Raw genomic sequence first — 72,089 nt, 5'->3', positions numbered from 1 at the left:
CAGTTAATGTGTTGCTAGGGCGAGTTTTGATTGAACAGACACAATTAGAAAACCGAGCTCCTCTGTTCCAGCTAATGTAGAGGTTGAAACGGAGATGAAAGGCAGTGTCAAGCATGCAGCACATTAGTTCAAAGCGCACATCAAAACATCGTGGTGCAAAGTGTTACTACAAATTACACAAAGCACCTGAAGTGCATGGACAAATTCAAACGGCAGATTGTACTTCAGAATGAGGTATGATAAGTTGTACAATGCCTGAGGCATTACCAAAAAATGAGTCAATCAGAAACGTATTTATCACCAATCAGCTGTTGGCTTGTTCGCCAATTCATTTATTAGCAGGTAGTTCCTAAATTGGGCCTTACACGTTTTAAGGAAACTGTTCAAGAGTTTGTGTCCCTTATTGCAAAGTGCAACCCAGGATTTCATTGGCAGATGGGGATATGATTCGTAGGAAAAAGATGATGTCGCATAGCTGAGTTTTTCTGTGTACAACAGAAGATAATGGTCGGTAATTGGCGTTCAAGCCTTCAGCTGTCTTGTACACCATTGGGACAGGGATTTCAAGTTATCAATTTAACATTACGACATACATCCCCTGCTTTAATCATTTCAGTGTAGTTCCATGCAACCTCAAGGGGATGAGATGGGTGCATACATTTTTAATGAGACATTGGAAATATGTCCGCACACTTGCTCTATTCTAAGTTCTTTTCCACAGATAGCAGTTTGATTATTTACAGCTCTTGTTTATTTTCTTCACAAACCACATACAAACTTATTGAAGAAGGGTTCAAGTTTAAATGCCGTTTGTTCCGCCAAACATTTCCCAATACTGATCCTCTAAACCACAGTTCCGTCTTAATTAAACATGTCATCCATTTAGCTCAGCTTGTCTGCGTTCTTGCAGATAAGTAAGCAGCTTTGACATCAATCAGTTTTCCTGCTTTGCACTTGTTTTGTGCATACCGAGGTGCAATCTAATGCAGGGAAAAAAACAAGATACTTATGTTAAAGCTTAGCTGTATAATTAAGACCGGGATAGTGAGAGAATAAAAAGCAGTTGAGGCTGTGGAGATGGTCGAGCTCAGCCTGCTGGTTTTGGCACCAGGGTTTCAGCACAGAGTGTACCCAGGGCCTCCTTCAGCAATCAGGGGCTTAATGGATGACTGGCCTGGGAAACTGCAGGCGCTATACTGAAGTAATTGAGGTCTGGCTCAGGATGTTCCTGTCCTACACACACTGACACACACACTCACACACTTGAGCAGACATACACACAGATGGGTAGTTGGACCTCAAACAGCTTTGTTCCCCAGAGGACAACTTGATCTTTCAGAGACAATTTGGCATTAGCTTAGCAGAGCACATGGCGGATGGCAGCATTTTGCACCGCTAAAGTGGCATTTTGGTGGGATGCATGCGCGTTCTGTTGACAGTCGGACAGTCTACGATTTGTGCTTACAACGCCTAGTTGCTCATCAAGACTCCTTACACCAGTAAGCCTGGGCCATTTTTATTAGCTTAACGCATGCCAACCAGATTTTTCTTGATGTTTTCTTGATGTTGATGATACTGTCTGTTTGTCAATTCAAATGGATATCAATATAGCTCCAAGCAAGACAAAAAAAACATTGTTAAGTGGCTGTATGAATAATGATCCATTGTAGAACTGATTTAATGAACCCTGTTACATACAACATATATTATTACAATGTTATTGCATGAAGTGAGGGTACCTAGTTGTTACATGCCAATTCTGTAGCAAAGCTGTCACTGCGGTCCACCACGGCACCTGCTTGGCTCTAATATAAACTATTTCTTATGAGCGGAGGAACTCAGTAAACAAATGGCTGCAGTTTTTATTATTACATGATTTTCCAAACCTTGGCCCTCTGGTCAACCAAGCTGACTTATTATAGTAAAAATGTAAATTGCTGAAAGCGTCAATTATTACAATAATGTGGCCTTAATGATGACACATTCCCCTGGTTTTGCTTGTTATATGCAGACAAGGTGCGCTGAACGTGTTACAGTGAATCAATATTGGATTAAGTAAATAACTTAATCAAGCCATGAAGTGAAAAGGTGTTTATATAGGAAATTGCACTATTCTAATTTTAGCTGTCAGGTCTGGAACGAGGAGTCAAAAACATTGTATTATTTGATATAAACGAGCCATCCGTGGGTTTCTGTTGCAGCCATCATCATGTGAAAGTTTGTGATTGTTAGGCTAAGTGGCTGCCGTCCTACACACTCGTCTGTTAAGCTACCTGCCTACTTGTTGATCATGAATTTGTCTTCAGCTGCATAGTGGTTGTGTATGATGCTCTAAGCCACTTGTTTGGTTAATTTTGTATTCTTGCTAATGTTTTAATCCATTGTTTTTTGTTTAAAGGCTATTAACTGTTTATAATTAATCCACTATTCTGCATGTGTGCAATGCCTCTCCTCCTGCCTGTTTTGCATTTACTCGAATCATTTTTGAGTCTTTGAAGAGCCAAATGCACTTTCTGTGACAACTTACAAAAGCTTAAGAGATTCACAATGCCCTAAGGCCTCCTTGCTTTTGTCAGCCATGTTTTGTTCACAACGTCGCAGTGACTGAGTTCAGTGTTTGTCCCTTTTCCAAAACACAAAAAGATGTTGCAAACCTAACAAGCACTCTGATATAATGTGCCTCTATATGCTGTGTGCCCAGGGGGAAGACTAATAACCATTTGAGAGAAACCACAGATCAGGGTGTGTGTGTGTGTGTGTGTGTGCATAAGGGTCGAGGTTAATGGATATTGCAGTAGATAATGCAGATATAGAGATACAGGGGGCACTAAAGATTGTGAACAAAGCTCATTTACCATCCTTAATCCTTTTTTGAACAGACTCCCTCCCCGAGGCTCCATCCGTACAGGGTAATACGTCACCATACAACCGACATGCACGGATACACTCTGGACGTGTCGACCTGATCGATACCACAGTGGCTTCCACGATCTACCGCAGTGAGCACCCGTATCACTGCACCCTGCACTAGGTGGTTGAATGCTGAGGGATGCAGACAGAAAGTTAAGACAGCTTAGAAATAAGACACCAGCTCGCTATGGACATTAGCACACCTGGTAACCATGGAGACAAGTTTCGGCTCATTGTCTGAGGATGAATAATTTTTGCCTTATATTTTGTGGACACACCAGGAGATGAAAGAGTATGGGGTAGGAAGTGAGAGGAGTGAAATATAGTTTGTCAAACTCACCGCAATACGTCAGACAGGACAAGTTTGTCTGGAAATGTCTGAGAGAACGGATACAATGTGACAACATACAGGAGATACACCTGTACTACAGCACACTCTGAGGTCACGCACACTGATTCAATATTTTGATGAGTGGGTATCAAATATTACCCAGATGTTAACAAGTGTCACGTCTATTTCCACTGCACTTATTTTGCCAAGGAAACATCAGTGGTTTTTGTACCATCAGTTTTTATCATGGACGAGTTGACTGCTTTGTGTAAAGGTCAAGGAATGTAAGATGTAAGTTAATCTCACAGCTGCATGCATTGACATTTTAAAGTCTGACATGGAACCATAATTTACATAAAGTTTATGGATTAACTCGGATTCTAAAGTTGTTTGTACGTAGGGCTCGATGTGTACCAATAATAAGTGAATGAACTGTTATTCAGAGAATATAGTACAAATATACAGATTTTTACATTATGAAGAGTTGTTGTAGAAACAGCCTCTTACCTGCTGAACTGATATAGCTTTGTGCAGAGGAAGCATATATGTTTACTACTTTAAATGTAATTATTGGGGTAGACACAATGCACACTGCTGATCTTATCCATGACAATATTGCCATATGTATGGACTGCTGGTTAAAGGTGTTTACAATTTAGATGAAGATGGTATATTTTTAAATGGAGGAAATCAAATATCACAATATTTTTGGACCCAATTCCTCTATCGATATTACAACGATATTGTAGGGTCAAAATATTTACACAATGAGGTGTTTGATAAATAGTCATCACTAATGTGGATATAATGTTTTAATGGGTACAGTCAACTAAGAGAACAGCTAAAACAGATTTGTCACTACTTACTGTAAAGCAGCTTTTAAACCCAGGAAAAGTTACTTATGAGATATTACAATTTCCGAAATCTAAGACGATGTCTCTCATCACATTATTGATCTGAAGATTAATTGACATTCTAATTTTCATAATAACTTGTATGTGAAACTAAAAGACTACTTTACACAGTGAAGAATCACCCGTGTTCTACTGACGCTACTTTCACAACAAGAGTGTAGGTTGAAGGCACTGCAGAGGTTCTGTGCTGTAAAAGTATCAAGCCACATCTAGTCCCCCACTGAAATGTGTTACGTGTCCGGTGAGCCGGTAGTTTGTCAGGGTGATCAAGTAATGTGTTTTGACTATCTAAAGGTGTTGATGCTACATAGACTGGGCAGTTGTTTCAAGCTCCAGGGTTTCCCCATCTGGTGCCCTCGTCTAAAACAGAAGGGCACTCCAGAGTGCAGTAAACCAACACACGGTGAAGCACGCCCACCAGATTGACTCTATAATATCAAAGCTTTAACTGTTTGGAAACTTAAAATGACATTCGCACAAACACACACGACCTTGTGCACAGCCAGCCCATTGCCTTTCCCCGACTCTCAAAATAAAATGTTAATATGTACAAAAGCAATACTCCCGTTATTATCGCTGTAGTACTCTCATACTCTGTTCTTCTACAAATCACGACATTCATTATCTTCCCTATCTGCCCTTGGGCTGATACCTCAACTGACAAGTCTGCAATGCTTGGCGACGCCGACATTTGTCCCAAGTGTTCATTCAGATTTTGGTGGGTGTGTTTGAATGTAATTTGCATCTCTCAGCACACTCTTGTCTATGAGAGGTGAGATCTAGAACATCTTCATGTATCGTGACCAGAGACCTGATTCAGTCTGCTGACTATTGCCCATTGACATTTATAGTGATAACAGGATGCCATGACCATTCAGTCATGAGCATCAACGATGACAAAGCATTGTGAAATGTATGCAAATTAAAGCCACGTTAAGATGCGAGCAGCATATCTGAGTGATGTAAATCATCGCTGATCAAGTGCTAGCACACAACGGAGGGGACCATTACAGGGTGCTAAGTTTCATAGACAAACGTGATTAATACAGCTCAAATCTGCTCACTTCCGAATAATAAATCAGCTTGCCTCAGACGAAAGAAATTCTAACCTTTTCTCCTCTTAGATTAATGTTATTTCGCTGATGTTGTTTGCATAATTCTCAACATTGGATCGTCTCTTAACTCACCTTTAGACTGAGCAATAATTTGTTTGGCCATATTGTTATGCAGTCAGCCACATTATATGATTGATTTCTGGCTGCCTGGCATCAGCTCTAAAATGTCACCGGCTGAATATTTATCAGCAGGACTTTCAAAAACTCTATTCCGTCCCAGGTAAAGCAACAAATAACATCAGTCTCCCATTGAGCTCAGTTGACGTTTAATAAAAAGACTATGAAAGGTCACTTTATCAATGTGATTCCACAGCGGGAGCTGATGCCAGCTTAAGATGCAGTCATTTTAACAAAATTTCGCACTTACATTATATGCATCGGTTCTAGTCAAATATTAACATATTACAAATGTATGGTTTCTGATTGAAATGATCCTTGATGCTCCATTTTACTACTTGGTCTTTTCTAAGTTGATATGTCCAAGAGTGATCTCACATTATAGTTGCCCTTTTACTGTCTTCCTTTTCCTTTTTCCCGAACTACTTGTGACTCAATTGTGGATGAAACAGGAACCTTTAACATATAAAAATATTTATTTATCAAGATAGCATAACATAAATACCGTACACACCCTCCAACAATGTCTTTGAACCTTCAATGTTCAATCTTTTGATACACTCATTTCTAGAGGAGTAATAAACACAAAAGTGGAAATCGATCTGTTGATCTTTTCTGGGAATTAAAAATGTTGAGCTTGAAGGCAATGGCAGTCTGTCAGTTTGTGGGTCAGTCTACCACCTCGGTCGAAAATGAAATATTTTAAAGGCCATGATACGTGGGACACAGTGGTGTGGTGGCTAGCACTGACACCTCACAGCAAGAGGGGCCTGGGTTTGATTCCCGGACTGGACGGTCCTGTTCTGCATGTTCTCCGGCTTCTATCCCAAAGACATGCAGCGTAGGTTAATCTATTACTCTGAATGTTTGTCTGTCTTTATCTGTCCGCGACAGATAGAGACCGATAGCGACCCGCTCAGGGTGTACCCTGCCTTCGCCCAATGTCAGCTTGGATCGCGACCCCCCGGACAGTCTAAGCGGTTAATGAATGAATGAATTGTCACTTCTGACATCACCTTCAGGTCAAAAATGTATTTTGTCCAGTAGTCTGTTAGTGAACAAATCCCTGCAAAAGGAATAACGTTTCCACTAGCCCAAGCTGTACATGCTAATTAGCATGCTAACAGAATAAACTAAGAAGACGAGCATGCTAACATTATACCTACTAAACATCAGCGTGCAAACATTGTCATTGTGTGCCTATCGCTGTAGACTCTCTGTCTTGTTGTGTGATGTGAGACGAGATACTGCCATCAGAGACACACAGAATTGCTTGTTTAATGAAAGTTGATATAGATCGATGCCCACTAAGAAAATAGAAAATCTAAATGGAATCAAAACAGCACACTCCCATGTAATTAATTATGAAACTCGTTGTTACAGAGTTGAGGGAGTTTATCCCTAAACTCTTAAGTTTATACTCGCAGGCTGCGAATGTTCACTTTCACTTCTACAGGAAGTAAACCAATTAAATCTAGTTGCAGCGCGACACTTTTCCTGACATCATACTGCATGTACTGTCAGATTAGCTCAACTGAGTCTGTCCACTCAAAGGGTATTTTCTCCCCAGTGTATGCCTAAAATGATGGGTATTTTCGAAAGCAATTGTAGCCATAGGGCATGATGTTTAAGTGTTGTGGCTCAATGGGGTGTTATAATGCGACTGGTACATATCTTATGAATACAAAGCTCATCTTCTGATTCAACAGTTCTGTTGAATGCAGTGTCAAAGGGTTCTGCTGCACTGTCTGTTCTTGAGAAATGAAGACGTAGCAGCACAATGTGATTAGCGCAAGAGCAAGGATATTGTTGTGGGTATCTCACCACTAATGCACTGTTACACAAAGACACAAAAAGTAAATGATCTATGTAAAATGTAATGATAACAATGATCTCCTGCTGTTTCGAACACCAGGCCTTGGTGGTGTTGAGTTAAAAGATAGTACGGCCGGATGGAGAGCAAATCTAATTCAATGATTACTTCCTCAGAAGGTTTTTATTCTTCAGACAAAGCGAGGATGTTTACCAAATGGTTGGGCTCAAGTTACTTCCAGCCAGTGATCTGTATTCCCATAATGATGTTAGAAAACACAGAGGGAAGAGTGTGTATAGCAACCTTATACCCTCATTTGGCCTTTTAAAAAAAAACAGATCAATGAACATTAAAACTTTAAAATCTCCCTAAACTGCAGTTGTATCTTTTCATATCCTCGTATATCTCTATAGTCTTTTCTTTTATAGTTCAAAAAAGTATGTCTTTATTTCACAGGCGTATGATTCTCTTCACTGCAATTACCTTGTTTCCCCATATCTGCAAAGCCCAATGCATCCTGGCATTACCGTGTCGCCTATAAAGAACAGCACTCCAGTATATCTCTACCATTATATGCCATGTTATCTAAAGCTAGTTAGTGGTACGTATGGCTATACAAATCTCACCCATTAGTTCATATTTTGGCTTTACTGTGTTTTATTAATGTACCCATGCACTTTAATGATATTTGTGTAATTTACTCTAACTTGTTTTACCTTCTTGAATAAACAATATCTCATTTCAACTATCCTTTTGAGCTACAAATATGTTACGTATTCATAGTTCTATCAAAATGCATGGCAGATTGTAACTGTGTGAAAAGAAGACATCGTTATTTTGAAACAAAAGTAGTGTGGCCAAGAAAAGTGCTGTCAAGTCCAGGAGGCTTTAATTCAGTAACCCACTGACACAAAAGTGTAATGACCCACCAAGTGTTGCTTATGCAAGTTCTGGGAAACACCTGATACACTTTTAATTACAAATGGGCTTTCTTCTCAGTAGTTCACAGTTCTTCTTTTTTTACTTCATATCTTACTTTTTGTTATTATAATACAAAATAGAAGACAGCTTAACCTGGAAGGAAACAGTGACGGCTTTATTATCCGGGCAGTCGCTCAAGTGCCCGAGGATGATAAATGAGGAGGTTCCAGTATTGATCAACTGTTAGTAGAAGTAAAATAAAAAGAAAGAAATGCAGACAATATGATGGATGGCACTTCAGTTGGAATCTTTGGATACATATGTGTCAATTGGTTGCGGTTTGTGCTGTTTAAGAGAGGAGAGTTTAGAAAGACAGCAAAGCCACTAGATCCCCTTAAGAAGGCTCCACCATATCCTCCATCAGCTGACCTATTGATTATCTATTCTGAGAGAAGACTGTTTTCTCTGATCTATTTTTCTCTTTCTATAAAATGTAACTTATTGGGAAAATATTAACATCCCATGGAGTAAGATTTAGTTTTAGATCATTTTTTGCCATCATACATGAACATGAACGTTCTCACACATGTAGTCCTCAGTCAAGATTTGACGTCGACAAGCACCCAAAGTTTGTTATGTTGTACTACACTGTCTGAAACATGGACTTTACAATTGGATAGAAATCCTGGACAAGAGACAGTTAATGTTGCTATGCTATTAGCCACACAGAGAGACTTTAGTGACATATCATAACAAGGCATTAATATCCACACCTATCCACACCAGCTTGAAGTGTCGACAAATAATTACAAACAATGAATGAGCCAAAATTGTCTTTTTAATATAGCTGATGCCAAGTGAAAGTACTGGAGATTTGCCCATTGTTAATATTCAGTGTTTGAATATGCCGAGTCAAACAAGCTAAGGATTAAGGCTTGAAGTTGTCATAAAAAAAACAAATGCTGCAGAGTGTACCATATGCCACTAGATTATTCAGCATATGAAATATCTCTTGATTATTCAACACTGTGAAAAGCGTAATCCATAACAGCTTCTATGAATGCTTCTGAATTATGGTATTCTATTTTCACAACTCACCAGAAAACGGGTATTTACACGCAATGTTTGAATAATGCGTACTGGTAACATTTTGGGTTAGACTAAAGCGGCATTCAGCACAAGTATACAAGGCGTGTACATAGATGCTGCAGTAGCAGCAACAAGAAAAAGCATCCCAATGAGGATATCATTTTATGATGGAAACTGTGCAGTTGTTTTGGAGAGCCGAGCAACATTTAGTTTACGTGGCTGTCAAACGCTGTGCTGTGACCCGGAGGCACAATTCTGATTCACGGATACAATAAATCAGGATAATTTAAATTTTCTCTGATTTCTAAATCGACCACTTCTTTTGAATTCAAAACAATAAAGTGTTTTAGGTGAATAAATAGTATATCAGTATTTTTATAATTTGTACATGTTGAACGAGCCCTGCTGCTGCCTTTCTGTGGCCTAGGTCTAGGTTGCTTTTTGTCTTTGGCACAGATGTATTGTGGTGTTTTATTCAATGCCTTGATTGAAATGCTTTCAGCCTTAATGGTTCTAACAAAAGTATGAGCTCTCTCTCTCTCTCTCTCTCTCTCTCTCCATCTCTTTGTATCTATCTATATACTGTATAACATGGATCTGACATAGCAAGTAAATGCACATGCATCTCTTCAAATTCCAATTTGTGAGTGGCTTTCTATGATTTACAGAGATATTTAATTTTCTACATATGGCAACAGCAAATCACCTGTTTCTTTAATGAGGTCATTTTAATTCAACCAGAAGATAAGATGACAAACTTCTTAATTTCTCTTTCTAGTTCTCAACTGCTTGCCTCTCTCTGTATCTCCATCATACAGCTGATTAAAATATATTCCTTCCTACAAATAAGATGCGTACTCTATCACAGTCTAATACGCTTAACCCCATGTGAACAAAGGCCAATTATCATGTTATTTAAAGATATTATACCAGCTGAAATCCATTATTTTACTCCCTTAGTCTGTTGTATTGCATTTAACTTGACCAGTTCCCATGTGGTTCAGTGAGCACAGCAAGCACTCTAACACCTTCAGTCCACTGAGGTAACAAGAACAGCCCCACAGGCTAATGTGAGAGATGAAGTGATAGAACACATATGAATGAAAATGGAAATAGAAATTTATATACAACCATCTGAACAGATTCTATAATAAACGATATTACATTGAGCAACAGATCTTTTATCACATTCACTACACTCTCCTCTTTCCATTTTGTTTTCGTTTTACTGTTTTTGTGACTGGAATTTGCACTGTATCTCACCCTTTAGAGACCAGACTGTTCACAGACGGTATAAAAAAAGATGGATGTGTAGCTCAATGCTGCTGTGACATTCACCGGCTAAACCTCCAGGGGCTAAAGAGTTCTCTTTCCCACTTGAAGCTGAAGCACTAAAATACTTGCAGACATTTAGTGTGACCTCACTCAGCTGCTGTCTATTCACAAATGTTTATGTGTCCTCTCTTCACCCATTACCCTCCTTCCCTGCAGGCAAGTCCATTAACCTGATGATGTTAAAAGCAGTTTGGAATGACGCTGCTGAAAGTTCCAGTTCAGTTTATGTGAACAATAATCAAATCACTGTCCCCTCTTAATTACACTTTTTTTTTTCATTTTCATTAAATTGCTGGTCATCATGACAAACTGTTGACAGGACAGGTGAAAGATTACCGTCTGTTATGAGAAACAAACCCAAGCATAATTATTTCCTGATGGTCATGGTAGTTTCCTGAAAATGTATCTGAATTGTTAAAATGTTCAATATGAACTGGTTGATAATCCAGGGTTGTCCCCGGAATCACCTTCAGGCAGTTTGTTCATGCAGGTATAGAAGGATAACCAGTGTAAGATTGACCTTTTAGCATTGCCTGAAGATCTCCTTTGTCCGTTATAAGAATCAAGCCTCAGAGGCACTATTGGTCTTTTTGTTTGCTTTGGTTATATAGACACACATACACAATGTGACAACGGGCAATACCTTTAGGTTTTTTAAACTTTTGGAACACATGTCCATTTTGCTCATTTCTATTAATGACTCACAATAATCACAAAATCTAGATCCAAAACCTTTAAACAGTTACCTCTGCAGGTAGAATACTCTACAGAAACACTGTCACTGTCTCATGATAACCACTGACACCTTTAAAGACATGTTATACTTTAAAATATTACACCATATTGTCAGAATCATTTTTACCTAAAACATGCAACATCAAGGCAACACCAGTTCATCTTGACACTGCGACAGCAGGAACCACTCAAAGGGACGAGATGAAAATGTCAAAAGCCCTCAAATGAATACAAAGCTCCATAGCAGGAGTGAACTGGCTTTCATTTAGAGTACGATAGTTATTAAAAAAGCGAATGTGATTATTTATTTTAAATGATATCACTCCATGTTTATCATCTGCTGTTGACATGTGTCAATGACGCCGTCATCTGCAGTCATAGCATCAGTTTTCATTATGCAGACGATGCCCTTCTGTATATGTCTGTCAGACCACTTTATTTTCGATCTGCTGAGTATTTCACAAATATCATTACATACATCATTAACGAGATTGTTAATTTCCCTGAAGAAAATACTGAAGAAGAAAGAAAGATCCCTAATTGCCACAGCAATAACATAAACCACAATGATACAGTCGTTACAGTCAAACAATATAATCGTTAATAAGAACGTCATGAATGTATAATTAATGTTGGACTAACAACCGAATCAAACAGTGTGACATTATGTCCGTCTTGTTTTCATGTTGCTTTTATTCTGGTGAAGGACTTTGAGATTTATCCTTTGGAAATACGAATCTACAACTCATACTGTATTCATTCATTGATATTCATGGTATTTTCTTTGACACGTTACTCATACATGCAGAGCCCTTCTAAAGAGAAAACACAGTGACAGGTAAATTATGGAGTGCATGCTTCTTCACCTATAATTACGGCACACAGATGATTTCTTTTCTTTTTTTTCTTTTCAGAGACCGGTCATTTCCATGGTGATGGTGTCCTTCGAGAGGCTTTAGAAAGCTCTCTCCTCCCAAGGTGCTAAATTACCCTTTTTGAACAATTTGCTTTCATTCTGAATCCACCCACTGTGATTATAACCAGCTACCTATCAGGCAAGATGAAAAGTATGCCGTTTTAATGGAAGAGGCATGAGGGGAAGAAGCAAAACCAGCAGGGCATACTTACACTCTCAGCCTGCACTCTGTACTGCTCAAGCTTGACGCAGGAGGGAAAGTCTTCATAACTGTGATCAATAAAAAAGATAATTTTGCAATGATGCACTTCTTATCTGAAATATTCACTATGAAGCCATTTTTTATGCTGTCTCCTTGCTCCACCAGGTCATCTGAAAATGACCAAAAATGATCAATCATTAGTACGATGCTGTGGTTCTCGGTTCTCTGCCTTATTATTTTGCAGTATTGTCCTTCTCATCTGCTCCTATGTAACCAGCAAGTGTGCATAGTTGAATCTTGCTCTCCCCTGCTTCACCAATTACACCTGAAGGGCCGTCAAGCAAAAGCACTTAACCCCCAACACTCATGAAAGTCTGAGACGTAGACTCCATGTTGTGGACATGAGTAATTTAAAGATCACATTTTTACACCACAGAAAAAGGTTTTTGCTTCAGTATTTTCAATTTATCTCCATTAAAAATGAATAAGTTATGAATTACACTAAGATTCTATGTCACTGTCAACAGATTTAATTAGACCAGTAAATTACCAGAAGCTGTTGTCAGAAGATAGGCGTGAGAAACAGAAACGCTACTCAATCAAAGCAAAGCCTACACAGCTTTATAGTACATTCCGTATTACAATGATGGACTGCTGACAAATGGGGACAAACTTATTCACAGACACACAAAGACATGTACGATGATTGATTTTTAATTCACTGTCAGACTCGCACTTTTATCATTCCCGCTATGTGGACATCCATACATCCTGCTCCTCAGTGCATCTCCCAGTTCGTCATGAAGACGATGAACTGATTCATATCCAGCACACGTGTAGCAGGATTTTCTCATTCCTGTCGTTGTGTGTTTGATGTGGGCGGTCAACACAGGGCTTGTTATCCTTGCCGACGACCCACCACCGATTGTACACATGTCACAAAAACCTCATTTCGGACTCATTTGTGCTTTTTGTTGCTCATGTGCAATTCACAGTAAGCGTTTGATTTATTGTGCACACATGGTGTATGTGAGTTGTCCCATGTGGCAGGTATAATTGCATAACTGGTTAAACTGTTGAATGATAATCAAAGGTGCAGGTTCAGTGAGGCATTAGAGAATACCGAATGTCTGTTTCATTAGATGAAACAGACATTCACAAAGCCCTTGCTTTGTCTTTTTATACAAAAGTATTCCCTCCATCCTCAGACCAAGCTATTATTTTTGAGGCAAGACAGTGCCTGTCTTTTCCCTGTGAGGTTGCTTAATACCCTATTAGGAGACAACACAATCACTGTAGTTTGAGCTAATAATTTGATTTTCTCTTGGGTTTTCTTTAAGGTTATCACCTAAGGCAAGAGGGAGAGGGCAACATGAAACATGACCTCCATCCATCTGCTCAACTTACCTTTATTTGCATCGTGATTGGATCCCTTGTCTGATAAGCCATGACTCTGATACCTCTGGAGAGGTCGATAAGGGTAATTACCATGAGCCACCCAAGGCATTAGTCCAATCATGAGTGGAGATGTCTTAAAGCGGGCGTGTGAGTGCGAGTGTATGAACAACAGACCACCATCACATCTGCAATCAAATGAGTCCAAAGCACCAGAAAAGCTTCATGTTGTAAAAAGCTGAGAGAACCAAACACCGACATGTGTTAAACAATATAGCGTTTTTTTTTTACAATTTGATAGGGCAATATAATAATAATAATGATAAGAAGAAGGAGGATATAAAATAAAGTAACAGTTTTTAACACAGACTGTTACTGAGGCTTCTTCTTCTTTCTCTTTTGTTGCCCTTTTCCCGATTAACTTTGATATGTTTACACAAATTTGTGGTATCACCACGTTAGCTGACAGCCTTCCCACACAACATCAAAGCTAGTGACGTTTTCATTCTTCGGCAGAAGGTGACAATGATGCTTCAGTGAGGTCGGGATTTAAACTTGAAATTTGAATATAACAAGACAAAGAAAACAAATTATACTTTTGTGCAACAAAACAGATGGGGGACACTGCAATGTTTATTGATCCTACTTCTACTGAATGGAAATCAATACTTCACCAATGCACAAAGAAGAATGTGTGAACACATGAACAGAAACAAGAAGTCTCTCCTATAGGGTTGTCTCAAATGATTAGATCTCTTATACATGATCGCAGCTGACTTTGAGTGGCTTTATTTATTAACCCTATGGCAGCAGTGCCAGTGATGGGGATAAGTGATGGATAGGTTAAAGGCTAACTTCTGTATTGTTCAACCTGGACATTATTCCATGTTTTTGTGTGTAAAGGATTAATAGGAACAACATTTTTTGAAATTGGTCCAGTATTGAGCGAGAATGCTGCAGATGGCAGCCGTTAAACGGGCTGTAATGTAATCGCTCAGGGCAACTCCTCACCGTCAATTTCCGTCTATTAAAAGTATTTGTGTTTGCCACTGACAGGATCGGATTGTTTTTTCTGAGTGTCTGACAAAGAGAAGCCATGACACTGAAAATCTTTTTGATAACACTAAACTACACTTTCTGTACTCCGACACTAAAGAAACCTGTTGTATTTCTCTGTAGGGTCCTTTCCATAATGTCAGACATTCATAATGTCAATTTGAGACTGGCAGTGGCAAAAACAAGCACTCTTAGTTGACATACATTGAAGGTGGAGAATTGCCCTGAGCGGCTGCTGGCCAGAGCGTTCTCACTCAATACTGGACCAATTTCAAAAATTGTTCTTCCCATTTGTCACTTAAACACACAAACATGGGACAATAAGGCTCAGGCTTAAACATTACCAAAGAAAAAGTGCCAAAATGTACACAAAAACTAAAATAGCCTCCACTTCTCCACTGTCCATTGGTATTGTCAATATGTTAAAAATGCTTATAATTCTGCTCAAATATGGCCAATTATGCAGCTTTTTTGTTGAGGTTCAGGAGGGATAGCATGACAAGGAAGCAGAATAACGAGTCATATTTCATCTATGGCAGATATGACATGGACGTGTTTATGCTTAAACAAGCAGTGGCACAGTGAATATGAACCAATGGTGCATGAAAAGTAGAGAAAAAAACATTTACAAATATTGCTCTGTTTTATATACAGTATCTGAAACCTTAATGATGTGTGTTAGTATTATTTCCGTGCTATCTGTAAAAATAATTCTATATTTCTGAAAAAATCTGAACTAATGAAATCAAGTAACAAGTTATCTTTCAACTTTGAAAATGTCACACATGAATATTTCACTTCTGTCCAATTATTTCCCTACCTGCCTGAAAAGTTTGGAAAAGTTGAGAGCCTAAAATCACAAGGACCAGAAACCAAAGCAATGCCTCTGTAAGCCCGCATCTAGGGCACTGTTTTTACTTTTTGAACAGAGCTTCCATGAGGTCCTTCTTATTAACCTTGTGCAGCGGGAGCGCTCTGCAATATTGAACATGTTGGCAGCGACTGCATGAACACTGATGCAAAAACAAAAGAAAAAGCAAAGAGTCACTGCAACCTAAGATTTGTTCAGCCTGTTCATAATCCCCCCACACAAGCAAAGAATAGTTAAACGCTTTTGTTGAAATAGTGTAAAACTATATCAACAGCAAACTAACGCCGGAGTGAATGTTTATGTTGTCTGCCAGTCAGACAGATGGAGATCTGTGAAAACACATCAGGCAAGGGCAGCAACAGTCTGTGTAATTTGAACAAGCTATATCCTCATGTCAAGCATAGCGTATGCCGTCCAGCTAAGCAGAACACGGAAAGCAGCTGCAAAAGCAAAGCTGGGGAAGACCTGATGTGAGCAAAACCACTTAATATGAGCTTGTTTAGAGTCATCCTCCAAATCACATCGCACCTGATAATCTCTCCTTAACCAAGTATTTTAGTTGCCAGACCTTAATTAACCGTTTTGTAATTGCCACGTGCAGATATTGTGAGAATAATCAGTGGAAACTGCTCAAACGTTATTCGGTAAATGGGTTTTTTCAGAATGGCCCGTTATTAACCGTGTGTTTCAGATCAATACAAGAAACCTTGCGATCGACAGCCTGGCAGACAGCCCAGCAAGCCAATTCAAAAGAGTTCTTCTGCTTTGTGGGGTAAATTGATGCTATGTTTAGGCTTCAGGGCGGTGGGATTGGAGTGAATCAGTGGCCACTGACTGGAACATGAAGGATGTTAAAAAAAGTAGAACGATATCTTGTTTGAAAATCTGAGTCGACAAGCGGAAAGGAAGGTGGGAAGAGGGCAATCACAAAAATCAATTATTGTTGTGTTAGTTGGAGGACGGGGACAAGTTGCAAAAAGCATCACATCACCGAGGGAATAGACATATATATATAAAATCCTCCTCTTTCTTTCCTATACTTCAGACATGTCAACACTCTCACTTTTGTCCGTGTTGCTGGAGGACATTGTTCAGTACTGCTCCCAAAAAAGGCCTTTAGACTCCCCCATCTGGTCATCCCCTTGATAGAGGGGGTCAGACAGTGGGCAACACCTGGCTCTCCACCAGCTCCCTTGGGGCACAGAGGCTCACACATTAATTGACTGATGTGAGAGGATCTGTCACCAAATCTAATGCACACACACTGATGCTCAAAGCATACATGCGGGCACACCCTCACAGCGAAACACACTGCGCTGCATCTCGAGCGACAACAGCCTTAGCAACAGGAACTGTGCCAGTTGTTTCTTCCCTCATTTTTATATTCTCTCTGAACACATGCTTGAAAAATCATAATCATGAAATACTTTCTAAGACGATATACATCCTATACATAGTTCACATTTGTGCTCTGCAAATAATTTCTACGTTGTATTACGGAGCCCCTAAATTCCCATAAGATATGTTTTTAATGTCAGCACTGCTGTGAGAACAAGTTATTATCTTGTGCGCACAAGATAATTAACGATAACAATTTGTTCCCTCAAGATTATTAACTTTTTATCGATTAACAAAAAAAAAAAATCACCTTTCAAGACTTTATCGCTCCGTATCATTATGCTCGTGCTGCTTCAGTTTTGAATTTGAACTTGCTGATATTGATTTGATATTATCTCATAATTGCCAGCTTGCAAATACCGAGGGAGTTCAATAGTTCTTCTGTTTCGGTGATGTTTTTCAGAGTGATGGCCATTTGTAGGTTCCCTGCTTTTAAAAAAAAGTCTATTTTACATTGTGTCCTTTGTTGTTGCTCTGTATGAAAAGACTTTGGACAGCATGCTCGTCAATTAAAGGGATGATACATGATTACATATGGGTGTTTCACAGCCTCCAGTCCCACTGACTTGCATGTTTTTGAGGTTTGGGAGGAAAACAAAATAGACCTGCAGTGGTGCTGTTTAACCGAAATGAAATCGTGCATTGTTTCCTACAAATGTTAACTAGCACCAAGATAGAGAGAAAATACTGTTAAGGAGGGAAATCACATCACTGATTGACATTCTTTGAACTTTAATTGCAGAATGTCTATTAAATGGTTAAATGGTCAGTTAAAGAAATGTCATGCTTCTGAAATATTCCATTAGCAACCTTATAAAAAACAACTGTTGAGAGAGCATTGAGCAGGCTTGTGTGTTTAGTGCTGCAAGACATATTGATTCCCTATACATGTAGCTTCATTAACCGCTCCTGAGTGATTTCTTTTGTGGTACATTGTGTAGTGGTTCCTCGTGGTTCCTCAGTGGTTGTTCCCTTGTGTGGGCAGTGCATGATCGACCCAGTATTAGAAATTGATGACGGAAAGAAGGAGTAAGGACGCTCAGTAAATTAGGTCTAATGGGGGCTTGATGCCAGCAGAGGCTAATGTGTGTCTACTCAAAGTATCTGGAGGAAAGACCCTGCACGGACAGTTCACTTAGTATTAATGATTATCGACTCAAGTTTCAGACAAAGGACAACACTTCAAATTAAAAGTGAGGCAGGAAATAGCTCCTAAATGTGTCTCAACAAGCAAAACAGCAGGTGTTTCTCAATATTCCGAACAATAAATACTGGCTAATAACTTGTTAATACAGCTTTTTTATTGAAATGCAAACTACCGTACAGCAATCTTCTGGTGTTGTTACAGCTGTAGTGTCACTATCGAAGCTTAAAACTGTCTAATATTTAGAATTGCAACAAAAAGTGGAAAAGTTTTACTGATGATTATCATATAGTTGGGATTATTACATTGCCTGAGTGCTCATGCAGCCTGCCATGCTGAATCGTTTGAATGCTGATGCTGCAGAGCTGATATGAAAGCAACCCAAACAAAAGCTCAAGACATGAACAGGGATTTGTGCCGCCAGAGAAATACAACTGGTGACTATTCCTGTTTTTCAGAATTACCCAAACATTGGCATCGCCTGAAAGCTTTTCCAGCTCTGGAATGTGCCAGTGAAAAGCTGACAGTTTGCAAATAGAAACACACCGAACATATCATTAACACTGACATAATTCTTGGAGTAGGAATGTGGAGAAGTGAATGTGTCATGGGATATACTGACTACTAAAAGCCAGGATGTGTCAGTCCCTGCGGCATCAATTTTGACCATTTAAAAAATCTGTCGCTCAGAAGCCTCCTTGTGTGAAGAACGATAGTCACACACTGGAAGCCATGATGTAAAAAAAATAATAATTTACCAACGTTTTGACATGTCAACACGTCTTCTTCAGGGTAATACTTTGAAAATGTTTTCAAGTGATGGAGTCAGCTGTTAGGCAAACCAGTTTTCTCTTTGTAGTGTTGTGATAATTCACAGCAATATACTCATATATTGTTTGGATCCCTGTACTTCAATTGGTGCCAGGCAGTGTTAACAAGTTATACAAGTTAAATGAGAAAATACTAATTTGTCCATGCGTCCAACCTACTCTGTTATAACATCAGCTGACTTCCTCATAATTGCTACAGGAGCTAGAGGGCTGTGTCACAGAAACATACGTCATTTTAGGGGGCACTCACTGAAACGACTGATGTTGTTTTTCTTGGGAGGACATTATCTCACAATATCATCAGAGGAGTTTGTGTTTTCTGGACATTTTTAATGACTACAGGGTGTAGAACTGGCTTTCTTAGTTATTAAGAGTGGAGACAGTGGCATGTAGACCATAATTGAACCATACCAACTATAAACCAATTAAGGCCAAATGAAAAAGCAGAAATTGCCAAAAAATGGGATGTAAGATGATACAGTTGAACCTAATTAAAGCCTGAAAGCTACTTTCTCTTATTGTACAAGTAGGAGTGTGCCGTAACCATAGCATGCGTATAAAGATGGACGACATGACAGCTCCTCAAAAGTGAAGGCAAAAAATATTGATCGCCCCCTGATAGCTGGCTGCAGTATAGTATCATAAATCCCGCCCCTCCATGTAAGCAGATGGGATACAAGCCAAAGAAAGAAATCTAATAAAACGTCAAATACGTTTTTCCCAAAGATGGTTTCTATCACTTTAGGTAGCTGATGTATGTTTAAGTTCTAATTTTTTGTTTGGATCCAATGAGTTACTTGATGTTATGAAAGAGGATGAGATGTCATGACAGCTGTGCTTTACATCTGCTCTGAGGGAAGTAGACGCAGAGCAGGAAGCTCTGGAATTGTGCGAGAGAGGAGACGTGACTTTTGCTTTCCGTAACCGTCACGAGTCTGTATCTGTCAATTTGATCATGAATGCAGTTATAAAGATATTACAGTAGTTGTTTAGCCAAACAGCTATCGTGGTGCTAATGTAGCAGCTAGGTTGCTCAGAGTAACAAGTTGAGGCTGTGCTTGGTTCGGGATTGGATTGGGCAGGTGGGTGGGTGGGTGGGACCTTGTTATGACGGCTCCAGCCTCCCAAATCACTGCGTAGACTCCAAATTAAGTCAAAATCTCAAGTTGGCAGCTCCTGTATCTGAGATATTTTGGCTTCACTTTTTGTAAAGTGGGAGGACGTGGAGATGCGTCGTTCATCTATATATATATATACAGTCTATGGCTTCAAGTGGAGCGCTATAGCCCATAGAAAACGACTAAGAATGAAGGCTATCAGATGACATTGTAGCACTCTATCATATTTGAATGAAGCATTCAAATCAGTCCTGACTTGGCCGCACTGTCTTGAAGACGTAAAGTGATGCACTCTGGACTTCAGTGTGTGATGGTGCGCTAGAACATTTCTGCAGAGTAAAGGCGGCTCCCTTATTATTCACCATTGTGAAGTTATTTCACTGTCAACTGGCAAAGGCTTTGAAATCGGCTAACTGAATCATTTCAAAATACAGCCCCCTTTCTTTTGCAAAGTAGCTTTAAAAGTAGTGGACATTTAATTTAGCACACCATTTTGCTCTCTCAAAGGGATAGCTGAGGGTGTAATAGGAAAAATGGGCTCATGCATTATGTTGTTTTGAAAACTGTTGAGATTTCAGAGTCCTCATGATAAAAGCATTGTTACTGCAAACCCAAAGCCATTGCCTTTAAAGGATTCAGACAACATTCCTTTGAACAGGCGACATTAATGACCCTGGTCTATCATAGTTTAATCACCTAAATAAAACTTGCTAGTGGTGGTCTTTAAAAAGCTCTGTAATAAAAACATCAAAAGGAAATCACACAGTGCTCTGGAAACATAAAGAAAGGGGGGAAAAAAATGTAGTAATGCACTTGATATTATGTAAGCCAAAGATAACTGCTATGTCCTTGACAGATCACTGCAGCAGAGTCAAAGCTGTTCTTTCAATAAGGGTCAGCATTGGTGAACATCCTGCGCAGTAGCCCAGAGCTTCAGGATGTACTTACAGAGAACATGTGCGCACTCTGCTCAAATCTGTTTATTCTCTCTGGGGTCTGGAGAGTGATAGCCGAGAAGAGTTCGTCATTTCTGCTGCTGCAACCTGCGGTTTCTTAGGAAGAGCTGTTTGCTCGACCTTGACAACATTCACATAACTCCTGTGAGTGGAGAGTAAAAAGCGTCTCAACATTACACAGGAAACGGCTTGCAAAATTCACTGGAATTTATACTCACTGTACTGCATGCATGTCCAAGAATAAATGGCTATTACTCTTTCACGGGATATTACTTATCCAAGGTGTGTTTTCATATTAAACTAAAGAAGTCTGAACCTAAACAATTTATCATAATTTCAACCAGAAAATGCACATTAATGCACTTAACCTCCCCAAAAACATACCCACAAAGCGTAGAAGTAGCCTATTAATTGGATTTTGCTGTTTCTGAGTAGTGTAATTGTGGCATCTGTTTTTCTAAGATATATATCATACATGTGTTAAAGATAATACATCCTTAATTACATTTCAATACAACTATTTCCTAAAGACTTTGTTCCTGGTACCCATCTTTGGCGTGTGTCGTGGTGCATCAGGCCTTTTTCAGCTGTGTGCCTCAGTGATGGTCTTTCTCTTCTTCTTTTTGTCTTCTGTCGCCCAGTTCATTGCCAATGTTGCAGTTGTTGTTTTGATCCTGCCTTAGTATTTGTCCGACCATCTTCCTTCCACACCACTTGTCATCCTCACTCAGCGGCATCATGTTGACTCTTTCCAATAACTCTTTATTACTGACATGGGTCTTGCCATTGATTTCGGAGGATTCTTGGGAGACACTGCTTTCTTGTCAGTGGCACTTACTGGATTATAAAATAACACAATCCAAGAAGCATTTACATTCCCAACAAAATATATTCAGCAAAGCTAATTAGTTTGTATAAAGGACATTTCAGGGGAACGCTAAACAATGAAAAGCACTTTGTTTTGTTACTCCTGTCTTTTGCAAAAAAAAAGACGTGTTAGGAAATGAAATACAGTGCAGGTATCAACAATGAGAAAAAAGTAAATCCTTGCACTTCATTGTGCATTGCTGTGGAAATGTTCTTCCTCTTTTTGCTAATTTCTGCTCACTTAAAATATGAACTGTGTTTTGGGAAGCCAGGGTGGCAGTCACAGCCTCAGTGCATCTCCAGGGAGGACAGAGACAGATCAATTTTAATTACTAAAGTAGCGTCTCAGAAAGCATGAGAGTAATGGGGATTTAAACAGCTCAGATAGCTACACTCACCTCAGGGAACCCAGAGAGCCACAGACACAAAATATAGCACGACTCCCACAGATGCACCCAGCAGAAAAAAAAAGAGGGATTATGAAAACCTGTGACTTATATAATCGTGATGTTGACAGGGGCTCTGTCTTTTCAAAAACTGATTCTATACATGGCGCGGTGTAACTTCATGAAAGGGTGACTGATTATTCTCAGAAGCGTAGGACAGGATGAGGACGGCACTGTGTTTCCATGGAGATAAAAGAGAAAACTCTGGGTTAGAGCACAAGTTTAGATTTCAGGGAGCAGACGCACACACATACCTCTGTAACAGAGAGCTGACCAACTCTTTGTTAAGCTTTCAACTAGTTTAACCTGCGGCGGTTTGAGAGAGTGTGAGGCAGCGATATAGGAGCAAGAAAAAAGGGGGAAGACAGACGGTTAGAGGGGATGCTGCAAATGGAGATCACTGCCAACTGGATGTTCATATCAGAATAGCGGGCTGGTTACATTTCACAGACAGAGAGGTTGCCTGTTTGCTTTGTAGCTGCAGAGACAGCCTGCTGCACATTCTCTTAGGTCTCCACTTACCTTGATAAGAACACCATCTGTTAAAACTCATGCAACTCTTAACTAAAAGGCAGCTCGCCAGTTGTTCATAAATGGGCATCTGCAAAAACATGTTTTGGTGTAAAAAGGTACTGCGCTGCAATTCATACTGAGAGTACTGAAGCAACAAGCCCAAAAGCTCGAAAATGTGCTGCAGCAGCCGAATAGATTGCGACGTAAAGTCTTAACAAGCAATAACAGGGTGTTTATAAACCCTCTGCAATATGCTGAAATGAGTGAAAACTACACTGCATGTCTGATAAGTGGAATTCACCCTCATCCTGCAACTGTTAAGTACAAATAGGAGAGGAGCCCCTTGTAGCTAAATCCCCCTGCTGCAGAAGTCGTAGTGTTCTTCCCCTTCAGAATGTTGCCAACCAGTGCAAGAAACGCTACCTTCATTATAACAAAGGGTCTGTGCTGTAATGAGCCAGCTTTAGGAAAGTGAATAAATTATTGTTAGTGAGGGAAGTGAATCTACTGTTTTTGCCTTCTCTCTCCACATCATATCAGATGTTGTTTACATGTCCGTTCCAATTAATCCCCTTTTATGGGAGAAGAATTAGCTGCAGGACTATTTTTAGAATCAATAATATTTTTCTTATTTCTGGCCTGTCCGCCACACAGACGGAGATTATTTAAATGTGCTCCCCATACTCCTGAACCTACTCTAGCTTTTGTTTGAAAACTTGCTGCACATGCAGCAAAAAGAACCAGCAGAGTGTTATTGACATCTTACCTTAATTGACCATTGATTGCATGTCTTTGATTCACTGGTACAGCATGGTTAGAGGCATACTATGTCACATTCTTTTCAATCTAGTTCAATTTCCTACACCTGCCTGTCATGATCAATGCTTTGCGTGTCTGTGAGTGTGTTCCTGAATCAGTTGGATGAAGTAATGTAGTTACTGACCCTCAAAGGGAGGTGTTCTTCGTTTTAATGACACATGGTCATAATTGTGAATGAAGCAGATAAAAAAAGACACAGAGAGCCGCTGTGCCCAAGAGAAGTCTCCATGTGGGATTCAGGCCCAGTTTAAGGGAACCTCGTTATCCCACGGGTATACAGCCATTTAATGAGTCTATAGAGAGCATCAAAGAAATAAGCTGCGCAGGGACACCAAGCCTTATGTTTTTGTACATTTAGAAATGCCCCAAGAGGCAAGTGCAAAGAACGAAGGAGAGGGGTTTTTTTTCTTCTTTTTCTTATAATAACTAAATTTGGTGTATAAGTATAGTACAAACCCACAGACTCCTCTTCAGCAGAAATCTGTGACATTTCCCTGTGACAGGAACCTGCAGTGAAAGTGCAAGTCTTGCCAACATAAACTCACACACAAACATACAGACAGCCATGAGGAATGAATCTGGCCTGGAGGCTCTGTAAACATGTCAGGGGCCATTCAACAGCGTTATCCACTATTAGGAAGACTTTACAGCACCAACAGGTCTATAAGTTAAAGAGAGAGAGAGGGGGGGGGGGGGGGTATGAGTGATCAGATAAGCTGTTTGAAGAGATTATAGTGGGCAAACCCTGATAACCTGACTCTAACATCATGATCAGCACTGATAAATAAGTCATAACTGGATGGAACTTGATTTAAGCCTGATTAAGTAATAAGCACTTACAATTTCTGAGATTTAACACTGTTGTTTTAGGTTGTAAAACTGACTTATTTTTTAATCTTTAAAAAATAAGCACTAAGCCTTATAGCTATCAGTAAATGTAGCTTTACTGTATTAGCTGCCTTATTTGTTCACTGGTTGACCATCACTTAAAAGTTAAATACTATGCCTTACATATAGTTGAATGCAGAATTGTGTTTAAAAATAGCCCTATTTAATAAAAAAATAACCATAGTAGATTAAATAATATCAAAGGCAATGCTCTTACAACAATCCGATATGTCTGGATGTCATTTCTTCAACAAGAAAAGCTAAATGGGAAACTGGAATTGTGTATGTGAGGTGCGATTTTCATTTGTTTGTAGGAGAGGCTGAATGTCTGGCTGTGTTGCTTGTTTCGATGATTTCCCCCCGTCTTGCAGTGCCACAGTGCTCAATGCGTCTCCAAGTGCGCACGACCAGTCTGCAGCAGCGCGCCGCATACCGCTCGCCAGGCATCTGGCTGCTCCGCGTTTATTCCCGGAGGCGCTGCTTTTCGCTCAATCATCCTCCAACAGGTGGATAAGTCGAGTGGGAAAGAACAGCTGTGGGAATACGCCCTGGGGGAAACTGGACGCGTTGCTGAAGCAAGTGTAATCCACCGAGAAAACTTGTCTCTTTTTCGTCTCTTGCGCGGTGAGCTGAATGCGGAGTGCGCCGGTTTGCGTCCCCCCCCCCCCCCCCCCCAAAATAAGACCGAATGGAAGTCGTGATGAAAACTGACTGAATCTGGATGGACAGTGGGACAGTTCAAGTCTCCAAAAATGAGATGGGAGAATGCAGACTAGACTGAAAACCAAGAGAAAGACGGACTGACATCACAAGGCACCAACACATGAACGGTCTTCATGCAGATCCACACTGCAGTTTTCACATTTGGGGTAAGCTATCAGGAAGTTGAGGCGAATTATATTTTTAAGCTTGAAACATCTGTTTTATTAGTCCTCACGTGGTCTCGGGATATTTTCAAAAGGAAGAACGTTGATCTCGGTGAGCGAACTTTAATGCCCAACATCAATAGTAATTTGCGCCAATGAAGGCTACTTGAAAATTCACATGTTTTGTCTATAAGAGGCTTTTCACGCCAGACAGGAGTAGACTATACAGGTATCAGATGTAACTTGTTGCCTTTAGGGTCCCTCGGATTGTAACTGACGAAGGACCCCAGCAGGCAAGAAGAAGAGTCCTCTCTCATTTTCGCAACCATTTTTATTTCCATGTAAGCTTTCTCATGCACAAACAGAGAAATAAAAATGTCAAAATCCCACCTGTGAGTGTAAGCATGGCGCCATTCACTGGAAATGGCACATTGAGTCTGCCAATTGACCTGTTAATGAATGCATGCTGGACCATTTTATAGTTGTTTTACTGCTATTGTAAACAGGGCAGGCTTCTGTAAATAGGCTTCTTAGATTGCTGGAACGCTCAACTATGCATTGTGTGCTGTCCAATCAATGGTACTTTCATAATAAGAAAACATGTTGCCCATCATATTCCCTGCCTCTACGCTTGAGTGGTGCTGCACTCCATAACAAAACCGCTCAGATTCTCTATTTCCTAATCATGTATCGATTCCAGGAAAGTGTGATTAGACTCGAAAAAGGGCCCTCTGCACAGAAGGCTGAGCATGTGTGTCTTCAATAATAATAGCACACAGTGATATCAGCAGACCATCAACAAATCCACTGGTACTGCTGTTTTGCTCAGTGGGCAGCCTTACTTTATATATAGCTGCTGTATTTTGTGGCAAATTGTATCCCGTGTTCACAATCAACTCAGTGTTTTTTTTTATTGGCAAAAGCCAAATTACAATGACACAACAGTGTTATAAGCGCTGCAAAACTATATGATATATTACCTGATATAGGCTACAAGACATCTGTCAAACAAACACTAAAACATAATTCTGTCTTTCTTTTATATTCCCTATAGTGGAACAATGAATCCAGAAATCATAAGACACACAAAATAGGCTATTGAGACCTTTTTTTTTTACTTTTAAGAGAGAAGCAAATATATATTTTTGAATAGAGTTGAATATTCAAATATATTAAATAATATTTTGGTTTATTTTATGGTTTAACGCTGTTGCTGAGGAGAGGGCTTATGTTGTTAAAAACATGTTTAGAATCAACAGGTTTTTCTTACTGTGCATGCATGTTTTCATAGTGCATGATTTTTACTTTGGTGGTGACTGTACTGCAGTCAAAGTGGAAATGTTTCACAAAGGGCTATAGCAATATCAAACTAATACCCAGGATCTCAGAAATCCATATTTTCATGATGAAGGTCTTTTCTTTAAAGGAGGGAAATTAGAGGCACCTTAGGGCATCCCTAAAGTGCCACCTTGAGTGTAAGAGGAGATGACAGGTGACAATGGGGGAAAAGATGTTGCTTAGGAACACTTGCCGACAGTTAACTGCACGATGTTCCTCTTATATCCATTACTTTGGTGCTATATACTAGCTTACATTTGATCCATCTTAAATTCCTGCTCCTTCTGCACATCAGGATTTGGCCACATTAGAGTTGCTAGAGTTGCTTTTTCTCTGTTTCCAGTCTTTGTGCTAAGCTAAGCTAACACCTGCTGGCTCTATCTTAATATTTACTGTACAGACACAAGACTGGCATCAATCATCTCGTCTAACTCAGCACAAAAGCAAGATTAGAGTTTAAAAACATTGTTTTTCCCTTAAAATGTGTTATTTTAGAAAATCTAACTTTTACACATTTGTATAAATTGCATAGCTGTTCTTCTTCTCGTTCTCATAAACTAATTGGGCTGCTGTAAATCTGTTAATCCACTCATTATTTAAAATACAGAGGCACACAGAGGACAGCAGCAATGAGTTATCCTAGACAGTGAAGAGACAGGCGGCATTACGCACCAGCTACTTGAACTCCTTTGTTATATTTAGTAATATGTATCCTTTGAGACTTTATCTTGTTTAATGTTTTATTCTTCACCCTCTCCATCTCCTGCACCCCCTGTTTTCTTGTCCTCTCAGTTCCCTGTGGTTTTAAATCCTCTAAAGAGCAATAGAAAATGGCCAATCCCTTGTGTTTGTATTCATGTTTTTGCGCACCTGCTCAGTGGTTATCGTCAACTCACCACTGATACTCATTTTAGAACGAGCTCCATATTATGGTTGCATAGTCTGAGGACATCCAAAGGGTTACTTTATTTTTAGGATTAACTTCACAGATTTACAAATGCTATGTATTTATGTAATTATGAACACTATTTCCCCGTCTTCTCTTCATGGTCAGTATTTAGTTATGACAGTGTGTTTGTAGATCTCACCACTGCCAGAATACAGAGATCTTGACCGTTGCCTTAGGAGACAATCACTGCCACTGTGACGCCTTTTTTTCTGTGAAGCTGCAGAGTGCGGAAAGCATAATCTTTGCCGTCACCAGGCAACCACTAAGTCAGCTGATGTCAATCAATTAGCAAGCATCACTAATGACATTTAGTCATTAACTCAAGAATTAAAGATCTTATCATGCATTTGAGCTGCAACACTACACGCCTTCATCTCTCTCTCTGTCTATATAATGCCTTCACCTCTGCTCCTGTCGTCTTCTCATCTTTTCTTTTTTTTGTGAAAGTCAATACCAACAACATGTGTCTTCTTCCTATAACACCTTTGTTTCCGGTCCCCTCTAGTGTGACCTCCACCAGCGTGGCAGCAGCTGTAGCAGTGTTTGCAGAGTGCTGGTAAGCTGAAGCCCAGGGAGATGTCACAGCTGTACTACCGGCGGACTGACAGCTCCTCGTACCGGGACCGCATCCCGCTGAGAGTTGTGCGGGCAGAGTCGGAGCTGTCACATTTGGAGAAAGCCTACCTTGGAGCTGTGGAGAAGGGAGACTATGCTAGTGTCAAACAGGCTCTACAGGTATGGGTATCTGTGTGTGTATAAGTCCATGGAAGAATGGACAATGTGATAAATGCAGCCACTGAACCTCTAAATTATGGATGGATGGGAATTAAAGCCTTAATCTAATTGGATTGATTTAGAAAATATTAGAAGATTTATGGGTAAGATGCGGAGCCATGATTATCCTCTACTCATCAGGGGCATTTATTTACCTTGACAGGTGTCAGACATGTAGTAGACACCAGCTGTTTGGTAGTCCAACAGTACCCGTGGGTACGTGTTTGCTCTCTCAGAGGAAAACTCTGTAGACTTGGGAGTTTCTCTGTCAGATCTGAAAGGTGGGAGGTGTTAACATTTTCGTTCAAAAATCAATGTGTAATCTCTGTCAATGACTATTTTCCCTTCTAATCACTGATATTCTATTTAACAAAGTCCCAGAGTAGCACTTGAAACAAACCCTGACTTTTAATCACAACCTCATTTTGCCAGGAGGCTGAGATCTATTTCAAGATCAACATCAACTGCATCGACCCTCTCGGCCGCACGGCTCTGCTGATTGCCATTGAGAACGAGAACCTGGAAATTATAGAACTGTTGCTGAGCTTTAACGTCTACGTCGGCGATGCCCTGCTGCACGCGATCCGCAAGGAAGTGGTGGGAGCTGTGGAACTGCTGCTAAATCACAAGAAGCCTAGTGGTGGCATGCAGGTGAGGAGGGGAATGAGGGGGATGGAAGGAGTTTTAAATTAAGAGTGCTTTATTCGTGAGGAAGGAGTGTGTCGGTGCACAGGCAGTGAGCTGCTGACAAGGCTGGGGGACACAAGCAGAGAAATTAGGATTGTTGGCGTTTACTTTCTCCCCAGAAGAAATGCATTCTCCTTTTTCCAGTTTGTCAAATCACGTTTTGCTAATTTTAGCACTAATTGATTTCTCTTTTTTTTTTGTAGTTGATACACTTATATCACCTGCAGTGATCCTATTTGTGTTTGAAGGGACCTGCGCCAGTTTTATGTGTCAAAGGCATAATAAGCTTTTATCCAACAGAATATGACATTGGACAGATGCACAGCTCGCGCCACATGTATTGTTTATCATAACATTCATGAACAGTGATTTATAAAAGTAAATTAATAACAAAAAAGCTCCCGTGTCTCAAACCCTAGAGAACAATGAGCTGGAAGTGCACGGTGGCCTCAGTACCAAATCACTGAATGGTATAAAGTGCAGTAAAAAAAAACTGCTCCCCATTGTGTAGCTTACAAGCTGAATGCAGTTGCCTGGAGCTTTTTATACCATCTAAACTAACTGACCCAGTAGAGTTGGAAACAACAAAAGCTGACACTTCAAAAGGCTGTCTAAATAAGACTTCTTCTGCCTTTTGGAAAATGAACATTTAAGACATTTAATGAGTATGTTTACTGAGAGAAAGTAAGATGTGGACATTTTATCCAAAGTTACAGTATATATATATTTTTTTTTTAAATCTTGTAAGGATTCAGAATACTGCTGCTCATTAACAAAGCCTTCCTCTAGTCTTTGAGAAGTGCCTGTTTAGAGCTTTTATTGCTATAATTAAAAACAAAATACAGTGTAATTAATTTCAGATTGGTACTCCTTTGCACTGATTGCTCTCGACTCAAGGAGCATTTTTCTTGTTCTCGTCCCGTCGTCACACATGCACTGTGTACATACTGTACAAACTGGAACACACACATACAGGCTGCACTTGCTCTTTTCCTCACTTTTCACCAGTAATGCACCATGAACCACAAAGGAACAGATGTTTTTAGCTTCATCGATCAACTGAAAGGGGGATATTATTGCTGTTCCTGTTAGAAGCTGCTGTGCGTTTGTCTTTGATAGTATGAAGTGAAATAGGGGGGGGGGGGGGAATGAAAGGAAAAGGAAGCATATATTAGGCAACAAAAGAGCACAAGAGATGGCTCAGGCTTGTTTGTTAAATGGAGAGAGACGGAGGGAGAATGAGATACAGAGGCCAAAAATATCCATCCGAACCCCTCAGCTGTGACATCTATCAGCCGCCGCATTTCGCTTAATGTCTTTGTGAGATAGAGCTTCTTCTCATGAGTGCCTGGTTATGCTTTAAAATAGGGGAGCAAACTTGAAAAAAATACATAATTGTCAGGGTTCATGGGGTTCGTCACCCAGGAAAGCTTCGTTAGATTAAGGGCGCTATGATATTCTAGGTGAGTGGGCTGTTGTGTGGGGGGGAGGAAGATAACAGAAGAAAATGATTGGACGGGTGCCACAGATACTGGAATGTTTTTCTTTTTTTTCAAAGCATTTGATTTCATGATTGCTGTTGGGATGTAAAGACAATGTGCAATAAGGTTAATTAATTGCATTTGAAAAAGCTGGATAAACTGTGCTTATATGTGTTTATCCACTAGATCCCAAGTGATCCCCAAAAAATATTACCAACAGCACTAATGCAAAATAGCCATGTTACACTTAAAAGAGCCGACTCTGTGATTCAGCTCTTTTGTGAACGTCTCATATCCACAGACGAATCCTTTCCGTTCAGTGGGCCAACGATTGATGGCCTTGCTGGCAAACATTGACTCACAAATCAGTTCGGCATGTCGGTGAAAGTACAGCACAAAATGTGGCGCAGCGAAACTATAGCTTTGCTCCTCCTAATTGAATAGTGGGGATGCATTTGCTCCACATGCTCGATTGCTCAGGCGCCCATATGCTTTTTCCCATCACATGAGTAGGTCGTGAAAATAGATCACACCAAATTTGCTCAAGAGAAGGTCATTGATTATATTAAAAGGCTGTCTGGGAAAACATTGCGTTATATCTGTTGCCATTGTCTTTTCTGAGATTTATTAGTAAGAAGATTAATTTATGCCTCGCTGGAATTGTGTGTATATATCTTTCCATTTTGCAGGCTGTCTGAATGATGTGTTTGTAATAATCTCACAAGTGTTGTGGGTGATTTGTTTTCCGCTGAGCAGCGCCCTGGATATCAGCGTTTTAAACAGCTTCATGTATTATCCTCTGAGCACAGATAAGCATCTGTCGGAGGCACAAACACTGGAGCTCACAGTGTTTCTCAATTAGAAGGGCCTTAGGGTGCTTCTGTGTTGTTGTTTCTTTTTCTCTCCGTCTTTTCATTTTTATGGGTTACTCTGCAGCCTACATGTGCACATAAAGACAGTTACGTAAGGAAATCCCTCTCCGTCTTACATAGAACACAATAAGCATGATCACGCTTGCTTGAATCCACAAAGACTTGAGCTTGTTTTCTGCAGTGTCACTCAAAAACAGGACTGCTCAGTGTCCCACTTTATTCCGTCTTCATCTAAACAGCGTTTGTGATGTTGTAGGATGACAGGTGAAAACCAGTGGGGAGGCTGGAAAATTAGCACAGTGAAAAGAAAAGCAACACTGTGCTTTTTGCAGATGCTTATCTTCATCAACGTGGTGACGGTGGACGCCTCATTCTAATATAAGACAAGTGGGCTATAATTTCATTTCTATCCTCTTATTATCATAACTCCACATCTAGCCTGCACTCCTCTTGCTCCGTGCTTGGGCACAGGCCAAGGCTGTTTGATGTGAATTATTTGATGTCCCTCCTCCTCCCACTCGGAGAACAGAGTACGTACTGTAGCTTATTAGATCCCCCTCCTCTGCGAAATATGACGACTCTCAGACGTGGCTCTGTGCCACTCTTTGTAGTTGCTGCTGCACTGTGGCTGCTCTGAGAGTAAACTACACAAGTAGTTAGTTTCCACATGTAAAATGACTTTTGGATGCAATATGGATGATCTTTATGAGAAAATGAACCAATCTCTTGGGTAACAATCCTTTATAGGTTTAGCTTTACAGGATACTATTCCTGTTTCTATTCATGATAGATTACTTTAAAGTGACTTTTCTCAAACAGCCTATACGGTACAATAAACCTCAGATCTTGTCTTAAATGAGACTTTTGCATTCACATCTATTGTCTTTCAGTCATTTATTTTAGAATCAAACAAAATCTATATTCCAGAAATGGCTCTATTGGGGCTTGGTCAGTTAGTCCACCGCTTTGGTTCAGACTTATCTCAAGAACTGTTTGATGGATTTCTACTATCAGATGAGAACACCTGGTTGCCTCTGAGGGACCAATATCAGCATATTGGCAGTTTGGCCAGTTCATCAAACCCTCTGTCTGTCCCTTAAAATACACTAATACAGTCAGTTTTGCTATCAAGGGTTTAGGTCAACACAAACCCTTAGTATTAATAAGAGCTAATGTAATGTATGAGTAAACTGTTTAAAGTTTAAAGGTAAAGTTTTGACATTACAACATATCAAACTGTTACACAGTAACACAGCTGATACACTTCCGTGGTTGTGTAGTTAAAAGTAGTAGTTTAAAGAGGACATTAGTCTGAGTAAAGCTCTCTCGCTACACTATCCCCTTATATCTGTCCTCTGTCTACATCAAGTTGCTAAATACGTCCTAACCTATCACACAGTTATCCTCCAACAAATTATCTGACTATCCTGTCTGTCTCCCCCCCCTTTCTCCCTCACCGCAGAATCAGATAATAGTATACTTCAATTAAAAGAAGTGAAAAGGGCCAGCTTACTCTTCTGCAGCCCGCAGCCCCTGAATGACATGGGAATAGCAAAAGGGGCTTAGCTGGAGTGGGTGATAAGAGGAATAGGTGGAATGAGTTTCTTTCTGAGCATAATAATTCCCTGTGAAATGTATGAAATACTGATGCTTTTTATGACGTTTTGTCCTACACCCTTTACAGCTGTCTTGATATGGAAGACATTTTGTTTGTGACTTTGAATAAGGACACCGTTTCTTGCAGGCAGTTGAGCTGTTTTCACTGCAGCTGCCAAAGGCTCAAATGATTTTCTTTCTGTTGCTGTTTATTCCATTTATCTTCGCTGTAAAGACCTTTGAACTGTTCTCTGAGGGGAACAGAAGATCTTTTAGGTACCACACCAATTTCTGTACTTCCACTGTGCGCTGAGCATGTCAGTCAAACCTTGACAGAAGGAGAAATAAATCTGAGGTCTTTAAATTGGTAGTGGAGCACATAATGCCCAAAGCCATTCATTCAATATACGTGTGGTCTAAAGATTGTTTTTCTGTGCTCTCACTGAAAGGTTCCTCCGATCTTATTGGACAAGCAGTTCTCTGACTTCACCCCTGACATCACTCCCGTCATTCTCGCTGCACACACCAACAACTATGAAATCATCAAGCTTCTGGTGCAGAAAGGTGTGTCTATGCCGCAGCCTCATGAGGTGGGTGTACCGTTTGTATTGTTTTATTGTCCACGTGAAACCCTGTATCGCCAAAATATCAACAAACGTTCTGGGAGCAAACAAAAGTCTTGTGTGCAGAACGATTAAAGTGCAGTTATAGACACTACATCCAGTGGGGTTATGAAAGTGTTTTATGAGTCAATAAATAGAAATGACTCAGATGATACAGAGGGATACACTACTGGATGTTTACTCAACAGCAGCAATACTACAGTATACTGTCATTAATTATTTGTATTAGGCTCTTATTTATAAGATATTATCAAATAATTGACACCAACTTGATGTCTTCTGATTCTGTTAAAGCCCAGGGGTTTTGAGATTATGATTAGTTTACTTGAGAAACATTACAATATAATGTGTAAATATGCACATAATTTATAAGGTCAAAAACTCGTTAATTGGGCCTTTAATGTCTAACAACATATCCGGCATAGTTGACATAATGGATACAGCGCTTGCATTGCAGGACCGAAGCCTGATCTCATTACTAAATGCTGGGAAGCCTCATTAACATGTCCACATGTGTCCATGCTTTGTTTGATGCTGCAGGTGCGCTGTAACTGTGTGGAGTGTGTGTCTAGTTCAGACGTGGACAGCCTGCGGCACTCTCGTTCCCGCCTCAATATCTACAAAGCGCTGTCAAGTCCCTCGCTAATTGCGCTCTCCAGCGAGGACCCCTTCCTCACTGCGTTCAGGCTCAGCTGGGAGCTGCAGGAGCTCAGCAAGGTGAGCAGCGTCCTTTCGTAGGATTTGATTATGTTGCATTAATTAACCTCTCTGTGCCCTCTCATGATACCATTATGTGGCATTCAATGGCCTGTCCATTTATTAGCCCAGCATTAATATCAATTGCTCTCGGTGAATGTCGTCTGATTAAAAAATAATGAAAAGGGTCAGCGATGAAAATTCACAGAAATAATTGCAAACACTGGAACATTGCCTGCTGTAGTTTGTGATATTTCCAGAGGAAATATAAAACCCAAAGTTCATTATCATTCTTTTTTTTAATAAAGCTAAATATGCCAGGTGCTTTCAGGACACAGATTCAAGATTCAATTAAGAAACACCACTTTTTATACCTGTACTTTTTAATATAATATATTGACTTACATTTCAGCTGCAAGGTTCTTGCAGGACTCTTGGTGTTTAGCGATATCTGTATTCTGTGTACACTTTTTTTAAGGTGGAGAATGAGTTCAAATCAGAGTATGAGGAGCTGTCTCAGCAGTGTAAACAGTTTGCCAAGGACCTCTTGGACCAGACAAGAAGCTCCAGAGAGCTGGAGATGATCCTCAACTACAGAGATGACGTCAACTTATTGGATGAAGAGGGCAACACCGACCTGGCAAGACTCAAACTAGCTATCAAGTACCACCAAAAAGAGGTAAGCAAGATACATACTATTTGCTGTATAGGTGCAGTACAAGGTATTCAGTTCATGTTTTAAAGAGTAATTCATAGCTTTCTAACTGGATCAGATGGCAAAGGCTGTGAGAATCAAGGCTAAGTAAGTGAGTGCCATAGTGTGACATCTGTAGAGAACTCAATAGTTTTTGAAGGATAAAACATGAAAGTTGCTTCTTTGTTTCATAGAAAGTAATGGGAAAGAAGCTATCAACAAAATGATCTCGAACACTAGAGTGCGTCTCAGTCAAGTGAGAGTCAAGAGAAAGAAATATATAAGAAATCATCTTGTGTTTTTTCAGGCTTCTCCTCTAGTATTCGTTTTTTTTCCTTCTGGCCAGTATTGTTTGCTACGTTATCTACTGATTTCAATGCCACATGCCTGCCAAGCCTGCTGTATTTGCTGCACCAAGCCAATGACTTCTCACTGGTGTAACTGCCAGCCAATAAAAGCTGGTGTAATGATGGTAGATTAGCATCAGGTTCTTTTTTAGTTAGGATTGTATCTTTGCTTTTTAGCTTTGCCAGCTGAAGAGATGCAAAGCTTGAATTTCATTACCAAAGCTTTAAAACTGCAAGGTAACTCTTGATTTACTGTTAAATCAATCTTGATTCAGGATGTCTACTTCGTTAAAATAACATGAAGATGGTGTTTATTCATTCAAATCGTTGTGTCACTGAAAAGGCATTAGCCCGTTGCTGAATTTCTACATTCAGTTAAACATACGTGCTTTATAACAGTCTGTGATATTTAATGCAAAATATGTACAGTACATTTGGGTTTAATGCGCAGGCAAGCAGGCATTAATTAAGTGATAATTACTTTCACAGTCGAGTTTCAGTTTCCTGAAGCTTCCAAATAAATTGGACTGTTTTATTCAGCAACCCTGTAGGAACTCCGTTGCATTTTAAACACACATGAATAATTTTGAGGGAAATGGTTCAAACCTGATAACTCCATTGCAATATTTCCTTTACAGTCCACTGATTTCATGCTTTTGTTTCTGTTGTGTGATAAATGTTTGTCAGGTAGAGCCAGGAACAATGGGTGTGGAAAAAAAGCGAATAAAAAGGTGCATTTTAATTCCTAATAAGTAGATACATGTGATATGTATTTAAACATTCAGTATGGATAATATCCCCTAACGCCCCAAAAATGTTGTAATTGTTACTGATGAGTAATACAAGATCATACATCTGCATACGGACTCTTTTTTAATTAGTTAGTCATGGTTGTAATCACTTTACAATTATTACATTTTACTGCACCTGTTAAAAGCTTAGTGCTGTGGGTGAATATAAAAGGGTTACCAGAAAATCATCTAACTGATGCATTAGCCGTAATGAGGTTGCACGAAGCCCAGTTATAGTGTTGCTAAATTATGGGATGGCTGATGGCTTCCTCAGGCAACAAGAAAAAGGTCAAATAAGTGTTCCGCTGAATATAAAGGTGAGCGAGCCAACACATTACTCCTAAGAGCGTTTTTATAATTAATTCGTCTGTTTTTGCTCAGAGCAGATGCACTTTCGGAGGCGTCTCGATTTATGACTCTGCTCTTTCCCCCCTCATCCATCCACTTGTTGTGCACCAAACACAGGTTGGTGAGGTAGCATGTTGAGTCTCGAAAGGACAATTGGAAGTAGTGCAACAGGTGTACATGACGATGGACAGTCCCCTGTCATCTTATCCAGCCTCTCTGTTGTTGGCAGTAAATCCCTCATTTCACTAAAGTGTAAGCAATCATCCCCTCCTGCTGCTGCTGCCGCAACTGTTGCCACACATCCCTTTCCCCCAGGGGTTCTTTAATTATTCAAACGATGTCCCAATATGCCCTTCTCCTGCATGCTATCTGTAACGCCCTTCGATCGCACCGGGACTTTGATGGAGGACAGTGTCTCATGATATGAGTAACAATCCACCCAGCTGTCCCTTTTTAAATGATAAATGTCTGCCTAGATTGGTTAGCAATCATTGCAAGGTAAAGTTATTCTGTTAGAAATGCTGTTTATAGAGTGCTGTAGTGTATGAAATGTAGAAGTCTCCGAACCTTTTTTTCAACCTGTTAGGTTCAACTAGTTCCATGTTCTTCTTTCTAATAAAGCATCCTGTCTTATTATTCCTTTTTTCAAAACTCTAACCCTCATTTAAAAAATGACACCTTTTAAAATGTTGATTTCTGTTGGAAACTGCACTTATTTTGATGACTTGATTTACAGATTTCTTGCAGAACATGTAGTAATGGAGCTACTGGTTTTACCTTTGTAGTATGTGGAGTGAAGATACTCTAATGGAGGCATGTGTGGAACTGGATTTAATATAGATCCAACCACACAAGCAAATATTTCATTAACAGTAATAACAGTTGTCTTGGCAGCGCTGTGCCAAAAGATGTAGTATTTTGTGGGATATTTCTTCAGTAAATAGTTCATTGAGTCAGAGAGAAGAAAAGTTTGAAGTGTGTAAAATGGTGTGAAGTATTATGTAGTTTATCAGATTTTGACCATAGAATTGCAACCCAAAAGAGACAATGTTTTCTGCTGCAGTCACCTGAGAAGGTCAAATGTGTACAGAGTAAATATACGAACAAACACTCACAGAGATATTTAAAGTGATTGCTTTGTGCCTGTGACAGATGATCTTTAAGCCAGACTGGGTTCTGCCCCCTGCGAGGCATCGAGGGTTGCGTGGACGCTTAGTTGTGTTTTTGTCATTGTGTTCGGGGCATTTTGTCTGCGGCGTGAACAAAACTCATCTCTTTCAGCAATTTTCCAGACAAACACTCAAGCCCTTATAATTGGCATGACACTCAGCCTGAATGTTTTTTTATTATTGCACTGGCTGTGGCTGAGTGTTGCACTGAGTCACACGGAGCATGTTTTTGACCCTCAACTGAAATAAAACGGACATTTCAACTCTTAACCCTCTTATGTGTGTCGTTAGCGTGCACGCTGGCTTAGGTTTTTAGTATTTATTCTATCTTTGTGTGTTTTTCGGTTTTGCTTCTGCTGTGCTCGCAGGGTGTAGAAACGCAATTTATAATGGTCTGAAGAGAAATCTCCACAGGCCTCCGCTCTAAAGAGCAGCGCAAACAGAGCAGTCTGCGCTTTGATGCAGCGGGAGGCCAAATCAGATAAATATGATCAGTAACACAATAAAGTGCAGATTATCCCCTCTACCTCCCTGAGGGTTTCAGCAGTGGATTACTCTCATTTGTACTGATGTACTTGCAAAAATGTAGGTGAGTACATTGAAGAGTCCCAGTGTGAGCGAAACCAGACTGCCTCTTTAATCTTTGAATTTGTCAGAGGCACATGCTGTAGTTTCACGTTGCCCCCTTGTGATGTGTCGTAAAAACTGCAATACGGTATTTCAAGATGTTTTTAAAGCCTCCATTAAATGGAGATAAAATTGCAGTAAAAGAATAAGTGTTATGTAGTAAAAGACCATTAATACTCAGCACTTATTCACTGCAACAGAAAGATCTGTCTTCCCAGTTCAGTCTTCAGTGTTGAGCAGCATACTATTTGTATTTATAATAATCTCCTTCATACTATAGCCAGACTTTCTCTCGGAGGATGTTGTGCTTTATGTAAAGTGATTGTTACTGCAGAGCTACTGTGTATATACAGTATATAGGTAGTTACATTTTGTAGCTGGAAACTTTCAGCACCAGCATTTGTGCTATGACACCCTGTTTTTTGTTGTAAGCTTGAGACGAGTTCAGCTGCATTAAAGGTGGCAGACAGTGTGACCATCAGTGTGTGGGTTGATTCAGAAATCCTTTTTGTTTACGTACATCGTGGTGAGGTAACTTCTAACAAATGATGAATGGATGGATGATGACTATATCCTACAGGGAAACGTGTAAGATTACACCATGCAAGCAAAGGTGATCAGATTGTGCAGATGATCTTGGCATATTTGACATTTGCATTTCAGCTATTATCAAAGCCAATCGCAACTAAAAAATAGCCAGCTGTAAGTTTTATGCCAGTGTGTGTCTGTGAAAGCAGACCTTTGATGTTGGTAATGCTGCAGGGGAGCTTGTCTTCACAGAGCTAGAAAACACCCTCAAACATGGATAGTTTAATCGCTGTCCTGACACTTTTGGGCTGTCGACAGTGGAGAGAGGCAGGAAAGGGTGCAGGGATGCACTTTCTCAACGGGACGTAAGACCAGGAGGGACTCTGATTGAGTTGTGTGAGCATGCCCCCTGAGGCAAAACATGACACTTTATCACAGCTGAGTTATGGAAGTGATTGTGACACCAGAAAAGAGGAATAGAAAGAGAGGTTTGTATTGGAAAGAAGCTGTTCTTATTAATGAATGGAGGTAATTCAAATGTTACAGCAGCGTAAATCAAGGAAAGAATAGTAACCTGTATCTATACGGGGACAGTGCATTTCACCACTTTTGCTTTCTATAAAATCAAATACTGCGAACAAAAAAGATAAATCTTATACAGACCACAGATTTATCTTGTAAAGGTACATAATCTCCTTTTGGAGATTACATTATTATTACAGCTCATATGCCAAGACAGCGTGGATACATGTTCCTAATTATGGTGCTAATTAGCTTAATTTCTGACCTCATTAGCATCGCTGTCAGTGTTAAATGTATCACGCTGATTAAGGCAAGACATCAGGCAACTCAAGTACCTTTTGTTTACTATCATTAATTAGCAATAATGTTCTGACAAACAGTGAAAGATGAAAGCTACAAAGGAACAGTTTTATTTATCAATGGGCCACTTGCTTGTGCGATAAAACTATAAATCTTCAGACGGAAACAATTCTATCTATAGTGGCCGCAGAATTGAAAACAATGGCTCTTTTTATTGTATTAGTTACTGCGATCATGTACTTAATTACAAGACTCAGCCTGCACCCGTGGGTCTGTTTCAGACTTTGGTTGCAACTTAACGAGGCCATCTTGTCTGTAATAAGGTTCACGCTCAAAGGAATTATATGAAAAGAGAAAATCAACACGGGAGCTTTTTCATTTTTTCCTTTTATTTTTCCATCGTCAGAATATGTTGATATGTTGGTGATACAGAGAGTTGAAGTTGTATCATTGATCATAGTCTCTCTCTCTCTCTCTCTCTCTCTCTCTCTCTCTCTCTCTCTCTCTCTCTCTCTCTCTATCTCTTGTAAAAAGTAGTCCTCTTCTTCTCAACTCATACATGAAATTCATCTCCGATATTCCCTCTCTTCTGCATTTCCTCTCAAGTTTTGTGGCAACGCTGTAGTTGAAGTATGGAAACACGAGCAATTCTTCTCCAGACCCCAACGCAGTTAGGGATCTCTGGTTCCCATGGTAACAAGGCTGCAGAGTTGGTGAATTGGCACCCGACGGTGCCGGTCGACACTGTGACTCCGGTATAAAGGCTCAACGTGATATTTCACAACGCTGCTTGTGCCTGTGTATGTGTGTTTGCATGTGCCCATGCTGTTAAAGTCATTTATTCGATCGACAATGAGTTTATCTTTAACGGGAATGTATTCCAGATACGTCTAGATTATCACCACATGCTGCTGATGCTACAGACCGTTTGGTGGAAGCAGTTCTGTAGCACAGCTGCAGTTTTGATCCATTGATGTTTTGGTCTCGCTGATCATTTCAAATCTTTACGCAGTTACCAAGAGAAGCGTGGCAATGACCTCGACAACATTTTCCTTTATTCTTTCCCTCTTAGCACTCACATAAGGTATTGATCCCACAACATCTCAAGTATTCAAACAACAGAAAAGAACACAAAATATTTTCCACATGTTGAATCATGTTGCAAACATTTTTAATCACCTTGTTGTGTGTCAGGGAGATAAAATGTTGTCCGTTTAAAAGAAGTTTCAATCTTATCCAGACATCTCGGGAAGAAGTACTGTGTTTTTATCTCAAAGAAATCATTGAGAAATGCAATGCAGTCATCTAAACAAGACTCTCTAGTTTCTTGCAGATTCTTTTGTACTGACATCACAGCCTATATAAGGTTGCTTTTCTGTCAAGACTGCCTTTACTTGATTTCCTTCTGAAATATCCATGTGTGTCGATGATTACTCTTTACATTTTGACACCAGCAACACATCCCACTCCTACGTTTGTGTGCTGTGAACTGGAACTTGCTGCAGTTGCTAATTCTGGCACGTGGTCACTAGGGCATTATGTTCTGTGTAAAACCACTCAATAGCCTCAGGCTGAGGATGCTGTCTCCCTGCTGGAATCGTACCTTAGATTAGAGTGCTAGGAGTTATTTTGTATCTCCCTAGATCAAACAGAAAAGTATAACTGTCCTCTTATTTCTTTAAGTTTGTAGCTCAGCCAAACTGCCAGCAGCTTTTGGCGTCCCGGTGGTATGATGAGTTCCCCGGCTGGAGACGACGCCACTGGGCCGGGAAGTTCTTCACCTGTGTCTTCATCGGCCTCCTCTATCCTGTGTTTGCTCTCTGGTACCTCATCGCTCCTAAGAGTCGCCAAGGCCTCTTCATCCGCAAGCCCTTCATCAAGTTCATCTGCCACACAGCATCCTACCTGACCTTTCTGTTCCTGCTGCTCCTCGCCTCGCAGCACATTGTCACCACAGAGCAGGACAGGCAGGACAGACAGGGCCCCGCACCGACCACTGTGGAGTGGATGATCCTGCCCTGGGTGCTGGGTGAGTAAAATGAGTGAAGTCTGATCCATCCTATTGACTTTAGTGATCCCCAGACTTTTCTTCTAGCGCCACCGTGAGCTTGACATTTGTGGTTTTTAGTGAAACGTCTCTACAACTATTGATTGGATTGCCATGAAATTACCTCGCAGAATGAATTTTCATGACTTTTTTTTATCCCTGGACTGTTCATCTAGCTTAAGCATCAAGTCAAAATTTTTATTTGGTTAATGACCCAATAGCTGCACACGGAATTACATCCATCCCATCAGCCTCAGCTGTACTTTGCGATGAGTGCTGATCTAATGTTAGCATGCAAACATGCCAAACTGAGATGGTGAAGCTGGTAAACATTATAACTGCTAAACATCAGCATGTTAACAGTGTCATTGTGTCTTGTCAATACAATTCTAATGCATTTGTATAATCCATGCCCATCCAAACTAAAAAGGCTCTCACTCCCACTCACCTGAAAATGTCTATGCAGGAAATAAACGTGATATTTATTTCCACAGCCTTGGATGCAGCTATGACTTTTAGAAATACTACCTGCTCGCCACTCAGAAACAAGTATTTTTCATGTCCATGGTATGAGGATATTTATTGAACAGATGATCTGACAATCTCTGTATCGCCAGGATTCATCTGGGCAGAGATCAAACAAATGTGGGATGGTGGTTTCCAAGACTACGTCCACGACTGGTGGAACCTGATGGACTTTGTCATGAACTCTCTGTACCTGGCCACCATCTCCCTAAAGATTGTAGCCTACACTAAGGTAACCAATTATCTAAGATTAGAAGTCAAATAGACAGGTGCAGTGTAACTTTATAGTGCTCTCACTTTATCTGTTTCCGTCCTCTGTCCTGTTCAGTACAGTGGTAGTAGACCGAGGAACCAGTGGGAGATGTGGCACCCGACCCTAGTAGCCGAGGCAGTGTTTGCCATTGCAAACATTTTCAGTTCCCTGCGCCTCATCTCGCTGTTCACAGCCAACTCTCACCTGGGGCCACTGCAGATCTCTCTGGGGAGAATGCTGCTGGACATCCTGAAGTTCCTCTTCATCTACTGTCTGGTAAACACACAAACGTTTGCACACAGACGGGAATGTAGCCACGCATACAGAAACACATGGATTGGCTGAGATAATTGCATCCACTTGACACACACGCTTCTCTCTTTCTCCAGGTCCTACTTGCATTTGCTAATGGGCTGAACCAGCTGTACTTTTACTATGAGACCAAGGCTTCAGATGAGAGGGGGAAATGCAAAGGCATCCGCTGTGTGGAGCAGAATAACGCTTTCTCCACGTGAGTTCACATGAATCCAAACTTGCTTGCGTGCGTAGTCTAGATGTGTGATGTTGTGAAATTAAGTGGCAAAGTAAGAGAGAGTTGTGTGTCTCTGTCTATTGCTGTTACTGGTTGAAAAATGTGTGAAAACAACGACAAAAAAAGTTTCAGTTGCTAAGAGAAACTGATGTTTTTGCAGACTTTGAGTAACACGTATATTTCCCTGTTTCCCTTGCAGGTTATTTGAGACACTGCAGTCTCTCTTCTGGTCCATCTTTGGTCTGATCAGCCTGTATGTGACCAACGTGGATGCTGACCATCAGTTCACTGAGTTTGTCGGCGCCACCATGTTCGGCACCTACAATATCATCTCACTGGTGGTGCTCCTGAACATGCTCATAGCCATGATGAACAACTCCTACCAGCACATTGCTGTGAGCGCAGATGAAACACACTGCAAACAAAAAGGCGCGTGAGTGTGTGGGGTAGATGATGTTTGCGTCGTGCTTTTCATGTGCCCTAATCTCGGTTTCAGGATCACGCAGACATCGAGTGGAAGTTTGCCAGGACAAAGCTGTGGATGAGTTACTTTGAAGAAGGGGCCACTCTGCCAGCCCCGTTCAACATCATCCCCAGCCCCAAATCATTCCTGTACCTCATATGCTGGATCAAGAGACAAGTGTGCAAGAGGACCAGAGCCAAGCGCCCTGAAACCTTTGGAACTATTGGAGTAAGTCAGGTGTCAAATACTAAAACACACATCGAAGAAGAAGAGTTTGCTTGTCCGGTTTTTTTCATCGATACTTGTCAATGCTATCAATTCAAAGTAGAATCCATAAATCTCATTTTAGAGCACAAGTCTTTCTTGTCTTATGCTACAACACTCAGGGGCCATATGCAGCGAGGCCCACAGACAGCAAAGTGTAATACAAATGTGTGATACCGTGAAGAAAAAGTAAATATGCCCTTTCTCTCATCTCCCACTCTTTTACTAACTCGTGCACTCTGGCGTCTGATTTTTGTGCAGAGGCGAGCAGCAGATAACCTGAGGATAAATCATCAGTATCAGGTAAATATAGTCTTTTTCAAAGCAAGCTGAAAACAATTACTGTCCTCTGCTAGTGTGTGTGTGTGTGTGTGAGAGAGAGAGAGAGACAGAGATCACACTGCTCTTCGACGCCTTTCTACACTTTCAATTTCCATCTGTCAATTGAATGATTTCGCGATGTCTCACACACTAGGCCTAACAATTACACCCAGTGGGATGTTCATCACCGTTCTCTGCAGAGGATTTCGTATTTACCCATATCTGCAGGTGGTTATTGTAGCATTTGTGTATGAGATGCAGCTTGAAATGTGTTTCCTTCTGTGCGTATATATTTGTTGTCTTTTTCCTGACTGACTGACTGTGAGTTTTGTATTGAAGCAGCACTTTCATTCAATATTGGAGGATGTTATTGTGTTGCCTTTTGTTTCACGGCTGTAGGAGGTGCTGAGGAACTTGGTGAAACGTTATGTGGCCGCCATGATCAGAGATGCTAAGACAGAGGAAGGCCTGACTGAAGAGAACTTCAAGGTAGGCACAGCTCCTAGCAGAGAATAAGCGTCTATAATCAATATTTATTAACAATAGATCACATGACTAAGGGGTTGCTCATAGTGATGACCCACAGAGAATTATCACCCGACTCTGCAGTTAGAGTTCAGGTCGCTGTTTCGGTTTTCCGTCCCCCAACTTTGCTGTCAGATAGACAGACACAGTTAGCAACTATCTGGTAAACATGGAACATTTAGCTTCTAAAAAGACAGATATTTCCCTCTGGAGTTGGTAGAGACCAAAACCTGAACTACTGTAAAAGAAGAGTGAATATTAGACACATTCATCAGGCCGACACAGTCAACACAAAAGTAGTTCTAAAGTTGCTCTGTAACTGCTGGGTGGGTAAATAGGCCAACCCTTAAATAGCCTAACAGATAAGTTACTGCAGATTTAAAGATGTTTGAATTGCAATATTTGATTTCTAGTCAGCAATACAATACAATGGCATTTTGCAAACACAAAGAAAGATTTAAATCAACCACCATTCATCAGTATAGACTTTTGGCTTTTTAAGGCATATTGTCAGTTGGTTGTCAACTGGGATTTGGAACCTACAAGACGTGCAAATGCCATTAAAATGTTCTCATATTGCTGTAGCAATATTTTATGAATTACACTTTCTACACTTAGTATTGACTGAGTTACAATATAATTAATACTCTACAGAGTGCCCTGAAAATACCAACTAATCAAGCTAATAAATGAAAAAAGCATTCATTAATTTACCAGGGGAGCTCACTTTTTGCTTTCCTCTTCCAGGAACTGAAACAAGATATCTCCAGTTTTCGTTACGAGGTGATGGGCATGGTGAAGACAGGGAAGCCTGCTCTACAGGGGGCAAAGGCCAGTGGGAGCTCAGTGGAGTCCAGTCTTGCTTACCCCAACTCCTCGCTCAAGGTTTCTCCCTCACCCCAGAGCGTCCAGGTGAAAAGCAAACTCAACCGTTTCAAGATGATCGCATCCATCCTCAAGCAGGGCAGTTCCACAGCTTCACCCAGGCCGCCTGAAGCCTTCAACGGTCTGCCTAACGGACTTGTGGTCTCTGATGAGAGCTCCAGCAAAAGCAAGAGGAAAAATTCCCCCAAAGATATCACTGACTTTGGCTTGTTCCAGAAACGCCACTGGAGTGGAAATGAAGCCACATTAGGTGCAGGAGAGATTTCCAGAGACATGTACTCTCTGTCGGAGGAGGCAGGGGAGGCAGGGGGCTCAGACGCAGAGCAGCAGGACAAAGAGCATCGGGCAAGAGGTAAGGATGAGAAAGAACTCCTGCAGACAGAAAAGAAGGAGGAAGCTGCAGTAAATGAGGCCCCAAATGGAAACAACGATGTATTGGAGACCAACAATAGCTCAGATGAAGGTGGAAAAAAAGAAACGGAGAAAAAGGACAAAGAGAGTTTATCCTGCGGTGACTCAGTAGCTGGTGGATGTTTGTCAGTCTCGTCCAGAGAAGAAGCGTAAGCTGTGACGGTACGTGGATATAACTAAAGGCCAAGTAATGCTGGACTGAAGAAAGAGAGAGAGAGAGACAATCAATGTGAGGTTGTTTTGCAAAGAGTCTTGACTTTTCCAGTTATTACCAAACTAATGATCAGATTTGATCTTTGGAGACTCAGAGAGGCTTTTGGTTTAAGTGTTTTAAATGCAGTTATGTTAGAAGTGGCGATGCAGCAAAGGTAAACTGAGCTCTGTGTGAGCATAGCAAGGATTTAGATTTTAGGATAAAGTCATCTTAGCGCATCCCTACTGATCATTTCTAACGTCTCTCTCTCTCTCTCTCTCTCTCTCTCTCCCTGTCACTTACCTGACATGTGCCCTTCTTTTCAAGTTCCTTCATCAATCTCTCTCTACCTCTTTTCCTTTCCCGTTTATCTCTACACCGCTTAGCTCTGTCCATCCTTATCTCACTAGAGCAATAGATGTGTTCTGTTTTAGACCCAACTCTCTGCCTTACTCTGTCTGTTTCTGCACTTTACACTGGTATACAGTATCTGAAAGATGTGTCAAGCTCATGCAACAATTCTGTCAATGTTTTTCTATGCAAAACCTGGGATTGTGATTTTCATCATTCTGAAGAGGACGGAGGTACAAATAACAGTGACAGGTCATGACAAGTATTCTCGTGAAGTTGAACGTGGCCGATGAAGAATAATGGGAGATACACAATATGAACACAGCCTATTTAAAGCAACATATTATTGATGTTTTATCACTCCCACACTTGTTATTTTTAGAAATGTGCTTGTTTTTAACTGGTACCTTTTAGATGTCATGTTAGTTTGAATGAATGAATGTTGTTATAGAAATTAAAACATAGATCAACTCTTTATTTGGCTTTTTTCTTTTGTTCGATGCAGAGCACAGACAGATGGTGACATCCTCGCTCATCTTATTAGGATTTTACTTTTGCAAACACTATTTTATTTGATGTTGCTGCTTAGTAAGTGTTTACAGTGTAACAATAATGTAAAGTTGTGTAGGTTATTTGTAGTCATCTATTCTTTAAGGCTGTTCGATTCAGTGAGGTATTCAAAAGAAATAACTCCAAAAAACACACTTGGTTTGATTCAAAAGTGTACAGCCCTATTGTCCGTGCCGTTTTCGTGGATTTAATCTGATGTCAAGGACATGTTTGTGTTCTTTGAAAAATAGTTTTAAAGCCATCAAACCATAACAACATAGTACCAAACGTGATGAACCGGCCACTGAAGATGATGCACGTATACTAATACTTAATGGGTTAACAGTTGACTTGCAGTTTACACATTTACACCGGACACCGTCATTAACTTGGCTTAGGCTTTCATTTAAAAAAACTGATGTTCACAAGATTCACTCCACTCCCAGGGCTCCAAATTAACAACGCTACATTTATAATGAAGGACGGTGCAGAGCCTGTAGATAAGTCTGAATTTGGAAAAAAAAGGAATGAGGAACAGGCCCCAGGTAATCAGCACTATATTTATGGATTCTCAATTCTCTATGGGCACAGCATCAGTTAATGAACCACCTGTCAGACCAGAAATATTTATATAGTCATTAATTGTTGAGTCATTTTTCAATTAAAATAATCTAGTTTGAAGTCTGCTTGTGTTGCAAAATCTTCCATTCGGTTACATTTAACATACTGTTTTTAGCACATAACACATTCAACGTTATACGTCAAACTGTTTATTTGAGTTGTGTTGAATGGAGGTATTGTTAAACAGTGTGAATCCCAGAAGCGAGTGCCATGTAACGAGTGCATTAAAGGAGTTAGACCAAGTTCTGTACAGAATAACTGATTGCTTTCAGCAGGCTTTTTCTTTCTTGATCCAACACAGTCTGCCCTTTAACGACCCATTAATATCTCTCCATTAACGGTCAGTGCAGCAGAACCACACGAGAGCATTTTGTAAATGTGTCCTTTATCTGCCAAATGTTTCCCTCACTTGAACTGCCACTGAAAACTCTTCAGTTCTATGAAGAGCATGAGTTTGTTACTCATATGTGTAGTTGAACCATCAACCCGTATCATTCATTCTACCACATAAGATTTAGTAGCCATTGTGTGCCTTTGTGGCCCTGTGTGTGTTTGTGTGTGTATGTAGGTGTGTGAGTATGTTTTTGCATTCATCTTTCAGATCTCATTTATTCAAACATAAACGGTCTTCATTGTCTGAACCCTTTCAATTTTAGAAACAGCCAGGACTATGTGAGTATCTCATGCATGGTTGTTTCTTTTTTTTACTTTCTGGAAATAAAGTGTGTAATTGATGTTACATTTTGTGCTAGTAGTAGCAGATTTCAGTCATTTGCAAGGATCTTCTTTCTTACTCGCATGCGCGAAACAGACTTATTTACTCTCTGTCTGTTTCTTCTTCTACAAATGAATGTATGTGCATGTGAATCCAGCCGTTCAATCCAGGAAGCCAAACCATGCTTAATGACTTTCGGTAAGTGGAGAAAAATCAAGAGAAGGACAAGGAAGAAAGTTTCTACAAAGAATAGGAATAAGAAATCTCAGGTTCCAACAACTTCACAACACACGTGTACTGTTTAAACCAGAAACCAGTCACAGTGTTCAAGAAAACTGCCCTGTGTGTTCTCCCACAAACTAGACATTTTTACTTTCTCTGAACTGATCTTTTGGCTGTTTTCTTTCACTTTCCTATTTGTACTTTAATGGGTTCAATCAGCAAAAGAAGTGAGCAGGCCAATTAAAAAAATGTGAAATATTCAACAGTTGATGAAACTGTGCTCCATGTGTGATCAAAAGGCTGCGTAGAAATGCCCCGGGGGGTTTGTGATGGACCTGCCAACTTTGAACCAGACTGTCACAGATGCAGAAACACAATGGAAAACACTTACACTAGCATATAAACATGCTAACACCCTCAATGCTTAAATCTTATTCAGAGATATAAATAGTGTCTAATTCTACATATTTGATACAAAATAATGATCTGTGACTTTCAATTATGACTAAACTGATTAGTTATAAACCTCCAGATAACCCCAAAACAAACACAAATATGTAAAAGCAGACATGTTATACAAATCCCTGTGAGGCAGGAATAGACCAATCGTTGAAAACGTTGAGTAATCCAAGTTGCGGATGACTCACACATAGCTGCACTGACAAGTCCTCTCCACTTGGGGGGGATGTCATTATAGGGTCGGGGTTCCTGATCACTGCTTCCTCTCTGCCAATATCTCTCTGCAGGATCTAAGATAATAACCACCTGCAAACTGGAGAGGACTGCGGTGCAGTTTTGTGGGAAGAAACCGCTCAACAGGATTTAAATTCCTCTTAAAGGTTTTGTCTAAGAGAATGGAAAGCTGACAGAACAGAGACAAAGGAAAGAGAGGCATTTACTTTTAACTTTAATCTAAGTTATCGTTTACCATGTGTGTGTCTGTTTATGTGTGTGTGGGTAGGGATCTAAGAGGGAAAAAAGGAAAGGAAATCAACAAGGTTTAAATTACTGTAAATTCCAGACTGGGCTGAATATGTGTGTTCCCAGTCTGTAAAGTTTTGTCTTAAATGCTAAGAGAGCATCATGGACAAGAAGTTGTCTCCAAAGGGAGGGTGCCCTGATGGAGAGACAGCTCAGCTTCCTGCATGCTGCTGTCCTCCCTGGGATCAGAGGGGTCATGCCAGTTCAGAAAGAGTGAGTAACATCTTTGATGTCCTGTAGTGATTTCAATTAATCATTCAAAGAAGACAATCTTCATTTCTTCCATCTGTTCATTACTTTTGGCCAAGGACACCTCAGGGAAAACCTTCTTATCTTTGCTTTACTGCATTATGTGTATTTAATATAAGACACTAAACATTTACCTATACCATGGTGCCCTCTGTGTGTGTGTGTGGTCACGTTTGTGGTGTAAACCATAGCATTTAGCTCTCAATTCAATGAATCAACATCATCAAAATTGTCCCTTCTTACATGTTCCTCAGTTTAGATGCATACTTGTTCACGCTCACAAGTCAAGACTGTACATGACGAGTAGCCTTTTCCATCATGAATTTTCCCTTTGAAGCAGTATCAGATCTGGCTTCAACACAAGAGACGGAGACAGCTGTAAAATTTGGGACCGGGGAAGAAGCTGATAAACGATGAACATGACAGCAGGGCGGATGAAGGGGATAAAAGAGGAGCCGGAGCGCAAATGGGAGTTCAGGGGAGGAAAGGCTGAATCCACATAGTGAAGGTAATGAGGAGAGGGGTATCCCAGGGGAGGGATGGTAAAAATATATTAAGGCTTCTGTCAAGCAAAGTGTAAACTATCATCTACTCAGATATATCACTACGGGTCTTTGAGTTTGCTTTACAGCCTCACTTCATAGCCTATTAAAAAACATTTCCATCAATTTAATTCACATATTTGGCTGCCAAATTTCAAAGGTGTGCTTCCTGTCTGTGTGTTTGAGAAATAGGAGGACTTTTAATAAGCCGCTGTCTTACTTGTTTGTTTTTTAACCGTGATTATAGAGTGTAGAACGCTGTGAAGTTTGAGGTACGGGGTGTCCTCGGTGCTCTGGGATGTGATGGTGGTAATGAAATTCATGAGAAATCCATGTGCAGCAACGTGAGGGAGGGGGAGACACTAAGCTTTGAGTCAAAGCAGGAGGGAGGATTTTGGAAGAGTGTGTGTGTGTGTGGGTGAGAGCAGGATGTAATGGTATGGAAAAGACAGTGAGGGAGTAAAAAGAGAGTGGGTGGGTATGGGTGTGTGTTAGAGAGTTGGTATAAAGGCTCCCTCTCTGGTTCAGATTCACATCTCTCCTGCGTCGGTTTTTTGGGGTGTTCGGGTGTTTACAGGACAACCGGAGCGTGTGTGTGTGTGTGTTTGTGCCCTTGAGGACTGATTTCTCCCCAGGATGCATCAGCTGCTCGCGGTGACCTCAGTGCTGGTGGCACTCTGCTCTCTAGGCAGTGTGGATACTTCCGCCTATGATAAGATAGTCACCCATAGTCGCATACGGGCCAGGAAAGAAGGGTAAGGAGATGGGACATGGAGGAGGGAGGGAAAGAGGGATTGAAAGACTGTTTGAGGGGAGAGAGAGGTGACAAATGCCAAACTTAAAGAACAATGCAGCAGCTTTTTATGTTTCTAATTTCGCAGATAACTGACAATTTTTACAACCCTGGTCAACTTGTTTGCATTTGTATGCAGAACAAATATTTGCACAGTAATTGTAGTATCAGCGGTGAGCCGACAGATATGTATCCATATGAGGAGCTATGTAAGTCAGATTTTATATCTGCGTAATGTTTTAAGGTGTTTGTTTTTATCACAAAGAGCACTCGATCATGAGTTGAGAAACAGTTAGGCCATATTGATGATTATTGATTTCAAGCCATAATGGAAAATTCAATATCGTCTGGCACATTCATTCACTCATTCATTTTTCATTTAAGTTAAAGGAATTATCTTTCCTCGCTTTCTGAAATTGACTTATATTAAGAAGATTAGACAAAACAAGATTTTAACGTATAAGCTGCAAAATACTTACCTGTCTCTCTCCTCTCCCCAATTCCTCCCTCGACTTCCCCTTTCAACCCCCGGTTCCCGCTTTCCTTGTCACTCCCTCATCCCCTCCTCCCCTCCCTTCTCTTACAGACCCAATGTGTGCGCCCTGCAGCAGGTCCAAGGGTCTAAAAAGAAGTACTTCAGCACATGTAGGAACTGGTACAAAGGCTCCATCTGTGGCAAGAAGACGTAAGTCTCTACCAAAACAGGGAATGGATCTAATTGCTACGTGATTTTATTCGATTTTTTTTATTTTTAATTATTATTATTTGCACAGAACTCAATTGACCTTACCCAAAGTTCAAACCACTCCCAGCTTTCACACATCCTTCACATATACAGGAATATTTCAAAATGTTCAAACAAGTCAGATAATACATGTGGATTCCACCGCTGCGTTTACCTCTTTAACCTGGCCCTTTCTTTATGAACCGTAGAGGTCAGCTCTGTGTGAGTCCTGTTGTCTGAGCCCTCGAGCTCTTTCCGTGTCTTTCAAGTCACCCTAACACGTAGCTGTCTCACTTTCTTCTCTGAGGGTCCATGATGATGATGATGATTGAGCTTTTAAATTGCAAACATGTCTTTTTAAGGACTTTAGGGGTTTCTTAAACATGAAAAGAGAAAAGACCCAAGCTGCAGCATATATCTCCCTCTATCTCTCTATTTATACAGTATTTCTTTTTGTCCTGATCAAGCCCTCCCCAGCTCTCAAGTCTGGACATGCTGTGTAGCCTGCGGGCCGGGGGTTCGCTCTATTGTGGGCCTCTTGATGCTGTAAACTCTGCTTGACAGTGATTGGTGCCCCACTTCCCCTCTGACACGTTTCAGGTGCTCAGGAAAAATGTTGCCCGTATGCTTTTAGTGTGTGTGTGTGCAGTTTTGGCAAAACGGGAGGATATATTGTAGCTCTTGTTTCACCAGATGTGTGAGATGTGACTTGATTTGTGCTGTATGTGTGCATGCAAGAATAATGTGTGTATGTGTCTCATACTGAGTTTTGAAACTCTTTATTCTGAGGCAAAGTAGCCATCTTTGAGGGAGAGTTCTTAATAGTGCTAGTTTAAGTGAACAGTTGTCTGTCCCACTGCTAGAGGTGATGTACTGTATATGCTTCAGAATTCACAATAAACTGGGAAAAACATGATTTTTCCTGGATTACATATGTCAAATATAGAGAGAGTAATTTGCCAACATTTTGGATTAAGAGCAAAAAAGTAGAGTGCATGAATGGCTTTAGATATTTGAGCTTCTGCGGGACATATCAAATGTTGTTGATGGATTTATGTCGGTGTAATATTTTCTCATGCCATGACGTGCTGAATGAGTAGATATTACAGCAAAAACAATGTGATAATAGGAAATATAGCTGCCTGTGTGTTGATGGAGTGTAAGGCTCGGCTGGAGTTGTACACACACATAAACCTAAGAGAAGCCAGCAGCATTTTGCTTCTCTTTCTCCCTCTGTCTGTGGTCACAATGAGGACATTGTTCAGGAGCAGTGGAGGAAATCTACCCAGCTGTGATTATGTCTGAGCGGGATTTGGTGTTGATGAGAGATTAGGAAAGGTGGTGTGCTAATGAGGTCCTGTTTAAACAAGTCGTGAGGGTGCAGCAGTTGAGGCAATACTTGATACCTGATTCTCTTAGAAACCACTATCGCAAAGAACAAATTACGCTGGTGTGAATTTAACATGCATTTAGTTTTTTCTAATTCTCAATATAAGTAACATTATACCATGTTTTTTTTTTGATGCCTTCATTTACACAAAGAACTGTTGAGGTGCATCGCCGGAGGGTCAGGTTGTAGCGATTTTCTTCAAAGTAATGCGCTGTAGGTGGCAACACGACATGCAGGGAGTAGAGGACAAGTGCTTAATTTGTGGTTAAAATCATAATAGTGTCAGTGAAATGGTGAAGTCCATTCCCATATATAGAAATGGAAAATGTTGGCAAGTATTCAGGAAGTCACTGGCACTGCAGCAAAAAAAGTCCCTTGATGAGGACACAAGAGACACTGTTGATTGTTAACTACATAACAGGAAAAAAACTGTAATGATTTTATCTGATGCCAACCAACCCCACCTAGTGTTTCTGTGTGAGTGCACTGTGTGTATGTGTGTTAGTGTGTGTATTCATGCCATGTGTTTCCACAACTGCTCATCTGGAAGCCACATCGAACTAGTTCATGCGGTGTCACTGCCAAAAGCCTAGTTTGCAGTGTGCTGGCTAGTTTTGTCTCAATATTGCATCGATTATCCTGTCAGAGCACAGTCGGGGAGCAATGACTTCATAGCTTTCTGACAGCCAGCTGTACGTGTATATTTATGTATTTTACACTGTAACAATTAGGGTCAACGCAGAGAATGATTGCTCTACAAGCGGCATGGCCGTGTGCAGAATTCACTGTTCGGTATCATTGCACACAACACAAACACACAAATGCTGATTCAAGTGGATTAAAGAGGTTTGCCAAAACATTTGAGTCATTTCAGGGAGTTGAAGGGAAAAAGTGTGTGTGTGTGTGTGTGTGTGTGTGTGTGTGTGTGTGTGTGTGTGTGTGTGTGTGTGTGTGTGTGTGTGTGTGTGATGGTGTTTGAAGTGGCTATGAAGGGCGTATTTTTCTCTCTCATAATATATCACTTCTGTTCAATTTCTGAAAGGAAAGTAAACAGAGAAAGCAGAGAGTTCATAAAGTGCTGTCATGGGAAAACAGAAAGCAGGAAACTCTGACCCAAACCTCTCCAAGTAAACCTCTTTAGCAAACACACAAAAAGCTCCTACTGGAACTCATGAATTTATTAGGGTTAAACCCCAATTCAACTTATTCCAGCATTCAGGAACTCCATGACTGTTTCTCTGTTGGATCATTGTTGAGCATCCAATGTTGACTCACTGCTAGTTTGTTTCTTGGAAGATTTGTGTTAGCCTGGGATCAATCCAAATCCAATATTTGATTACCATCCACGGTTCACTTTCAGTAAAACTCTACTTGAAAAACATAATGTATTCCTCCATTAAACCTTAATTTTACAGAATACTCAGTTGTGGCTCTCTGTCAGTCTTCTCACACCTCATTATGTCATTCATAACATTGCAATGAAATGCAGTTTGATTTCCTGTGAACCATACGACTGCTTGAAGAGTCTGCTGCACAGCTCCTTTTAGTGTTAGGAGGTCCACTCAGCTTCCTGCCAAGAAGTTTCTACTCTTTGGAGTTCTGTGTTCACAAAGTTCAGAAGCTGCTTCTTCCGCCCTAAAGCCTCAACCTATAGCTTGTTCACCAGAAGTTGACTGTTTATCAAGATTCTGTTTTTCTTGGAGACTTCCTTGGGAATTAGATTAATGGCCAACAGAAAGAGCAGCTGGGGGCACCAGACACCCCTGTCTGGTTTTCATGTTGACATCCCCATCTCCATTTGGGGATGTTTTCTTTTTCATTTGCTGGGATTATTGAGTCCATTCCAGCTGTTCTCTGTGATTGGCCTGCTGAGAGTTGTGCAACACTCTGCGTGTTTAATGGACCATTTTGATGTTAATGGTGTTTTTCTTGTCTTTTTTATTTTCCTTGGCTTGCTTGCTTTTTTGGATGTTTTCTTACCACTGTTTTCTGCTTTGACTTTTAAATGTGCTTTGCCCAATTATGGATTTTGTATTTGGTGAGTAAGATCCTGTCTCTGTGCAGCCTTTCTCTTCTGTCTTAAATGTCCTCACTGTTCTTAGTCTAAGTGCTCGTCATTCTCTCCTATTACAGCGCCGGAGGGTGTTTTTCTTACTTTCATTCATGTTCACAGTCTGTGTATGAATATCATCAATTTATGTTTATCAAGATTAGTTAATCTATTGTTTCACAAAGTCTAACATATTTGTGCTTTTCTTTTGGAAGCCTGGTCCTATATGAATGCTGTCCTGGGTACATCAAGCTGGAGGGTATGAGAGGATGCCCTGCAGGTAAGTAGCTCTCACCACAGCCCCTTTTCTGTCTTCTTTTCTGCTAAATTCGAAATGTGTATTCACTCGTACTATAGACTACTCTGTTTCTGAGTCGGAACAATTCCTTTGCTTCCCCCCAGTGGCTCCCATTGACCATGTCTATGGAACGCTGGGGCTCGTAAAGGCTACGACCACACAGCAATACTCTGACATGTCCAAGCTGAGAGAGGAAATTGAAGGCAAAGGCTCCTTTACCATGTTTGCACCTAGCAATGAGGCCTGGGATCTGGTAGAATCTGTGAGTGGACTGGAGGTTTCAAACTTTTCTAAGGGAATAGAAATAAATGCAATATACTACTATATTACTCACACTTGCTGCCCTTAATGTTGTGATTTCCTTAGGATGTACGGTCTGCACTGGAGAGCAACGTGAACATTGAGCTGTACAACGCTCTTCACTTCCACATGGTGAACCGCAGGATTTTGACCAAAGACTTGAAGAACGACATGACTTTCACTTCCATGTACAATGACCTGGGGCTCTACATCAACCACTACTCAAATGGGGTCAGTTTGTTGAAATGCACAAGATTGCATGAACACGTGATTGAATTACGTCTATAAAGGACTTCTGACCGTAATGATGGTCTTGGCTTAATGTAACATTTCCTCTTCTTGAAGATTGTGACAGTGAACTGTGCCAGGATCATCCATGGGAATCAGGTGTCCACAAATGGTGTGGTGCATGTCATTGATCGGGTCATCAGCGGTGTTGGCAACACCATCAAGGATGTCCTGGATGTCACCGATGAGCTCTCCACCTTCAGAGTATGTAATATAAAAAGCAATCTAAGCTTAAAATGGGCTACAAAACCAATGTTACATTTGAATGTGCAGGAAGTAGAATGTGTGTAAAATTATAATGCTGATTTAAAATAGTATAAATCCAAAACTCTGATGTATGTTCGAACCAGTTTCGTTTATCTCAGAATGACAAAATGTGAAACACACTGTCTTCTTGTTTCCCAGGATTCAGTATTGGCTTCTGGTATGATGATGAAGCTGGAACAGCCTGGCCACTATACCCTGTTTGCTCCCACTGATGAAGCCTTTGACAAATTGAGCCCAGGCTACTTGGAGCGTATCATGGAAGACAAGGCTGTAATTGCAGGTACACTGTACATGGGACACACTAATGATGACATAAACTGCTAACATACCATGCTTTGGTTGATTTTGATGTGACATTTTTTTTTAGCACTTACATATTTCTGCAGTAGCTTAAGCAGTTCACCACTTTGCTCCAGACTAAAATATCTCAGCATCAACCAGATAGATTGACACAAAATGCTGTACATTCATACCCAGATAATGTAGCCTAATGAGTTGGGGATCCCCTAATCCCAACGAGAGGTTTGGTTTAGTGAAATATCTTCCATGCCATGACATTTGGTGCAGTATGTCCTCCTCAGGATGAATATTTAATGCTTAATGCATGCTGACAGGTTAATGTCAAAACTACTGAAACCATCTTCCAAACCATTTCTGCAAATTCCTCCAAAAAGCATGTCAAAACTTATTCGGGCTACCCACCAAGTTCCCAGGAGTAAAGAGTAGACACACACTCACAAAAAAAGCAAACCACACAATGAAAGCAGGAAATTCATGTCTCCACAGTTGCAGCTTATCACTGGCGTGCCGGGAACGTTTATTAGCATGAAAGCCAGTGTGTGGCTCCCTCAGGGGACACTGAATAACCTCAGATAAATTCACAGACACTTGGCAAACAGGCTTTACTGACCAACCATAGGAGAACAGCCTCCAAAGTAAAGATGATATTGAGCCTTGTGGAAGTAAAGAGTGATTTGGCCTGCAGTTCGACACCAATTGCATTTGGAGTTTTGTGGGTTTGGAATGGTTTTTCATGTTGTATTTGCTTTGCTTTTGCAGGCCAGGCATTGCTTGTTTGACAGTTGGACCCAATCGGAGGTGTAATCCCATATCTAAGTGTTAACAGAAGTGGCTAAATATTTCTACAAGAGCTGAAAGAATGTGTGTCAGTGTGGATGTGCAACCAGATTACAAAAATAACTACAGGCAACCCACAAAGTGTTTAAAACATCAGCAACTTTTTCTGTTTAACACTATCTTTCTCTCCTACACTCCGACCCACCAGCCCTGGTGAACTACCACCTGTTGAACAGTGTCCAGTGTTCAGAAGCAATCATGGCAGGGACAGTGTATGAGACCGCAGAGGGCAGCATCATAGAGATCGGCTGTGATGGCGACAGTTTGACAGTCAATGGAATCAAGATGGTGCTGAAGAAGGACGTTGTCACCACCAATGGCGTCATCCACTTCATCGACCAGGTGCTCATCCCTGACTCAGGTAAAGCACATCTTAAATATTCTCCCTCAGCAAATATTGATATCTGTTCAAATCATTTGGCTAAATTGTTTCTCTGTGATCACAAACATGTGATTCATATCAGCCAAGGAAGGGGTGGAGCTGATGGGGGACTCCCAGAGCACTTTTAAAGACATGGTGTCTGAATTGGGCTTATCGGCAGCCATGGGTCCGAAGACAGAGTATACACTCCTTGCTCCGGTCAACGCTGCCTTCACAAGTGAGTTGATTTCCAAACAAGTTCTTGTGGGTGCACACAGTGATTTAGAGGATTGATCTTGAGCAAGGATGTGAAAGAAAAGTCATATGTTGTCTTTCACAGATCAAAAATATACCTTTCTCATTTTAAACCTTTCATGACATGTAACATTACCCGAGTCGTTTTAAATCTGTAACTTTTCTCTGTTTGTCAGCTGAGGTGATGTCAACAGAGCAGAGTCTGCTGAAATTCCTTTTGCAAAACCACATCTTGAAGCTGAAAGTCACACTGAGTGAGCTCTACAATGGACAGATGCTGGAAACACTGGCTGGCAAACTGCTCAGAGTCTTCATTTACCGCACTGTGAGAACTGCGTGCGTGTGCGTGTGTGTGTGTGTTTATATGTGTATTGTTGTATTAGAAAGTCAAACAGAGTCGGAAAGGAACAAGAGAAGAGAGAGAGAGAGAAAAAGAAGTTATGGAAAGACAATGGAGAGGGTCGGCTTCCATATTGCAAATCTGAAAGAAATGACTGGGCCCCTTACCAAGTGTTAACATGATCTGGCAATCTTTCAATTGAAAGCAAATGCAATAAAACAGGTAATTAGTCCAGCTCTTGGCAGATGTAGTGTGTTTCTGCTCTGGTGGTTCATATATTAGGAACAGCTGGGTTTGATTTCCTCACAGAAACCTTTGTATTCTTCTTTTTTATAGATTGCAATCGAACAGGACAGTGTGGCAGCCCCCCTTGAGCTAAATAGTTACCATATTTGTACAGTGACTTTTAGGCCTGTTACCCTGCTCTCTGAATGTTCTTCTTCTTTGTTAGGCTGTGTGCATAGAAAACGCATGTATGGTGCGCGGCAGTAAAGAGGGAAGCAAAAGTGCCCTCCATGTTATGAGGACTCTCATCAAACCGCCCGAGAAAACAACCTACGAGCTCCTGATCACTGACAGACGGTTTAAGTAAGCACTTATGTTACGGATTGTTTTGCTGTGCTTGTTCTGAATGTAATCATTGTTTATTTGTTGTTGTTTTTATATATATACATATATAAGTACATTTTGCAACCGTGAGTTGCAATGCCTCACCATCCACATTTCACATTTTCTGGCAGTAGAGGCTGGTGATGAATCAGATGTAGAAGCAGATGCGTGAATGGGACCACACAAGTATCACACAAGTATCACTTAAATTCAAAACCGAACTCAATCATGTCACATTCCCAAAACCATGATCCTCTTGTCTGAAATGAAAAACACCCTAAAGGTTTTTGGCTCAAGCGCGACATAAAATCTGGTCTCTTCCGAGCTTAGGACTCATTGTTCCATTATAGCCAGAGCTGTTCTTTTCATTGCGGAGAAAGTTGATGTCCTGAGTTTGTTCAGTCTGAAACACACCGTGATGTAAAACTGAAATTGACAGAACTGGCACAAAATGTCTATACTTTTATTATTTTGTTGCTGCCTTTTTGGATTGTAAAACATTAACGTCATTATCATTTCCATGAACCCAAAAGAGTACAAATGTAACCTGCGCATGCTCTTAAATGTAGGCTTCATTTCATTCCCGCAGTACTGTTCTGTATGGTGATTGTGTGAATTTATTTTTTACAAATGTAGGATTTTTCTGTCACTGATGGAGACAGCAGGTCTGACTGAGCTGCTGAAGCAGGAAGGCTCCTACACCATCTTTGCACCAACTGACGATGCCTTTGCTGATCTCAGTAGAGAGGACTTTGATCTGCTCAAAAGTGAGTACTCTACTGAAATGAGCACACATCACATCCTTTCATGTTTCTCTCCCTTAGTAAGATTGGGGATTGCTGTCAAGCTAGTTTGTACTGATTTAAAGTTGTACAATGCAAGGACGAGGGGAGAAAAATATGAATAATGCTAGCTGTATGTAAATCATGTTTGCCTTTTGCTGTCATTGACAGGTGATCTGAATGCTCTGAGGATCATTCTGCTGTACCACTTCAGTAATGGCATCTTCATCAATGGAGGATTAGAGGGAGGAGTTACCAATTTGCTCAAAACCCTCCAGGGCAATAACCTGCAAGTTATATCTGTATGTACAATCTATCACTTAAGTGTGTATTTTTGTCATCAGAATCAAAGAAACTGGTTTCCCGAATCTGTCATTCAACAATCAAACAGGGATAAATCATTTGTAGGTTGCATCAGCACAATAAATTCAACACATCAAGAGAGTGTTTTGAGTAAGATGTGTAACCATGATTATACCCCACAAACTAGTAGCTAGCCTTCAATTCCTGCCCAGGTTTGATTACAAAAAGGAACTCTGGGAAATGTAGTAAATTGTTAATTGAAGAAAAAGCAGATTATTTCCTTTTAGAACATATTTTGTATTATAGTATTAAGTTTTAAATTACCACACATGTTTCGTTTTCTCAAAGCCTCCATTGTGAAGTTCAAACCTAATTTTTCACCATATTCTCATTTAAACAATAGCATCAAAGAGCCAGTGCTAATCTATTACTTCAAAGCTGAATATCTCTGGAGAAAGGCCAGAAGTAATAAAACCTGGCTTTCTGTCTGTTTCCATCAACGCCCACTCTCGGTATTCACCCACCACTCCCCACCTCCCAATCTAATGTCCTCCACCGGCCATTATTCTATGTCTGCCTTACTCCTGCTCTTCAGTCTTCACGTCATTTCATTTCACCCATTACCTCAATTTTGCTTTCCCTCTTTGTCCTATCTCGCTGATCAGGTTATCAGCCAAGGACTTCCTTAATGGCCACAGGAAAGCTTGTTATAATAATTGTAATTGGGGATAATTCCCCATGGGAACAGGGATTCATTTAAACATGTGGTTAGGCTTTTAAAAACTACTGATCTGGCTCAAATTGGTGGGTGAGAGAGAGCCAGAGGAGACAAAGGAGAAGGGAAACATATCCCTTACTGACTCCACATTCAGTAACCTCCACCTTAAATTGCAAAAATTAGGTATGCCCAGATCTCACTTCCGACAGTGGAGCACACTGCCTGGGATTCCTGTTAAGTCTCGCCTGATATTTAAACCTCTCATGTTCTCTTTAAGTCTTCTAATTTTTTCAGGCGGTAGCTGACGTAGCTCTCAAAATAAGAATGTGTTTATTGATACCCTTGAAAATAGATGTTTCTTTTCTGTTTTTGACAGGTAAACAACTCTATTAATGTCAATTCTGTGGATGTGCCAGACAGTGACCTGATGGCAACCAATGGTGTGATCCATGTGGTGAAGAATGTTCTCTATCCTGCGGGTGAGAACACCAGACATTACTATGCAATCATGCAATGTGCACACTGTGCTGGGATGGATTATGTTACGCTATGTTGATGATGTATATTACTTACAGCTCTTCCCGTGGGCCGCCAGGACCTCCTGCTCCTCCTGAAGAAGCTCATTAAGTACATCCAGATAAAGGTAGATAGAAGATAGAATACACAGTTTGGATATGCATAGATCAATGCAAATCTTTCTATTATTTTGTGAGTCTTGTGCATTTCATTCAATGCTTTTTGTTCTTCAGTTTGTTTCTGGATTTACTTATAATGAGATTCCACTCACGTTCATCAGTAAGTCTCTTTAGCACTCATGACATATAATATGAATATGAATACTCATGATAACAAATGCATTTGTAACAACTTAAAACTACTTGTGTTACTTCACAGGGAGGATCATCACAACTACACATGTTGAAACAGGTAAGACCCCTATGTAAGTAGTGATGACAAGTAGTGTGAAAGTGGTTTGACTGGTCGGAAAGACTAGAAAAGCGCTATACAAGTACAGTACAGTCCATTTACCATTCTTCAGTTGAAATCCAATCTGAAGCTAAAAGCATGTTACTTGCATGTCATCGCTCCATTCAGGCCTCTTCCATAGTTGCTCCTCTGATTATTCACTCTCACTATTGCACAAATCCACTTGGACCTCTTGGCATATTTAATCAGCTCCTTTAGGGATGAGGTAATTAGGCTGTCAATGCATAACAGAGTCAAAGACCATAGAGGACTCTTGGATGATGCTCATCCAGTTGGGCAAAGTCCAGTGCACTTTCACTTTCAAAGGTAATTAGGCACATGACATGACTGAAGGTTTGGACCTCAGGGGCTTTTCATTTTTACGGGTTGCAATTTTATACGAAAAGAGTGATTCATCTTTGTAAAGCAAACAAACTATTCATCATATTATTATCCTGTATATTAAGAGGTTTGAATTAAAATGGCACGGATTCCAAAAAGTTTTAGTTTTGGTCTACAGAACTTTGAAAATAATAAAACCTGTTTATGAATGATCAACTGCTCAAATGGCTGTAAAACCATGCATAATGCTCATTCACACTTGTTATATACACATCTGCACACACACACACACACACACTTTGTTTGAAAGACAGACATGAATCTGGCTCTGATTACTGGACTCGGCCACATATCAAGGGACTTAAAGGCCAAAGATTAGAAGGATACAAACACAAATCTGTAAGCTTTCATCTCTTTATAACTCAAATAAATAATGTCACATTAAAAGATCATCGCTGTCCATTGGGAGCGGCTCACCGGACCATGGAGTGTAACAGCAGCGGTTATTGAAATGTGACCTAATATCCTACACACATTAGCCTCTATCTGTTCTGCATGCTTTGATGACTTGACATACTGATAGAGTGTGTTCAAAAGATAATCTTTCTTCCTTCTTAAAGTATACTCATGTGACCGCTCCCTCTCTACAGTCCCTGATGCAAGAACGGTGACCAGAGTGATTCAGGGAAAGTCATCTGTGACCAAGGTGACCAAAGTGATTGAAGGAGAGCCTACCTTCACCACGGTTACAAGAGTCATTAAGGGAGAGCCTTCCATCACACATTTAACCAAAGACATTGAGGGAGAGCCTTCCATCACACATTTAACCAAAGTCATTGAGGTAGAGCCTTCCGTCACACATTTAACCAGAGTCATTAAGGGAGAGCCTTCCATCACACATTTAACCAAAGACATTGAGGGAGAGCCTTCCATCACACATGTAACCAGAACCAGAGTCATTAAGGGAGAGCCTTCCATCACACATTTAACCAAAGACATTGAGGGAGAGCCTTCCATCACACATGTAACCAGAACCAGAGTCATTAAGGGAGAGCCTTCCATCACACATTTAACCAAAGACATTGAGGGAGAGCCTTCCATCACACATGTAACCAGAACCAGAGTCATTAAGGGAGAGCCTTCCATCACACATTCAACCGGAGTCATTGAGGTAGAGCCTTCCATCACACATTCAACCGGAGTCATTAAGGGAGAGCCTTCCATCACACATTTAACCAAAGACATTGAGGGAGAGCCTTCCATCACACATGTAACCAGAACCAGAGTCATTAAGGGAGAGCCTTCCATCACACATTTAACCAAAGACATTGAGGGAGAGCCTTCCATCACACATGTAACCAGAACCAGAGTCATTAAGGGAGAGCCTTCCATCACACATTCAACCGGAGTCATTGAGGTAGAGCCTTCCATCACACATTCAACCGGAGTCATTGAGGTAGAGCCTTCCATCACACATTCAACCGGAGTCATTGAGGTAGAGCCTTCCATCACACATTCAACCGGAGTCATTGAGGTAGAGCCTTCCATCACACATTCAACCGGAGTCATTAAGGGAGAGCCTTCCATCACACATTCAACCAGAGTCATTAAGGGAGAGCCTTCCATCATACATTTATCCGGAGTCATTGAGGGAGAGCCTTCCATCACACATTTAACCAAAGTCATTAAGGGAGAGCCTTCCATCACACATGTAACCAGAACCAGAGTCATTGAAGGAGAACCCACCATTACCAAGGTTACAAGAGTTATCGAAGGTAAGTTCCTGAAGTGCAAATGATAGGTTAGATGATCAAATTTGGTCTTCACAAAGGTTTTGACATAGATGTGATGAGACAACTTGATTTATTTACCACAGGTGGAAATCTTGATACGGATATAAAAGGTCAGTTTCTCTTAACATGTTCACTCATTTGAAGAGCTAAAACAGTCTAGATTGAAGAACTTTCATGCATCTTCTAACAGCTCTTTTAACAAATACATCTGTGGTTCTGTTGATCGCAGTTAACTGAGCATCATCATCTAATAATTCATCAGACACATAATTTTCATGGTATGCACCATTTTAGCCTTTTAGGCAGAATGAGTAGGATCTTCCTAAAAAAAAAGGAAAGCAATGTAAAGACTCACATAAAAAGTAAAAATAATCTCAATCTTCACTTATGACTCACTAAAAGAGTGTTTGGCATAGGCAGAAGTGCCCTAATATTGCTGTAGGCACTGTGGCCACGGACATTTTGATAGCTCTTGACCGCCTTTCCAATATGTTTCCGACACGTGTGATCCAAACAGTTCCATTAACTCCAGAAAGTACAAAAGTCAAACATTTTAAAAAGCATAAATGTAACAATTTGTTGTTTTTATCTGACAAAATATTCTGCTTCAATCTAAAGGCTAAATCTAAAGGCTCTAAGGTTAATTGTACCACGATTAAGCAAACAGGAATGTAACCCCCAACATTTGACATCATCATGTTGAAGAACAGTTGATTATGATTACACTCACAGTCCTAGCTACCTCATCACAGTCAGACATTAAGTTGGTCGAGCTGGAGTAGTTATGTTTTTTCCTGGCTGCTGTGATGTTGGGGGGAGAAACACAACATTTCTGTAATAGTATTTTGCAATGGACAGCGAGACATATTTTAAACAGAGAACACTCTGTTACACATTATGTTCCTTAGGATTGCACATTACGACAAGCTTTGGCCAGCCACCATTCAAAACATTACAAGTTCCTTCTGGTTTATGTTTGTGTAGGCTCAGAAATTATGCTATAGAGGAAGGAGGTTGATTTGACAGTCCACTTTCTGGTTAGGCTCAACATATAGATGAAGCCAAGTTCTTCTACTGCCCATGGTGCACCATGGTTTGGGTGTCTGTCCATCTCACCACTTATCCATCTGATTTCATCTCTCCGTCACTGTTCTTGTCCCTCAGGCAAGAAAACCATCCTATCTCCCATTCTCTGTCTAATACATCTGTGATGTGTATGTGTGAGCAGCAGTGTGCAAATTAAAATGTGCCATGTTAAAACTGTTTCTCACCAGTGCGATAAGAAAATGCACACATGACAATTTTGCACCTCGGTTCCGTTGCAAATTATCTGCATTGTCGTATTTCATTTTGGTCAATGAGTCCCAATGACTTCTCTTCCTAAATATTGCCAACAAAAAAAATCCATCCAGTCAGAGAATGTCTAAGCCACAAACCACATAATACATTAACTATATACCCCAAATTTGATGCCATATATTGTCCTCAATTTGGTTGTTGAGGTAGTTTTTGCGGTGTTTGTTGTACATTATTGGGTGTTGAGAGAGGGACTACCCATTGTTCCAAAGGAACATTATTCCGAGACACCAGCAGTCTGAAAAATGTCCAATCAGAGTAAGTGCTCATTTGTCCGACAGTTCGTTACCCCGAAAACTAACTCCTATCATTCAGAAAGTCCATTGCTCCAAAAATACACACTCTCCTTGCAACAGAAGTGCATGGCTAATTATTATGCAGAATGACGGTGATATTTTTAATGACATCAGTTTGAACAAAGGATGTCACTGGTCACTGTGGAAATCGAGGTCCGTCTCAATATTTTTTGCCGAGGTGTGCAAGCATTCATTAGAAGAAGAATTTCTATAAAATGATGTGCAAATTTTACCAATGAAAATCCGTACTTGGTATGAAATGGCTTTTATGGTACCCAAACCAGACCTTTAAGCCAATAGCAGGTGTGGGTGCAGGTGAGCTTTAGCTGTTTTCACACGTGTCTTGCAGCTTAGTTTGTGGGCTAAGAATGTGTGTCTGTGTTCATAAATACTGCACAAATATGCTTGACTTCGTGTTGGCGGTGGCGGAGGAGGTGTTTTGCGGGGTGTATGTACCTGTCAGTCTGTCATTGCTAAGTCGTTTCATGACTTTCGACACCCTTCTCCGCTGCCGGTCTGAAGGTGGAGCCAGAAACGCCACGGCGAATGAGCCTTTTATCATTGAGGGTAGGATCTCTTTACACAAACTCTTTATACCAAACAGGTTTCTTTCAAATGGTTCTCCTTTCCTCCTTGAAATAATCATATTATCAATCTGCATTAGGTCAGGACTGGTTGCTTCAAGGTGGAAAAGAGAATGAGATGTATTTTTTTGAATTGATCAAACTCCATACTTGATTTTATGTGTTAAATTGTTCAGTATTTTGTGATCTAATGGTTTTGTTATGAATGTCAGGCCCCGACTTCTCTAAGATCAACACCATCCACAGCAACCCAAAACTGATCACGGAGGAATCGGAGAGAATTACCAAACTCATTAAAGGTAAATACTCATAACTGTATCTGATCTGCTCAGATTTTGAATTTCACTTGCATGTGTGTGTGTGTGTGTGTGTGTCTGTGCCTCAACGCAGTGATTGACTGTTTTGTTTCTTTGTTTCACAGAGGGAGGTGGATTCGCTGCTGCCAGGAAATCTCCAGGTGAGAGCATAGTTGATGACACATTCATCAACACCAATCTTGGATCAGACTAAAAAGAGTTTTCCAAAAACCACATAATCACTGCTGGAAAATATTCACAGCAAAAGTCAACTCTTTAACCACAAATTATCATTGTTAGATATTACTTTCACTCTTTTCACTTTTATACTTTCCAGTATCTACCTTTGAGACCTAGTCAACGCATGTCTCATATATCACCTTGACATGTTTTATTTGGCCCTTGTCTATATTCGCACCTCTAATTTCCTCCATGAACTCTTAACTCCTCTTTCACAGCTGGAATGAGAAGGAGGAGAACAAAGCTGGTCAGGCGTCACCCTAAGCCAAGGCAATGAATCCAACAGAGAGAAAACACCTTCAGGCTCACCGCAGAGACTGAATGCATCTCCAGTACTCCTGGTTGAGTGCTTGAAAAACTGTGGACCAATAGGGAGAGATCTAATCAATCTAGCTATTTCTTTGTCCAAACCACCAGTAAGAATGATTGTTTATTATTCCATCTGGACCATATTGTGTGTGTGTGTGTGTGTGTGTGATAGGCATGATGTGAAATAGCAGTTATTACCTTGTAAGTCATGTAAGTGTGCAAGGGAAATATGGACTTTTGCCGCGGGGTAGATGGTGTGTAAGGTGAGATATTTTCTACCACTGAGACATTGTGTTTAAAGTTTTTTTTTGAATCATTTCGCTTTGCAAACGGATGGCTTGGGAAGATTTGTGTATGCTTTTTATGGTGCTTGCATTCTGTACAATGAATGCATTTTTATGAATATGACAAATGCAACAGTGTTACCATTCGATGCTGTGCTGAACCTCTGTAAATTATCATTTGGTGATTAGAAAAATACAATTAAATTTTATACAGTTTTCAATAATTCTTTCAAGCTTCCATGACTGTTTTTACTCCACAAAATCCATATGTTTCATGCTGTTGAATGTGAGCCTGACCTCAGTATGTACCTAAAACTAGGCAAAACTAGGCTCAGGCTATTCTCATATACTGTTCGTAGCTATACCTACGAAAAATAATGCACTGCAATTGTTTCATAGCCCACATAATACATTTTTATGTAATTCACGTAAGCGTGATCTAGGACAGGTGACGTAGTATAAAGAGCAACAAAGTATACGGAGGAGGTCTGGGTGGATGGGAGGGTCTAAGAACACCTTTTATCTTTTACTGTTTGTGTCTGGTGTGAAACCCAGAAGTCTACGTTGACTTTTTTGTCACATGACTTAAGTAACTCCACTTCTGTAGTTATTTCAACCCATACCACAGCCTTTTCCTTAACCTAACCAAGTAGTTAGTTGCTGGTACGTAGGAAAATGCACAAAAAGGCAAGAAATAACGTGAAGATATCATACGACCCATTATATGAGGATATGTTGCCATGCTTCACAATCCTTTTTTAGTTTTTACCTCAAGGAAAAAGTGCTAAATAAAATTAGCATAGTGACTTCAGAATACTAATATGTGTTCCATTAATCTTGTCTTTCTATTGTTGTAGCCAAAAGTGCTATGGAACCAAACAAAGTCAAAACTTATACATCATAAAAATTGACTATATAACAACATCAGTGTCTAACAGTGAGGTATTAGTTTATCTCAAATCTGTGTATCAACGTTATCATGTTTCAACCGCTCGTGGGGCTTTTGCCATTTCAAAACTGCATTCTCAATTACGTATAGGTTTCACCCGGGAGATGAACGCAGGTCTCCTGGGTGAAATCTTGTGTTTGATTCATCCATTTATCCTCTTCCCATGTGGACTTTGATTAAACATATTTGTGATACATCAAATACAAACCATTGGTTAATATGAAAGAAACATAATTAACAATGCAGTTTTGTTGTATAGGATCATAATTTTTAGGAGACTAGACTTTACAGAAACACACCTTCCAGGATATTACCATACATTTACAACTTGAGGGTGTGTCAAGCCGACAAGAGCAAATACTTTCTCTTGAGGAGTTAGGCCTACTATTGCAAATCTGTCATTGGCTTTGGACCACTTATGTTCACATGGCTCATCTACCACATGAATCTTATAAACTTCACCCCCAAAAAAATGTGTTCAAAGGATTTCCTTAAAAGCTATTTCATACAGATTTGTCTTTTTCATCCCCTGAACAAAAGGTATCTGCATGGTGAAAATATGCTCATAAACATTGTACACAACAGGCCAGATAACATAACAGTTACACCATGCATCTCATGTGTGACTCATATTATCCTGCAGTTTATCATAACATATTTACCTTCTATGAAAAAAACTAACACGGGAATGTCCACCAAAAATTAAGAAATAGTACTGTATGTGTAGCTCTGTTGCAAGATCATTAAAATGATCCATGGCAGCTCTTCCAGGTCAGCAGCAGCAGCCGAGGGGAGTTAACTGCAGCAGAGGGGAGTAGACGTTTGCACGAGGACTGCTGGCTTAACGTCACAGAGTGCTGATAAAAAGGTGACGAAAAGAGGTCATGATAGGACGTCAGCTTACTAGGTGAGCACATGAAGCACGTGGGTACAGAAGCTTGGAGTCTTTGCACTATTTTCCATTGAAACAGTCAACACAAAGGTTATTAACTACTCAAGTTCACTATTGTGTTCGCCTCATCTAGTTCTTTGTTTATCCATTGCTCTCTTAAAAATGCAAATTGATTCTCCATTAAATCTCCAAAGTGACTCTTGTTTACTGTGAGTCATTGTTTTATTGGTGGTTGGAGTCATTGTAGATGTGTAGAAGAATCAGTATAACAGTCAGAAAATAACTATGTCTCTCATGTTTAAAGGTAGATACAGGTGCTAGATGCAGTGCATTCAGGAAGTGATGACATAGCAAAAACAGGATTTAAGATGTTTTTGCTAATTCATTAAAAAGACAAAAAAAATGGAAATATCACATAAATGTAGTATTGAAACCCTTCGTTGTGCCACTGGAAATGTAGCTCAGGTGCCTCCCATTTTTGTTTTGGGGGGGGGGGGTTCCCCGGGAGAATTTTATTTTAAATATGATCTTTAAAATGTAGCATTCAGGTGTACTCTGAGAAGAAAATTAAGTGATAAGACAATATTTACTTTGAACAAATAAAGTAAGTAAAAACATTTTATTATTCAGTTATTAATCAGCATTTCAGCTCTAGTTTAACCTTTATTTAGACAAAATCCATTGAGACCGAGGTCTCATTTTCAAAAGTTTTAGTCAAATAAAAACAAAGATATCAAGAGTAGCGAGAACCATCGCTTGTAAAAAAATAAAGTGATTAGTTTTCATTGAACCCTGTTAATGTATGGCTTCATATTAACTTCTACTGTTACTGTAAAGCTGTTAGGATTGTGACCTATCTTCTATTTGCAATTAATATGCAGTCAATCCAGTTCTTAAATGATAATTATTTAAATGAAAATGATAATCTACTCTGGCTAAGGTAGCTTATCAAGAGTAAAATAATAGCTGTAATCTATACACACCTCTGCATTAGCAACCTGCTGAAATGAAGGTTCAGGCACCTTAACACTCTCTCATTACTACAGCAACAAGGGCATGTGAGCTGTACTGCTCTCCCTTCACGTCTGTTTAGACCTCCACCTTTATCCAGGCCCAGCTCTTTACAACTAAGAAATTTAAGCAGTGACTTACATGAGCATTATGTAAACACGCAAAAGGCAAATGGTGATCTCTTCTTTGCCTCAATTCAGTAATAAGACAAAGTCAGGAAGTCAGGACAGGAAATCAGTTTGAGAATGCTTTCTGGTGGAGAGTTTGATTGACACCACCCTGATATATCTCTGATAAGGTTACAGCCATTTAGCTTAGCTTAGCACAAAGACTGGAAACAGCAAGCATGACACTGTTCAAGAGTAACAAACATTGCCTAATGTCACTAATTAACATGTAATTTGTAATTGTTGGCAAAAACCACACCATTTTAAGTCTTTGCTGGCACAACTGCTCAGAGCAAAGAAATAATCAGACGACCATTGCTCTAAGAGTGCTTGGTTTTGAAGCCAATTTAACAAAGTGGCCAAACGGTGGAATTACACAATCCCGGTCTATTATGTGATACCATTAGGCCCAAAAATGCTTTTTTTTCCATAGGGAGAGAGACGCCTGTAAATCTGCGCATACGGGTTCAACTTTCCAAGTATGAACCCTTGAATAGCCCTTTTTAGGTTATTCAATCATTAGGTTCCAAAAGTTGTAAAATAAAGATAATTGATAGCTGCACACTGGGTTAAGAGTCTCAGGCTTCACCTATCATTACAGACACGACCTGTTTTGAGTAATACTAACATCAGATGAACAGTGTCTCAATTCTCTGGAGCCAAAGTTTTGAAATCAATAGTTCCCTGTGAAGATTCTAGGGATGACATAATTGCCTTATTGTTTCACTCTGTCACGAACAATCAAAGAAATATAACCGTTGGATGAAACTCTCAAAGACACATTCGAGCCAAAATAATTGATGTGATTTAGATCATGTCATCTTGCTCCAGGAACCAATCTTGGCCAAGTATGAACTCACAGTCCTCCACAGATCTTTGCAATAATAAAGGAGCACAATGAGTAAATAAAAAGGAATGGAAATAAACCTAATGAATAAATTGGTTATAATGGAAGTGAGAATATGTCTATTGAATTAAATATTAACTTTTAACTAAACCAATATTGACTGCATGTGACACTGATTGTTTGTATTCCTCTGTAATGTTTTTTGTAGTTTAGCATATTCTTTATTATCTATATATTTGTAATGCCTTGACAGCTGAGGGGGTTATTCCTTTATGTTTTCCTTTTTTTTCACAACTTTTTAGCAAATATTATCACTCCTCTTAGTGACTATACCGTGACCTTGTGACATACAGTATATATATATATAGATTTAGGGAGAAGTGGTTCCTCTACTGCCACTAATTCCCCCGATGAATACACATTTTGGACACATTTTACGAAACTCTATCCCCTCCCAGGATTTGACCCAAAGTCTCAGCCGATCTTCCCGTCCATGCTCAGTGCCAGACAGCTTCGTTGTGTGTGTGCACCAACTCTAAATCAAAACCAGCTGACCACAGCTATGGATCTGAAATGTATAGGGATT

General features: G+C 40.3%; 2 protein-coding genes across 4 annotated transcripts; both read left to right on the top strand.

The window, feature by feature from the left end:
• Positions 1–28,428: 28,428 nt before the first annotated feature.
• Positions 28,429–46,286, top strand: LOC306705334 (short transient receptor potential channel 4-like; the record flags this gene model as incomplete). The annotated part of the gene is made up of 14 exons (XM_079172061.1): positions 28,429–28,587; positions 29,059–29,277; positions 33,712–33,852; positions 34,426–34,602; positions 35,060–35,260; positions 41,591–41,936; positions 42,572–42,711; positions 42,808–43,008; positions 43,122–43,243; positions 43,464–43,659; positions 43,761–43,955; positions 44,253–44,294; positions 44,712–44,801; positions 45,585–46,286. The coding sequence occupies 14 exons, from the start codon at positions 28,429–28,431 to the stop codon at positions 46,284–46,286; spliced, it is 2,931 nt and encodes a 976-aa protein (XP_079028187.1).
• Positions 46,287–51,111: 4,825 nt separating this feature from the next.
• Positions 51,112–67,866, top strand: LOC306705043 (periostin-like). 3 transcript variants are annotated; one of them, XM_079171696.1, is made up of 24 exons: positions 51,112–51,311; positions 51,936–52,034; positions 55,729–55,793; positions 55,916–56,073; positions 56,178–56,342; positions 56,457–56,603; positions 56,805–56,946; positions 57,952–58,164; positions 58,268–58,402; positions 58,596–58,744; positions 59,211–59,347; positions 60,005–60,135; positions 60,322–60,452; positions 61,548–61,650; positions 61,747–61,814; positions 61,921–61,966; positions 62,066–62,098; positions 63,130–63,320; positions 63,483–64,254; positions 64,356–64,382; positions 66,447–66,491; positions 66,721–66,807; positions 66,930–66,965; positions 67,263–67,866. In XM_079171696.1, exons 1-24 carry the CDS (start codon positions 51,193–51,195, stop codon positions 67,319–67,321), a joined length of 3,258 nt encoding a protein of 1,085 aa, XP_079027822.1. In that variant the 5' UTR covers positions 51,112–51,192; the 3' UTR covers positions 67,322–67,866. The 3 variants fall into 3 exon arrangements, with proteins under 3 accessions (XP_079027822.1, XP_079027820.1, XP_079027821.1); XM_079171694.1 differs by having other exon boundaries at positions 63,130–64,254; XM_079171695.1 differs by lacking the exon at positions 66,447–66,491 and having other exon boundaries at positions 63,130–64,254.
• The last annotated feature ends 4,223 nt before the right edge of the window (positions 67,867–72,089 follow it).

The sequence above is a fragment of the Pholis gunnellus genome (assembly GCF_910591455.1).
Source record: "Pholis gunnellus genome assembly, chromosome: 13".
Classification (NCBI taxonomy): Eukaryota; Metazoa; Chordata; class Actinopteri; order Perciformes; family Pholidae; genus Pholis; species Pholis gunnellus.
Note: the sequence above shows the minus strand (reverse complement) of the source record. Positions and strands in the feature narration are given on the sequence as shown.

What these genes read in the sequence shown, in the direction of transcription:
- LOC306705043 (XM_079171694.1), top strand. Translation starts at nt 51,193, where the DNA reads ATGCATCAGCTGCTCGCGGTGACCTCAGTGCTGGTGGCACTCTGCTCT. An exon ending in GGTGCTCATCCCTGACTCAG is followed by an intron (nt 58,165 to 58,267) that starts GTAAAGCACATC and finishes GATTCATATCAG; the next exon opens with CCAAGGAAGGGGTGGAGCTG. An exon ending in ATCACTGACAGACGGTTTAA is followed by an intron (nt 59,348 to 60,004) that starts GTAAGCACTTAT and finishes TTACAAATGTAG; the next exon opens with GATTTTTCTGTCACTGATGG.